The sequence below is a fragment of the Mercenaria mercenaria genome, chromosome 17, assembly GCF_021730395.1.
Source record: "Mercenaria mercenaria strain notata chromosome 17, MADL_Memer_1, whole genome shotgun sequence".
Lineage (NCBI taxonomy): Eukaryota > Metazoa > Mollusca > Bivalvia > Venerida > Veneridae > Mercenaria > Mercenaria mercenaria.
The window spans coordinates 25,965,331-26,026,278 of record NC_069377.1 but is presented as its reverse complement, the minus strand read 5'-3'; the positions used below and the strand labels follow the sequence as shown (position 1 = coordinate 26,026,278).

The window sequence follows — 60,948 nt, the reverse complement described above, 5'->3', positions numbered from 1 at the left end:
GCACCTGCTCAAGGGGAACAAACTCATTACATTAAGAGTTGTTTCCCTTCGTGCAGGTGCTCGACTGGTTCGGGTTTTAGTACCTTTGAACCCACTGATTGGTTGAAAATAACTATAATGTTGTAAACCACTCAGATACCTTACGGAAGTGAAAAAATAAACAATCCACCAAAATGTCGCATATTATATTGACCAAGTGTGATGAAATTCGGATTAAGGATGTTGAAAGCAGTGTTAAAAACAATTTTGTATGGGGTTGGATGGATAGAGAAATTGAGATTGTTGTGAACAATAATTGCAAAAAATTGTAAGTGTTGAACTTCGTTAGTAAAATTGACATACCTGGCAAAGCTCTGTGTACATTGTGTGACAGCTTAATTGCATTTTCCTTAAAAAAAAAACTGGCTTGTTCCCGTTAGGAGAAGCATTTAAATGTGTTGAAAAGGCCTTAACCCCCATAGTTTTCCGGGGGCTTTGCCCCTGGTCCCCACCGGGATTTCACCCCAGGACCCTGACAAACCCCGGCGTAAATTTTAAGCCATTTTTGATGAATGCCATTTTCATCCCTGAAACAGTCACTGTGACCTTTACCTTTGAAACATTATTTTGCAAAGGGATTTTTATGACAGGGATATGCTTTGTTTTATATCTGTACAACCTTCTTAGCCTGTTGGAACATTATGCTATACCCTTAACATTAGACTTCGAATCAAAAAGGGTCGGTCATTTACTGCCCACTTAGCAGTCAGCATGTGCCTTCTAAGTCTTAGGATCACTGGTCAATGGTTTCTCAAGATTGTGAGCAACAACAGTTTTTTGTATTAAAGTCAATGTGACCTTGATATTTGGCCTCAGTATCAACAAGTCATCCACTGCCTTGGGCAATATGTTTTCCGAGTTTAAGGACTGTAGGTATGTAAGTGGTCAACTGTGACCTTGATGCAATGACCTTAAAATCTCGAGTACCATTCACTACCCACAGGCAGTTTGGCTGCAAAGTTTCTGGACAAAAGGTAACCTAAACTTAACTTTTATAGCAACAATATTATCTTTTTCTTTTTTAAGTCCTTGTGGCCATAGCAACAACTTTTTGGTGCAGCAACAACCTGAAAGGATGTGCATACGCTCCTTGTTGCAACTAAACTATGTTGCAATTTTTTTAATTTATTACAGATTGCCCTTTGTAATTTTGACAGACTGAGGTTATACACCATTTAAAGGAAATACAAAAACACATTTGTTAAAAAAAAATCAAAGTATCAATTTAATAAATGACTGTTTCACATTAACAATATTAAGTTTTTATTCTTCACGAGACATGATAAAGACAGTATGACCCAAAAAGTGTGTGTCTAGAAAAACATCACCTTTACATTACAAGTAACAGTCACTGATATTTAAAGTCTGTATTCAAAAGTAGAGAGCCATACATCTTAATTATATCTAACTGTGCAGACTTCAGTTTCTGTTCAATGCACTAGTTCTTTTTTGCAGACTTGAGTGTTTGTTTTTGAATGGAAAAATCAGATCATGACAAAGTCTTGAACACATGACAAGTTTTTATACATCCTGAAACTCTCCATAACCTCAGCTTGTTTCCATGGTTTCTGTAAAATAAAGAAAATAAAAATAATTTAAGAAATATAATTTATATAACAGATGTTTTTATTAAAACACTAAAAAAAATCTTGATTTTTTTGTTGGATGAAGACTAGCACCAACACAATGTATGTCATGTTGCAACTTGCATGTTGCAGCTTAGTCCCCTGGTGCACCTCTGCGCATTGTTTAAGGCTTTGGCGGGCACTAGGATAGAACCACTGACCATCTGTAAGCCACTTGGATGTCTTCCTCACATGTAGAATTTTACATATCAAGCAAAGTTGCGAACCCGAACCAGTAAGGGGCAAGTGACTCAAAGTCAGCAACCTTTGCCATCTGGCCACCGAGGCCCCCAGATACTGACTTCATAAGCACAGTTTCAAAGGTATTTGCAAATACAGTTAAACCTAAGCTACAGACCACCTGTGAACAGGGACCACCTGGCCCTGAGACCTACTTTATTCATTTCCGATTTAAACACCTTTTCTGTGTAACTGTGACTAAGGACCTCCAGCGAATAAGGATCTCCATCTGTTTTGCCAGATGGTCTTTATAGAGAGGTTTGACAATATACCACGCAACAAGCAAAATTTTAGCATCAACAACAACATACACTTTTAAGGTTTCAATCACTTGGTCATTACAACGTAACTAGCAAAAAAACCTCCAACATGAAATAAAGAGAAACAAAAATTTATGTTTCTCAGTGGGTAAATGAAATATATGGTGAAATATTTCTGGTAAGTCTGCAGGGAAAAAATATCAAATGCATGTATACATTTCACAGGTATCTGTGTGCAAAATGGGTAAAATTTGGTTAAAAACCATTGAAAGACGTGAAAAAAAACAAAACGAAAATGCTAAACATTTAACATCAAAAATATCTTTTCCTTGTGAAACCTTATTTCACATTTTCACTTGTGGCAATGCCAAATGTGAAATTATAACATCTGTTGAAAAAATATTTCAAAATTACACTGAAACAAAATTAATAATAATCAACTTTATGTATGAAATATTAAGAAGCATACCTGTCTGTACTAATTCATTGAACATGAATTCTTGTTGGTATTCTTTGAGGAACTGTGTAGATCTTGACTCATCCAGGAACAGTGAATATACTCTCTTAATGTCATCTACGTCTACTTCTGTTGCCTGAAAACATGTCAAACTATTGTTAAGATGACATCTATGAAATACACCATGACAATGTGTCTTTAAAACTGATACTGACTTCAAAACAAGCATACATATATACCTAAATACAGTACTGCAAAGTTGAAGACCATACAAAATTCACATGGTCAGGCAGAACAATTCCAGTTTGATACCGCAAACTTTTATAAAAAAGAATTCCTTTCTTGATATATGGCATGAAGAAAGAAAGACTGGACAGGATTTGGCACAGAAACTAAACAATACACACAGTCACTCTTCTTTAAAGTTTGGTTTGAAAAGTAGAAATCCGGGTATCACTTCATCCAATTACAATTTTTTTAAACATGTGCTTGAAAGTGTTTCTTACCTTTCTTTTTCTTGCAACAAGATTGGCTGTAGTAATGAGCTGTATTGAGTATCTAAGTGAGGTCTCCATGCCTATCCGAGTCAACACCGTCATGGCATCATCGCTCATTTCAACGTCCTCTTCTTCACATCTGCCCAACAAAACAATTTTATCAAGACTTTCATAAAGCAAAAACAAACCCTAACCTTGTTATTTCATCCATATGTAAAGTTAATGCAGAGATATAGAGTAATAAATGTCAATTTTTGAAAATTATAAATTTAGCAAATGAAAAAAAAACTATCATTCACGGCCATTAATACTGCCAAATGCCATTTTGATAGAGGAAAAGTAAAACTGATTATGTCCTTCAAATGTGACCTGGGTTGTGTGCTCTGCACGTTGTCTTGGTAACATAAATAACTGATGCTAGTTTTATGAAAATATAACAAGCTGTCTAGACAACTGAATGGACACACAGTTAAGCTATTCGATTCTTGACCTTGAACCTAGTGACCTGTGTTGTAAGCTCTGCATGGTTCTTGAAGAGGTAAACAAACAATGCAAGCCTGAAATAAATCTTCCAAGGTGTATTAGATTTGGAGTGGACAAGAAATACTGACAAAGATGGACATCCATGACTCCCAATATTTTTATCTGAGGGCATTAAAATTACTTTTCTTGATTTTTTGTCTAAATTTCAAAAATCAATAAATACAAGCATGGCCGACTCACGAGTTCTGCATATAGTCTTGGATAGGTGATCATTTGACTCAGGTTTCATATGAATCCTTCAAGGGGATAAGCGATACAGAGTGGACCACAAATGAAAGGCTCAAACCTTTGACCCTAACATGTGACCTTGACCTTGAGCCAACATGGCTTACTCACGAGTTCTGCATATCGCCTTTATGAGGTGACCATTTGACAAAAGTTTCATGAAAATCCTTCAAGGGGTTTAGGAGATACAGAGCGGACACAAAACGGAAGGCTCAAACTTTTGACCCTAAGTTGTGACCTTGATCTTGAGCCGGCATTGTTGACTCATGGGTTCTGCACATCGTCTTGAAGAGGTGATCATTTGACCCAAGTTTTATAAAAATTCCTTTAAGGGGTTTAGGAGACATGGAGCGGACATGAAAGTGTTACGGAAGGACTGGCGGATGGAGACCACTCCTATAACCCCCAACACTCGTGGCGGGGGATTAACAATTGCATTTAAATTCACTTACAATATAAGAACATTACCTGATTTTAAGGATCTGTTTAATTTCTTTTTCCTCATATGGGGTAGTTGAGATGATAAGCAGTCTGTCAAGAAGATCTATAGGGATTCCATGTGGACTCTGGTAATTTGTGCCTCGAATTCTACAAAATAATATTAATTAAACAGTACTGAAGAAATCTGTTAATAACAAAGCTGCCATATGCTAGTTATGAAGCAAAGCTTGTTTGTCCAGCACAGTACTGTACATAAGCTAATTTTTGCATAATTTTTTTCAGTCTGATAGGCAATAGACAAGAAATCATGTTTTGTAGTAGGTAATACTTCTGATGAACCAAATATCCAGACTTATTTCCCAAAGGTGATGAATCCTGAGTCAATGTAAGGGACCTTAACCATATGCCCATAGAGCCTCTAACTTTTAAAGTGATCAATCTTGCAACCTCTACATAACCAGAACCTTCCTATATGTCACACATACTTGAAGTACTTTCTTACAAACCAAATGTAAAATATGTCATTTTACAAGACTTAGTGCAAAAAGAAATTTATTTATAACTAGAGTGAGCTATTACATGTACCTTGTAATGCCTCTGTTTGTTGCCATGATAAGTATAGGTGCCATATCGCTCTCTAAAGCTCGATTTAAAAATGAGAAACTTTCGATGTCTAACATGTGAACTTCATCAATGAATAACACCTGAAATGAAATAGAACGATTAGAAGACTGAAGTTCATATGAAAGTAAACAATATACTTCATCATTGAATAACACCTACAACAGAAGTGAATAATATATTTCATATATGAGTCACGTCATCAGAAAACCAAGATAGTGCGTTTGTGACCAGCATGGATCCAGACCAGCCTGCGCATCCGCTGTTCGCTAACAGTTTCTCTAATTGCAATAGGCTTTGACACTGAACAGCATGGATCCTGACCAGACTGCGTAGATGCGCAGGCTGGTCTGGATCCATGCTGGTTGCAAATGCACTGTTGGTTTTCTCATGGCGAGGCTTGTAATAAACTTCATAAATGAATAATGCTTAAATAAAAAGAGAAAAAACTTTTTTTCAATGAAAAAACAAAAGTAAAACAAAACAACCTGAAAAACTGTTATATAATCTACTTCAGTTAAAATGAAAAAACTGATATAACAAATTAGTAATGAGAGAAAAAAAGAGAAAATCATAGCTACCAATTAAAAACTGTAATTTTCAGAAAGAAAAAAGGAAAATTTGATATTGAAACTCAGAATCACCAACGCAAAGTAGTTTTATGGAAACTATGCACTACATGCCTGATCTTCACAGTGAATTAGTGTGTGAGATTTCAATTCATTCCCGTTAATTGAGTACTGAGATACCAGCTTACATACTATAACAACTTAACAAAAATTGCTACACCCAGAAAAAGGCATAATTTTGTAAAGCAAAATAAGAGTTCTGGAACCTGTGCACAGCAAGTCAGTTCATCACAGTGAATAAGTATATGATTTAGTTTCAATCCATTCCAACAAATGTTTAATGAGAAACCAGCTTACATACAAAACTTAACCAAAAACAAGACTCTGATGCCAACAATTGGATGAGGGCAATTGCTCCATCTTTTCTTCAAATAGTCAAGCTAAAAATCATTAACTGTTCTAGATGTATGTTATCAAAAGGTTTATTAAACAAGAGATCTGCCAAGTGGGCATATATGCCCAAAGGGCAAAGGGTTGTATCAGAGGAGGATGGAAGCAAAATATAAAGGTGGTGGGGGGCGAGTGGGGAGGTAGGGTGTGTGCAGTGGTGGTGACAGGATACTAATGGGCAAGAAATTAAATGGAAAAAAAATTGGGGGGGGGGGGAAGTGTCAGCAGGTTGCAGTCTGCACATCATCTCATCACCTTCTGCCTATATTCCAAGTTTAATGTCAATATCTTTAATACTTCTTAATTTATGCTCTGGACACAAAATATGATGGGCATTTGACCTTGCTGTAGCCTTGACCTCTGACCTACCACCCTGGTTCTTGCACACCCCAAGTCTGAAGTCACAACATTGAATGGTTAATAAGTTATACTCGCCTCCAGGCACGAAATATGACAGACAAATTTCACTGAGGTCAAGTTGTGACCTTGACCTTTGACCTGGTTCAAGTGCTCTGCACATAGTCTTATCTCCACCTACCTAAATGCCAAGTTAGAAATCAATACCTTGCACGCTTATTTTGTTAAGCACCAGACACAAATTATGATGGACAAATAGACAGACGGAGGCACCATCATATAATACACCTGTTATTTCAAAGCCAGCGTATAACAAGAGCTGTCCGTAAGACAGCGCGCTCCACTTTTTCTCAGTGCTTGACTCTGAATTAGAGCTTTGACAGTAAAATAATTCTAAGTTAAAAAGGGACATAACTCTGTTGAAATTCAAATCAGAGTTATGGGTGTCTCCTGGGGTAGACTTTGATAGTAAATAACTATTTTGAGTTTCAAGTCAAAAGCTTTAACAGTAACCGAGATATTTGACTTTTAACAAAAAATTCTAAGTTAAAAAGGGGCATAATTCTGTCAAAATTCAAACTAGAGTTATGGATATTGTTTCTCCTGGTGTAGACTTTGATGGTAAATAAGTATTTTAAGTTTCAAGTCAAAAGCTTTGATAGTAACAGAGATATTTGACTTTATCAAAAACTTTAACCAAACGTTCTAAGTTAAAAAGGGGCATAATTCTGTCAAAATTCAAACCAGAGTTATGGGAATTGTGTCTTCTGGTGTAGACTTTGATTGTATATAAATAATTTGAGTTTCAAGTAAAAAGCTTTAATAGTAACAGAGATATTTGACTATCAAAATTAAACAAAAAAGTTCTAAGTTAAAAAGGGGCATAATTCTGTCAAAATTCAAACCAGAGCTATGGGGATTGTTTCTTCTGGTGTAGACTTTGATAGTAAATAATTATTTTAAGTTTCAAGTCAATAGCTTTGATAGTAACAGAGATATTTGACTTTATCAAAAACTTTAACCAACGGCGACACCGATGCGAGTGCAATAGCTCAACTTTTTCTTCAAAAAGTCAAGCTAAAAAGGGATCTCCGGTACTTTAGTTGAAATGTGGACATAAATACACACATACCCCTGGGACAATTTCAGCTTTGCCCTCTTCTCTCCACTCCGCTACTTTACTGTTGATTTGTTCTCGTACTTCAGACTTTATTTCACCAGTATCACCTGTAAACATTAAATAACATTCAACTCCTGTTTCCTAAACAACACATATTTAATTCATTCTGTGAGTTTGCCGGAAAAAAAAAACCTGAGCAGCACAAACATGGCTGAAAAACTTGTACTTTCAAAGACACAGTTGTTTTCTATACTAGTAGTATACAGACTTTATGATTTGCAGCTTGAGAAGCAACTGTTCAGCTGCCTTTGGAGATAGTGTGGGTAACAGTTTGTCAAATTTATTTTAAAGGGAGTGCAACTTATTTCAAATAGTCAGAATTTTAAGTTTGTGTTTGAGACACCGAGTCTTGAATGTATGTTTATAATAGCATGCACATGAATCACAATATTTAACTTCACTGCACTGTCATAAGTGTTTACTTCTTTTTAAAATGTGATTAATATAGGATAAAGAACTTGACGAAGTTATCTGCAACTAGAATGTGTCTGTAGGACACAGGGTGTGTCCCCCACTGGTACATTTGTCACAAATAAGGGGCAATAATTCAAATGTTTGGAGTCTTAATGGGGTATAGCCTCAACAAACATTTTATGAAAAGGATTCCTTATTCTAGGCCATATACTTTCTGAGCTATAAGCATCAAAAACAAAAAATCCACTATTTTGGTTATTTCAAGGGCCATAACTCTGTATTTAGCACTAAGGTTCTCAAGAAGAATGCCAAGTGTGCAGGGTCACATCATGATAAAGACTCAAGCAAGGTTTCATGAATTTACATCAAATACTTTTTGAGCTGCGCACATAATCAGGTAAAAATGTGCATTTTTTACAATTACAGGGGCCATAACTTCAAAAATAGGGGGTGGAGCCAGCCAAAAAAATAAGAGATGTGCAAGTTAATTTCATGATAAAGCAAGTTTTTAACCATTTATATTAAATGCTTTTTGAGCTAGGTGTGACACAAGGTGAAAATGTGCATTTTTGACTATTTCTGGGGCCATAACTATGAAAATAGGGGGCACAAATGAAAAATATGAGGTGCACAAGTTTATACCATGATTAAGACCTATGCAAGGTTTCATGAATCTATATCAAATACTTTTTAAGCTAGGCCTGTCACAAGGTGAAAATGCGCATTTTTGACTATTTCAGGGGCGATAACTCTGAAAATAGGGGGCAGACTTAGACAAAAATAAGAAGTGAGCAAATTCATATCATGATTAAGACTGATGCAAGGTTTTATCAATTTATATGACATACTTTTTAAGCTAGGCTCGCCCCAAGGTGAAAATGTGCATTTTTGACTATTTCAGGGGCCATAACTCTAAAAATAGGGGGGTGGAGCCAGACGAAAAATAGGAGGTGTGCAAGTTCACAGCATGATTAAAACTCATGCAAGGTTTCATGAACCCAAATCAAATACTTTTTGAGCTAGGCGTGTCACAAGGTGAAAATGTGCGTTTTTGACTATTTCAAGGGCCATAACTCTAGAAATAGGGGGCGACCCAAATGAAAAATAGGAGGTGCGCAAGTTCACATCATGATTAAGACTCATGCAAGGTTTCATGAATCTATATCAAATACTTTTTGAGCTAGGCGTGTCACAAGGTGAAAATGTGCATTTTTGACTATTTCAGGGGCCATAACTCTAAAAATAGGGGGTGGATTCAGATGAAAAATAGGAGGTGCGCAAGTTCACATCATGAATAAAACTCATGCAAGGTTTCATGAATTCATATCAAATACTTTGTGAGCTAGGTGTGTCACAAGGTGAAAATGTGCATTTTTGACTATTTCAGGGGCCATAACTCTAAAAGTAGGGGGCGGAGCCAGACGAAAAATAGCAGGTGCTTATTTTCATATCATGATTAAAACTCATGCAAGGTTTCATCAATTTATATCAAATACTTTTTGAGCTAGGCGCGTCACAAACTTTGGACGGACGGACGGACAAGACCAAATCTATATGCCCCCCACCATTCATGGGGGTCACAGTAAAAACAAGAGCTGTCTCCATAGGATGACACATGCCTCCGATGGCACTTTGAATGAATAGTTAAGGCCGATGTTACAGGGATCAGCCTAGGTCAAAATTTTAGGGAGAAGTGACTTCTCCCTCCACAGAATTTAGGGAGAAGTTGAGAAATTTAAGGAGAAGAATCTGCATAGCATTCAGTTTCTTGCCTATATATATCCACTTTCTGTGGGTCTAGCTTAACTTATAAACAGTAATTATTTAAGGAAATTGATTCTTGCATTATCATTTTCATGAATTTCTAAATAAAGTATAAACTTAGCTATGAAAAAGTCGCCTTTAAATTTTTATCCGAAATTTACATGTCCGAAATTCGTAAATTTAACAGGTGCACGATCAAAACGGCGTGAATATTTTCTTTAATGTTTCGATTCTCGTACTTTAATAATGCCCGATTTTTGCACCAACTTGTTCAGATTTATACATTTAATTTATTTATTTTCTTTTTTTTCGAAAATAATACCAAACTCTTAGTTAATGGCGATCTTTTTTACAATATTTTGTACGGCAGTTCTGACGTCCGCGAAATCATTTTTTATCCACAGTACCCGAGCCGTTCATTTACAGAAATTGACCGTAATTATGGTATTTGAAATAATTTTTGAAGTAATCTTTAATAAAATGAAAGAATAATATACAATTGTTGCATAAAATCATGCTCTCGTTAAGTTTATCGGCTTTTTACACGCCGATTGAAAATTTTCAAAATGGCGGCAGCTTACAATATTATTGATTGACACTGTTAGATATTAACGCTACGATTGGCTGAAGTTTGACAGGCGAGTAGGCGGGGTTGACTATGGATTTATCGATAATTTAATCTAGAATATGCATCAAGTTTTGCAACCAGATAATAACTCGCTGAAAAACTCGGCGATTTGGATTTCGCCCGGAGGCGATAATTAGGCGAAGTGGCCGACTTTAAAGCGACGATATCGCTCAAATCGCCTTGTAGGCTGATCCCTGTGTTAGAGTTTAGGACCTTTGACCTACAGAGCTGGGTCTTGCGCGCGACATGTCGTCTTACTGTGTCACACATTCATGCGTAGTTATTTTAAAATCTATGCATGAATGACAAAGATATGGACCGGACACGCCCATCAATGCACTATCATGAAAAATGACCTTTAACGTCTAAGTGTGACCTTGACCTTTGAGCTACAGACCTGGGTCTTGTGCACGACACGTCGTCTTACTGTGGTACACATTCATGCCAAGTTATTTGAAAATCCATCCATCGATGACAAAGATATGGACCGGACACGCCCATCAATGCACTATCCTTAAATGTCTAAGTGTGACCTTTGAGCTACGGACCTGGGTCTTGCGCGCGACACGTCGTCTTACTGTGGTACACATTCATGCCAAGTTATTTGAAAATCCATCCATCGATGACAAAGATATGGACCGGACACGAAAATTGCGGACAGACTGACAGACGGACAGACGGTTCAAAAACTATATGCCTCCCTTCGGGGGTATAAAAATTAAAAGGAAATGTGCCAATAATAGACAACCTACATCGATATTAATCTATGTATCACTTTATTTGATCATGTACAATACAACTTGTATTAATAGAACACCTACAAGAAGGGCAAAAAGTGGTCTATTAACATAACTGGCTTCTTTTTATAACAATTTGTTCTTCAACAACATGTAAAGGAACGAAAAAGTGAGCTCTTAACAGATTTCAATTGGTCTCTCAAGTAAGTTTTCCTGTACATGTCATCACACGAGTCTGAAATTAAAGGAGGGGTATTTTTTGAAAGACAGACTTCTAGTGTGTGTTATAGATAGCATTTTAGACTCCTGTGATGTCACATACTGAAGTAGGCATTCTCTTGCAATATAAAATGACTGAAATTTTTGGAAAATGGCCCAACGCTAGATAATAATAAGATGGGCCATGCCTTAGGGAGGCAACTGTGTACTTTACCTGAAAAGAGGGCGAGGAAGCCCTGTGTTCTACTGTTAATTACATCAATCTCGTGTAACGTTACTGTGTGTACAACCTCTTTCCTCTTCTGTAGTTCACCTTCAGGACATTGCACAAACTTTGTCTACAATACAAATATTACAATGAGTATTTTACTTTTATACAGTCAATTTTGAACACTTCTTGTCACATTTTCTAGAGGTGATCATACTTAAACCTACGAAAGGACAGAAATATCTATCCCTGGTGTATGATTGGACAAATGTACTTTAAACTCTAGGTATGCAGGAACATTTTTTTGTCACACTTCTTACAGAGGAGACCTTGCAACTTTAGCCACTGAGTGTTTCAAACTCTTGTCTAGATTGTTAAATTAAACTTCACTTCAGGAGACTGGACTCCAGATTTTGCCTACAAATCATCTTCTTTAAAAATTCAAGTTTGGTCACATTATGAACAATTTCTAAACAACTTTGAAATTGCAAAATCAGGAAAGAAGAAAAAAACATGCCTGAATTGTGGTGCCTCATCATTACATTTCTTCCTAAATTCTTAACCTATAGGCTACAACACCCATTCATACTGGACCATTGTTAAATTGCTAACCTTCGGTACCCTGTTTCAAAGGCTTTATAATTTTGAATGGGTATATTTATTTTAGTAAAACCAACTAATTCTCATGTGTTTCCATAACACTTAATCTGTCAGGAACTAAATTTCAAAGCCTTCTTAAGAACTATAGCAATAATATCTTAACATATGAAAATTTACTTTTTTTGTTGTTGTCATATGATCTGGAGATCAGTGCCTGTATCTATGATATGTATGTGAAAAATAAACAAAATATCATAAAATGCAACAGTATAATCTCGACAAAAGATTTTTGTTAAAGAGATGTGTGTTAACAAATGACTGATGATAACAATAATGTATATAAGGGTTACTAACCTGAGCTCCCATTGCATCATAATCTCTGGCTCTTGTAAATGATCGTCCAAGTTTTGTGATCTTTCCTGTAGCTTTGTCTATTGTAATAATATCCCTACAAACAGGCAAAAATGTATTGAAAATAAACTGTACAAATCTGATTTTCTAATATGACACAGTGACATAAATAAAATGCGAACACTTAACAAGACACAAACCCTTCAATGTCTTAAAACTATTGTAAGAGCCTTCAAACTGCCTATGAAAAAGAGAAAATGGACTTTGAATTTCTCACTCTCACTATATTAATATAGCAGTTTATTCTGTGCAAAAATTATTAAATTCAAATATCACACTCCGCAAATCTTACGACCTACACAAGTGTTTTTAAAAAGAATAAATGTACTTCCTACCATTTGTTTTTACTTTTATTTACAACTCCTCTAAACAAAGCTGATAAATCCAGAACTGCACCCCATTAATGTTTCAGATATATCTAAATTACTAGTTTATACATAATTGTACATACCCAGCTTGCACTTTTTCTTTGGTTAGAGATTCAATCATTTTCTGTCCCAGATCATAAATAGTCTCCATCTCTGTTGTTTTTAATGTCAACTTCCCTACTTTCGCTCCCTGTAAAAAAGAAAGCACATGTTCTCATGTCAACAGACACATCATTTATTGTCTCTTGGGGTCATACAAAGGTTACAACTTCATTGTTATAGACCAAGTCTTCCTGTTCTATCTTCTTTCCCTTGATTTTTTTTATGTAATATTATTCTTTGCATTTCATTGTCAAAAGCATTACTAAATGCATCTTAATATTTCAGATTTTAAAAGAAAAGGTTTGGATAAAATTCACCTGTCCGCAATATTTTTACTAGGAGGGGAATGGGCTTGAGCATTTTATTTTGGTGAAAACAATTTGGTATTTGTGCAATGTGGATAAAAATCCTGACATTAAGTAGACCTTTATGGGAAAAACTGCAGGATCTGAAAGAACCTTTTTATTGGACAGGCTTACAAGCAGCAACTTCTATAGAAGGAATAAAAGCACTGCTTGTCTATATCTATACACCATGGCTGAGAATAGCCTTTCACGGACCTTCATACAATCATCTTTTGTTTTATACTGATATTTTGTGGTTATGATTCTAACACTTTGCTATGCAGTTCCTAATGTAGAAATTTTATTTTGAAATAAAGATCAAACAGCGGAATTATCAACCAGAATTATAATGAAGAAAACTATCACTTACTGTTCCAGTAGCAGGTCGGTCTATCTGGATTTCAACCACTTCACCTTCAATGATCTCAGTCTCCTCCCTGTAACACAAAAAAATCATATAATTATATGGTCATCCTTTGGAAACACTTCTATTCTCTGTAAAGTCTTTCTTATATATACAATTTATTATATATTCGTTAAGATACGCTTTTAAATAATAATATTTTGGTTGTGTTTTAAGCAGAACTGATATAATTCAAGACACTTTGCACCTATGTTGGAGGAACATCCTTGACACTACTTCAGGCATTATCTCAGGCAATTTTGGGTAGAACCACTAATGCTCTAAAAGCAAGTTTGATAGTTTCCTCATTTGACTAATGGATCAGGGCTCGAATCCACAGATTTGACAAGTAATTTACAAGTTGGTATTATGTATAACTAGTCATGTACTTACTTGATCCGGACTCCAATGGATTTCCTGAATGCCTGTGTAAGAGCTTCTGTTTTACCCATCTCTAGAGAGAATATCTCACTCCCAGCAATACTTGTGAATGGTGTATCTGAACCTAGTGCTTGAGCCATGCCTGTCGATAAGTATAATTCATAGGTAAAGGTGAAATTAAAATGTATGACTAAACAGCAAATATTTGGTGACCAAATGATATTCCTTCAATAATTTTTAAAGCGGTTGCATTTCAATTCACATATACAGGTAACCTACTGACCCAAACAAATAATTCCAGCAGTCAAAACATTGGACTGGCTTTTAACAACTGTACAATACTACATTAAAGGTATTTCATCATGACATTATGAGATATGTGCATTTTGCTAGTCAATGACAGGGTTTTTCATCAATATATAACAAAAGCCAATATTTGGTCATTTCGTGATTGAAAGAAAGCCTACTTTGTCCCCTCAAAATTAAAAACAAGATGACCATGATGGTCCTGAATCGCTCACCTCTTCCCACATGACCCAGTTTTGAGTATGACGTCGTTTTTTCTATTATTTGACATAGTGACCTAGTTTTTGAGCTCATGTGACCCAGTTTTGAACTTGACCTGGACATTATCAAGATTAAAATTCTGACCAATTTTCATGAAGATCCATTGAAAAATATGGTCTCTAGAGAGGTCACAAGGTTTTTCTATTATTTGACCTATTGACCTAGTTTTCGAAGGTACGTGACCCTGTTTTGAACTTTATCTAGATAGCATCAAGGTGAACATTCTCACTAATTTTCATGAAGATCTCATGAAAAATATGGCCTCTAGAGAGGTCACAAGGTTTTTCTATTTTTATATCTACTGGCCTAGTTTTTGACCGCACATGACCCAGTTTCAAAACTGACCTAGATACCATCAAGGTGAACATTCAGATCAATTTTCATGAAGATCTATTGAAAAATATGGCCTCTAGAGAGGTCAAAAGATTTTAAATATTTTAGACCTACTGACCTAGTTTTTGACCGCAGTTGACCCAGTTTCAAACTTGACCTAGATATCATCAAGATGAACATTCAGACCAAATTTCATACAGATCCCATGAAAAGTATGGCCTCTAGAGAGGTCACAAGGTTTTTTTATTATTTGACCTACTGACCTAGTTTTTTAAGGCACGTGACCCAGTTTCAAAACTGACCTAGATATCATCAAGGTGAACATTCTGACCAATTTTTATGGAGATCCATTCACAAGTATGGCCTCTAGAGATGTCACAAGGTTTTTCTATTTTTAGACCTACTGACCTAGTTTTTGACCGCACATGACCCTGTTTCGAACTTGACCTAGATATCATCCAGACAGACATTCAGACCAATTTTCATACAGATCCCATGAAAAATATGGCCTTTAGAGAGGTCACAAGGTTTTTCTATTATTTGACCTACTGACCTAGTTTTTGAGGGCACGTGACCCACTTTCGAACTTGACCTAGATATCATCAAGATGAACATTCAGACCAACTTTCATAAAGATCACATGAAAAATATGGCCTCTAGAGAGGTCACAAGGTTTATCTATTATTTGACCTACTGACCTAGTTTTTGACGGCACATGACCCAGTTTCGAACCTGACCTAGATATCATCAAGGTGAACATTCTGACCAATTTTCATGAAGACCTCATGAAATATATGGCCTCTAGAGAGGTCACAAGGTTTTTCTATTTTTAGACCTACTGACCTAGTTTTTGATCGCACGTGACCCAGTTTCGAATCTGACCTAGATATCATCAAGATGAACATTCAGACTAACTTTCATACAGATCCCATGAAAAATATGGCCTTTAGAGAGGTCACAAGGTTTTTCTATTATTTGACCTACTGACCTAGTTTTTGATGGCACGTGACCCAGTTTCGAACTTGACCTAGATATCATCAAGGTAAACGTTCTGACCAATTTTCATGAAGATCTTGTGAAATATATGGCCTCTAGAGAGGTCACAAGGTTTTTCTATTTTTAGACCTACTGACCTAGATTTTGAAGGCACGTGACCCAGTTTTGAACTTGACCTAGATATCATCAAATTGAACATTCTGACCAATTTTCATGAAGATCTTGTGAAATATATGGCCTCTAGAGAGGTCACAAGGTTTTTCTATATTTTTAGACCTAATGACCTAGTTTTTGAAGGCACTTGACCCAGTTTCGAACCTGACCTAGATATCATCAAGATGAACATTCAGACCAACTTTCATAAAGATCCCATGAAAAATGTGACCTCTAGAGTGGTCACAAGCAAAAGTTTACGGACGCACGCACGGACGGACGACAGACACTGCGTGATCACAAAAGCTCACCTTGTCACTTTGTGACAGGTGAGCTAAAAATATATAAATTGGCACTGAAATTTCACAAATTAGGAAGTAAGAAGTTCATTCATGATTAGGAAACCATCAAATTTTTCTGTTACAGATCTCTTTTGTAGAAGAAGAAAAAGGCTTTTTCAATAGAATGCTCTTTTCCTAAAAAAAGCAATTATCCCATATAAGCCTCTAAACTTGAAAGACCAGGACCTCTTCCAGACTTCCTGATGAAAAGCCCTGACTGCCCATGTAAACTTTTGTAGTAAATGAAGGTTATTTGCTATTTCAACAGCATTGGCCTCCACACTTTTTAAACATGCCCACGTAATTCAGATCCAAATGGACACTATTCAATCATTATTTATTTCTTAATCCTTATTGGTTCAGTAGTTATCACTAAAATTTACCATTTGCATAAAGATGATGTAACTACATTTTGGATAACACAGACACGAGATTCGAGAACAAAAACAATTATTTTGTTGTTTTATCACAACAACGACATATCTATAGGTGATATGGAGACATTCCTGCCTCTGACGGCAGAAGACCACGGGTGCCTCTTCATGAATTATTTAAGGCACAAGCAGGCAACTGGGTAGAACAACCAACTTACCGAAAGCCAGTTGGATAGTTTCCTACCATAAAGACACAAATCTGCAATACTGTCTCCATAAGCTATGCATAAAGTAAACTTACCCATAGCTATAGCTGTTTTCCCAGTGCCAGGGTGTCCTGCTATCAACAATGCCCTACCAGCTATCTTGCCATCCTTTATAAGAAAACAAGGTTTAACTGTAACATTATCTTACTGATAAATTCCTTGTCCATCACTTGCTCCAATACATTCATAATATGATAAATCTATTTTTAATTTGTAATTCAATGATTAAGAAAACCTAAATTATAAGTGTTTAAGTAAATGCCCTAACTTTTAATATGCTCTTAAAATTGTTTTAAAAAATGTACCTCAGCCTATCTGGTATGATTCCACCTACAATGATTTGACCTGACCTACACTGGTAGGCCAGAAATATTATAATTATCACACATCACTAGTGACCAGCCCTGACCAGCCTGAAGAAGCAATTTTCTTGAATAAAATTAGCAAAAATCTGACCTCTTTTAAATGTCTACCACACAATTTTCAGAAAAAGCTACCTAACTTTTACACACTTGAGTTTTCTTATTTCTCTTTTATCACGATTAATTTTTTTTTCATCATATAATGCATAAATCTTATAATAATACAGAATTTCTATAAGTTCCCCTTCTACTTTCTGTTAAATGTCCTTGATGAGCATGTCCGCTGCTTACTACAGATCTTACAGAGCTCAACTCTTAAGTCTGTAGAGCACTTGCCCATACAGCAACTTCAACTATAGTTTTACTTGCTTGAAACCAAACTTTGGTTGCCCAAAATTAATATAACATGGTGACGTGATGAGATATTGCAATGCAGTATAGCATAAAAACAGTATTAAGTGATTTTCTGAGAAATGTTTCTTTGGATTTTTCTTTGGATCTTTCATATGTTTCACTTGCCTGACAGGTAACTGAGTATAATTTTTTGCCTTCCCACTTTTAGCTAACTTTTAGCTGCCCAAAAAAATAGGGCACTTTTTACTACTTATTATTTATCAATATCATCAACATCTTAATGTAATAATAACTCTTATATTCATCTTTACATAATCTGACCTATCTCTGCCAGGACGAAAATCAGAATATTTATACTTGAAATATGTACATATTTCAGCTAAATAATGTAAGGAACCAACACATAATAAAATTCTGCATTATCCAAGACAAAGACTGTATTTCAGGTATGTCTCAAAGGAATTAACTTACCTTGATCATTTCAAGGATGACTCCAGCAGCCCGTCGAGCATCCATCTGTCCCACCATTCCCTGTGATACATTACGGGCTTCCAGTGCATCATCGAGACCCAATCCTCGGATATGTGAATGTGCACCTTTGCAAACAGAAGGGCATACATACCAATTTATTCACAAACATTTTCTTTTTCAAAATACTACATAGTAAATTTCAAACTGTTGGCAGTACTAACGAAAATTTTTTGACTTCCTGTCTTTTCCATATAAGCACCACCCACGTACCTTTTTACTAATTTTATTTTTTAAATATACAACTTGGTCATTTTCAGTTTATTTTGGTAAAACTTGTTTAAATTCATTCAATTCTGAATGTACAGTCACATGTACAGGACTCAACAAATTCTTTGATCAAGTCTACCTGCAGTACGAGCTGCTAAGAATTTTCGCTTATCCTGCTGCAATTTGTGCTTGTCCGATAATAAAAGAAAACTGCCTTTTAATTTAAAGTTTTACTCATACATGTAATACTATGTAACTGCCATCAGAAATTGTTGTATTACCAAAATGATACATATGTAATAACATTAATACAGAATCATAAATTGTTACACTGCTACCATTATTGTTTTTGACAATTTAAGTGATTTTTTTCAGCTCAAATTGTCAATGCAAATATTGAGCGTCAAGCTAATGTTAATGAAATGTGATACAGCAACAGAACAGGTCAGATTTTAGAGTGATAGACAAATAATTATAAATCAACTTCTTTCTTAGATTTTTTCAATTGCTGATTCAGAAATGTACTGACTGTTCGTCACTCATGTTCATGGAATTCATAACATCTTTGGTTGAGTAGCAGGATTTCTCTTATTTATGAACAGACAAGTGCATCTGTTGACTCCCGAGTTATATCCACATGAGATTCTTGAAGATTATTTTGGAATATGTATTGCACTGTGAGCATTTATTCATAGGTATACAGTACTCATGTAAAGGACTCTCAATTAAAAAATAACAAAGAAGTCTTGGAAATAAGGATTGGATGTATAAACAACGTACCAATACGCTCTATTCTTGTCACTTCTCGGATCTCTTGAACCTTGTCTGCAGTAGGCTGTAAAGATATACACAAAAGTTAAAAAATGGCAGATTAAACCTAACATAACCAGGGCTGGGACAATTTCAAAATTTTGAAACCGGTTAATCATTTATAAATATGAAGTCGAATCAAACTAGTTAATCGGCCACCATATTGAAAATGCTGTTTTCTTTCAAGATGACCTATCAAGGTACTTTTAGCAGCAGACTTCATTAGAAACTTACGGACTGTATTGTTTGCAAGCAGTGTGATAGTCAATAAGTCATTTCGGTGTATTTGATTTTAAATATATCATGACAGGCAAATTCGAGACTATTGATTATGTTGATGTGTTTTAGCGGAAATATACTGCTGATCTATGTCAGGGCACTAGACAACTTTTGGGGACAGGTACTCATACCCTCAGGATGGGGAATTTTTCGACATTTTAAGACGAAAAGGTGAAGTTTAAGCCATGTATATGTAACTACTTTTCACACTTATTAATACTGTTTTCAATCATTCCTAACTGATGTGACTATATTGCAACAGTAATCTTCCTTAGAGGCACTATATAATATTAAAAGAAAGAGTTCATATCTATTTCAATTTGTGTCAAACAACCTATCATTAGGGGAATTTTCTTCTGAGAAAGGAGGAAAAAACGTATTATTTTAGGAGGGGAATGGTACCCATATTCGGCCCCAAAAATGGCCATATGAGTGCCCTGTATGTGCTGGCCAAACAAATGTATAAAGTACGATTCCTGATGTGTATTGTTTGAAAGTGATTAGCAGTTTGCAAAATTGAAACCGGTTTCACCTACAGTGTTCCCACTACATTTTTTGGCCAGGGGTGTTTTCACCTCGAGCCAAACAAAACTGGGGGTGAAACATAAAAAGTGGGGGGTGACAAAAGTAAAGCGATCAAATAAAAGAAATAAACAATTGTCTAATTATTTGTTCTGTATTAAAATAATGTCATTGTGTAATGAGTGTTTTAAATCACTGACCAGACCTCGATGAAAGCTCTAGGTCATTTCATAACTTAAGACTTTGATAGCAGGCATGCTCTTGCAGCCAGGAAAATTCTGTTGCCCATTCTGGTCTATATAGCAGTGGTTTCCTGGACGCTTTACACCTTTGGGCAATGGGAACAGGGCCGGGGGGTTGTCAGTTTCATGCTGTTTGGGCTGTGTGGACGAATGTTGCACATCGCCACCACCAGCAGTTATAAGCATGTCAGGAATTTTTCGCTGTACTGCCATTTTGTTGCAGACAAAATATGTGACGTCAAAATCGCATGGCTGACTGTGTACCGCAAAAGTGAATAATTTCCGATACCGCATTATCGAGTTTTAGTACCAGTCCATTACGTCACGCATCTGGCTTACCAAAATGAATCGAAAATGAAAGTAAACTGTCAACTTGCATCGGAATTGAATAAATATCTTAATAGTAAATTAATAAGTGAAGGTACACGACGGCGATATTAATTAAAGGAATATTGATTAAAGACAATGATGTTTTTTTTTTATATTTTTCTGTGCGTGATTTCACCCTCAGCAGACTTTTTAAGTGTAATGTGAAATCTGTGCATGAAAAACGTTCATATTTAACACTGTGTAACATAGCAACATGCTTTTAACAACTGGCCTGACCTCCCAGTTATGATCAGAAATTGATTGTTGGGAGTATCTCTGTAGATGTAGATATCTACCTTTCTCATGGCTCATTGTCACAGGGGCAAAATTTTTTCAAAATGACCTCTTGACATTTCTTTCCTTAGAAAACATAGTAAATTACTAATTGTACTATATATAAGTGTATATGGCTCATGGACCCACACTGTATCCTAGACCACAGCCATGGGTCCAGTGTATATATTTTTGTTTAATATCAAAAATCCCCTTTTTCTCACATAAATATGCTTTTTATATGTTACTCAATTGAAAATAAATCGATGACCAAAAATCCGGTCACAGTATCATATTCATTGAAAAGGTGAACTATGCGAGCGTACCGCTATGGGAAGTGTTAAATGTTTAGAAGGTGCGATCATGCAGGTAGAGGCTGCAAGTGTATGGACTCCGATTTTGTAATGTTCTATACTGCACACCTGTATTTTCGCGGCAATTAACAATTTTCAGTGACGTTGTAATCAATCATGAAATCAGTTTCTTTCTTTGAATATGGAACAAATTTTGCTGTTTCAAAGCTTGCAAAATCGAAAGAAAGTCAGAACTCCAAAACAATGTGCACAGACTTCCCAATGTAACTTCAATACCGCGAGATTAGTAATACCGTGAGAAAAGTGATGCCCAGTATACATGTATGCTGAGTAACTTCCCATTGATCAGGTCGGCATGACGTCACATCCGGAGCAGTCGATTATGCAAATTACCTTGGAGGTGAAAGCAGGACCTCGCAATTCGTAGCGAATTAACTAGCGTTGTGGGTTGTAATGTTTTTATTTTCAAATAAAACAAATCAAGAGTCATCTTTTTTATTATATGCTTACCCAATAGTACAATCTATATATTTTTCAAAAAATATTTTGTGGCATTTTAAAACGGTCTGGAAAAAGTGACAGATTATGTATTGTCAGCTCTTTGGCGCTACGGATCAGTTATGATTAGCTTATTCAACATTTTCTCTGTTTGCATTATATTACATATTAAAATAAACTAAATATCTGAGAACATAACATTTTTTTTATTCAACTTCTTTGCTTAAAATCGTAGCAGTTGTTTATTTCATCTTTCAGAGAATCTTTCAAGTGTCTTGAAAAAGAGTTTTTGTTTGTTTGTTTTCTCAAGAAAGAACAGATAAAATAAATAAGTAAATTAATTTTCTCATTTTTTATGTCTTTTTAAAATAAGCTGATTTTCTAAATGTTTTAATGCTCTGAAATAAAATATTTTATATTGTTGCCATTTCCTGAAATATACTATGTGCGATATATTTCATTTAGTTTATGTAAAATGCTATAATTAAGTATGAAAGTCATTTAAATAAAGTTAAAAACTTATTATATATGTAATCTTATTGCAGTCATTTTTTTATTTTATATTTATTTATTTTATTTATTTATTCTTTTTTTTGAAGAAATGCCCTTCCAGCCAAAACTTAGTTTGGTGAATTGATTTTAAAATTTCAAATGAACTATGTGTATTGATTACGGTTTTTTTTTCTATGTAGGAGCTCTATTAATCCCTTAGTCAGTTAACACTCAAATAACAATAATGTACATCTTCCAAATATCATAAGACCCTGAAGGCATACATCAAACGGATAAAACAGGAAATTACCATAAGGCCCCGAAGGGGTACATGAGAGGGATGAAACAAACAGGAAATCAATCTATTAATTAGTGATAGTCATTAAGAACTGGTCAAAACTGATTATCATTAATATACCACATACTGATTGGTTTCCATAGTGATCTATAACTTATGACTTGAATGAATGCTTTAATTTTATTATATGTGGAAGCAGTCAATTGTGACAGTCTAACAAAAAAATATGGATTTTGAAAACTACAAGGTATGGCTAAAATTATTCTAGACAAAGCGTGCAAATTATCGTTCATAATTGACAATTTAATACAAAACAGAGATCAGCATTTTTCAGTATTTTCGTATTTAAGGAAGTCATCAGTTTATTGATACGTCCTGGCTTTTCGTAGAAAAGAAACTAGCATGCAGTTATTACATTGTATTATAATTATCATTTTATCTCCACGTGTAACACAGTAGCTCTAGCTGTCATATTACATTTAAAACAATTGTTTATATATAAAAAACCGTTGTGTTATAAATGCAGTTAAAGATCTTCTATTTTGATCCTGATACGCTTCGAGGGAGAAAAAAATCCCTTATCCAGTATTTACGCATTATGTACTATTATGCTTTAAATTATGACACCTTTTATTAAATCTCATACCAATCAGAATTTAGGTTTAAAGTCACAGATGAAGAAAATATATGCCTTAACTCTTTGCTTTTCCATATTTTTTTAAAAATAGCTAATTTCTTTGAAATTACGATTATTTTCTGTTAATTGTAAAATTCACTTTAATATAAAATTTGGAAAATGGAACATTTACAGCAGGAAAACACCTTTAAAGCAATTAATTAATACAAACAACAAAGTAGAAACATAAATACCCTTATTTATATTACATTTAAGCAGAAAATATCATAAATAAATAGTGCCGGAAACGGGGGACGGACATTACATAAAATGACTGGTTCAGCTTTTATAACTACTTTGGAACATAAATTACTCTAAAATTCAAATTTCTTAACAAAGGAAACATTTGTGTCATTTCAATAGGTAATATGTCTATAAATATAATAAATGGTTTTACTAAATGATAAAGGAAATTCATTTCAGACATTCATTCAAATAGCAGTTAAAAAGCAAGCAAGATTGAAGTACTGTATTTTCCCGAATAGACGCCCCCGGGGGCGTTACATTTTCCAAAGAGGGGGCGTTCATTTGAGGTAAAAAAATAAGAATTAAAATTTTTACAAAACTTAAAAACATCGTTCAAACCAACTGTAAAGTGTTTCTGTGTTGTTTAATTCCCCCAAAAGGTAATTATTTGGCATCTAATTTAATGCAGTTTATCTTAAAATTATGCATTTAAATACGGTACCTCATGTATTCCGTGACACGCTCGCGACATTACACATTACGTCATCATATCCAAACAGCTGTGTACTCCGATAATATTTTCCTTAGTACATGCGGGTACTGCAATACACAATGTCAGTGGTTTGACACGCTGTTTATGTGCTGGCTTTTAAATTAAAAGTTATTAGAACTGCCGAAGAAAAGGTTAACACTTTGCCGCAAATTTGTTTAAAGTCGACAGGAAGCTTGTGCGCGGGTGGTGCAAAAACAAATCAAAAATGGATTTACCGTTTATTTTTCTATTTGATGATTGGATACGTACCGTACTTAGTATAAACGTTTTGGATTTACGTTACATGTACTGTTTAATAGTGTGTTTAATTCTTAATACATTGGATACTTACTGTAAATTACTTATTATGTGGACTTATAAAAATGAGGTAGGTGATTTTTTTTCGTTCTTGTTGACTTTTTCCCCCCTCCAAAACGGGTGGGGGGCGTTAATTAGAGGGGGGGCCTTAATTCGGGAAAATACGGTATTTCATTTTTACTAATTTTCAGCACAGGAGCCTGAAATTCTATCTATAATGCTCCAAAATGGCTAAATATAAAAATTACCCCTCCTATATATATAAAAAAAGAACAGGAATGAAACAAAACCGTACCCCGCCCACTTTTTGTAAACAAGAAACTTCGAAAAACAGAAAAGCATCTCTATACGAGCGGTCTTATTTTGAAGAGGACAAAAAAATATACTAGAAACACTGCTTACTGTAAACTGTCTTCCTTTTAACTAACACAAAATCATCATTTTCAATACCTTTTCGTTCATCGCCGAAACCATTGCGTGACGTCACATATACATGTACCTGTTTCACAGCCTCGCAGTTAATTCGATGTACTTTCACTTCGATAAGAAATAAAGGTAAGATATTGTTTATGTTCTATATTTTATTGTTCATTTTTCCATGAATAAAAATTATATATTTGCATTTGTTTGTCAATGTATTCAACTAATATGAATTAAGGCACCGCCTAGCATTGGGGATTTATCTTTTATATATCCGCTTAGAAAGAAATATTCAACGCTCAAGAAAGTGAAACTTTGCACTAAACTGTAGTTTACATTTAGTGTCATCATACCTCTTACAGCGAATATCATACTTTGCAAAATTTACGGAAGCCATGCCGGTGACGTCATTCAGCGTTCTCGCACTAGCTTTTAGAATTTTGTTTTGTTTGTTTGCACTCCACGCAGAAACTTGACGGTCTCTACACTTCCTTACTGTTTTAAAAGTGTTTTTCAGTTGCATGTACAGTTTTCATTACGATAAAGAAGTAAAATAATCATGTTAGCGCGGTTTACGAGTTTCTATGACTGATTCGGGGTGCTCGGATGTTCATAAAGACAACCAGTCAGCGGATTTTACATAAACCGGAACCGGAAAACATCGAAAAAATTGCCTCAGTATATGCAAACAGCAAAGACGAATATCTATATACGGACGTTACCGTCTCGGGGATTTTCATCCCCGGCGCTTTGCGCCGGTGATAAATCCCCTAATATTTTCAAAACAAAAACGTAAACAAAAGGGGAAGTAACTCCATTATTCACTGGAGGGAAATTTAAAAATTGAAAACTTTCATAGTGACTATTTTTTATTATGGCAGATAACCTGAGCGCTGCGATATGGTATGGAAATCCTGTGTTTTTTATAAAAATGTTGCATTTGACCCTTAATTAGTTATGACACATCGAAGTGAAAGTATATCGAATTAACTGCGAGGCTGTGAAACAGGTACATGTATGTGACGTCACGCAATGGTTTCGGCGATGAACGAAAAGGTATTGAAAATGATGATTTTATGTTAGTTAAAAGGAAGACAGTTTACAGTAAGCAGTGTTTCTAGTAGATTTTTTTGTCCTCTTCAAAATAAGACCGCTCGTATAGAGATGCTTTTCTGTTTTTCGAAGTTTCTTGTTTACAAAAAGTGGGCGGGGTACGGTTTTGTTTCATTCCTGTTCTTTTTTTATATATATAGGAGGGGTAATTTTTATATTTAGCCATTTGGAGCATCATAGATAGAATTTCAGGCTCCTGTGTTTTCAGAAAGTATTCTGCTAGTATTAAGCAGTATTTGTCAAAATCAGCTTTACAATCAATTCTTTACTGCATATTATATGTATGCAAGTACTGTTCTGTTTCAAAGAAAAAAACATACATGCAGTACACGCATTCCCATAAATATAATCCATATCTAACAACCTTCCAGTAGAATACAAGCATATTAAATGTAGATGACCATAACATTACTGTATCAGTTTAGCTTTCTATCAGTGTTGTGTTTATGGTACAAAAAGAAATAATGATAACATAATAATGTTCTGTCTATGATTGAAAAAACATTGTTTTTTTGGGGGGTTTTGTATACTTGTTTGTATACTTGTACCAATCTTTTATTTTTCACTGTTTAATTTAATATAATACTTTTTTTTAAAAAGGGGAAGTCCTTGGCAAAAAAGGCAAAATACATCCTTACTAGGGGTTTTAATTTTATACAATACACTGGATTATAACACTTACATCAAAGAGTGTTGTTTTAGGTAAAGATTCCATAATGATCAATTAAGATCCAGTTTAGGGGTTTTATGGTCCCTTGTATATTGGCACCCTGTTGAGAAAGTGTGATTTTGTGATCTTCTATGGCCACCTGTGTTTTATGGCATGTTGTTGCCATCTCAATAGGTCACTAATTAATTATGTTGTTTTAATTAAGGAATGATTTTGATGCATCTTATGACCCTTTATTGTGTTGATGAAAATATAAGAGAAAATATAAAAGATAAGAAATATACAGTAGGGCACTAGGGGAGGGGGATCAAGTGTTTAAACAGTATGGTAGCATTTCAGAACGTTTTTGTAATTACTAAGGGACAAAAGGGGGGCATAGTTTTCTGGATATGATGTTAAAACTTATAAATTACAACACTATAAATTTCAAGAAGACAGATGACTAAAACTCTACTTACTTTTTTCAACATGTAGTTTTAGTAAAAAAATGTAATGTCCGTCCCCAACACTTTAAATGTGCTTATAGATAATGTTTGGGAAAGTTTTACTTTATATATATACTCATTAGTCTTTTTTCATGTTTTTTCATGAGTTCTTTATATGAAAGTAAAATTCATGTATGAAACTGATTCATTTTGCTGAAGATTTCAACAAATTTTGACATTTTTTTTTACACACAGTGTTTTTAAGAAAAAATGTCACAAAACAATGTATTTTACTGATTTTAAATGCATTTTTTAAAAAATTTCAGTTCTTACTGGTAAATCAGAAATAAAAGGAATTGAATTTGATAGAAAATAACAATATATATACAACATTTAAAATCAATGATAAGTGGGGACGGACATTACGGGGACGGACATTACATATAACTTTTACACTTTTGTCAATATCTAAAAAACTGCTTGATGGATTTATACAATTTTTGGAAATGTTACTCATGTCATCATATGTAATAAAAATGTGCTGCAAATTTCTAGTTTTATAACACTTAATGAAGTTTATGGTAGGGGGACGGACATTACGGATTTTTTGTCACAAACTAACTTTTGATGAGATATTCGGCTATATTTATTTATAGACTTGATGTACAGAAATGATACATTGACTATTTCAACTTACATATTTTTCAAACTTTTCAAGGCCATCCCACATGTTCTAGCACCAAAAGATACTACTTTTTTCTTCACATTTTTAAGTATAACATTTTCAGATTTCTAGGGCATTACATCCATACAACTTTGGTTCAAACCATGATTCTCAAAACAAGAAATACAGAAGAACATGATGTTATATATCAAATGAAAGCAAAGATAATTTTCTTTCACAAAATTTAATAGTGAAGATGTAAAAAAGAACAGAATTTCTGTGAGACAGCTTACAAAAATGATGAAATTTTAGATGCTAACCCGTTACATGCAAAAATGGCTAATTTTTGCCTACTTAAACTTGTCGCACTACTTTATTTTTAAATTTTCATGAGAAATGTTCACCTCCACATCTACATCTGTATCATACCTTACTTATAAACTTTATTTCATAGTTCTATCTTGTACTGTTTGAAAGATGGGGCTATGTACATGATTTTTTGCTGAATTGGGCACTTTACTGTGCACCAGGCCGTAAGAGGTGTTGATTTAATTAAATTTGGCGTTACTGAATCACTTTTGACACCACAGTATAAGCTATCTGGCTTTCAGAACTGTTTTAATGGTAGGCTACAAAATAGAACGAGAAAAGTGAAACGAATGGAGAAACCTTTAGAATTAGATGAGCTAGATTTTCTGTTTTATTTATTTGTAAAGACCTCCGATTTTTTAAATTATAATTTTCATTCAGTCCGTCACAACTATGAGACCTTGTAGCTTACACGGATTAATGATGAATATCACGTCTGAAACCTAAAAAAGAAAGATTTCTTTCTCGGGAGTGATTTCTCGAACATCATGCTACATTATAAATTCACTGACTTCTTAATATTGCCCAAAATTTTACTTTAAATAAAGAAAAATAACCAGCACCAAGGAAACATTAAACGCTTTTCAATTACAATTTAGCGTTTGCTGTCACCTCCGCCTGTTGCTACGCAACGCGATACGCTGAAGTGCCCGGATATCCGACCTGATCAATAGCGTTACGCTCACGTAGACTCGTTTTACCTATGCTCGACCAGATTTACAAGTATTTTTCTCGGAACAAATTAAAAACTGACAAGGTTGTGGAAAACGTTTAGTTTCTGAATTGACCTACTTTTATTGGTAAATTTCCACCCAAGCGTTTGGCTGACATTGATCAGGATAAAATATAGCGCGGTTCATACTATAGGGTGTAAAACACTAAATTTTAAAGTGACATTTTCCTATGCTCGACCAGACCGATTTCTTTTTTCAGAGGTAATTATAAAATCAAACAAACAAATATTTTTATAGTCAAAACTTCATATTTTTTAGTTCTGTTTTCAGATTTTAAAATCAATAAGTTTCAGACTTTCAAACAAGAGATAGAAACAACTACCTGAAAAGGGGGCAAAATGAACTTTGGTAAATGGTGTGTCTGCAGTATACATCAAGTAATTTAACAAGAAATCGAACTGTTTTAACAATCAAACAAACCTAAAAACTTCAAAAAGTCAAATGTCCATAATCATTTTATCCAACTTGTCTTATGGCGCGGTGAATCTTTTTATCTCAAGCGTCTACATGACGCAACTAATGAAGGCGCCATTTTTGTTTTGACCTTTCGAGAGGTGGGCGTGTTTGTTTACATCTTAAATTTTACTTTCAAGTTGATAGTTTACAGATATAAGCTTATGTCAAATTATCAATAAAGGTTAGAAGACTATAAAATACGTTGTTCCAGTACTCTTCTTAAAGAATTCGGGAAAGACGCATCATTTTCAAGAGGAGATTCACGGTAAGTATTTTCACAGATGCAAAGAAGCTGTCGTCTGTAAACAAACAAGCCCCTTAAAGATCTAGATCAAATATGTATGATGTCATACAAGGATGCTGGGAAGGAAATAAATGAACAAAAACCGTGAGTTCAAAGGTTTATTTCAATAAACATGTACATTTATAAATAGTGGTCGAGCACTTGGCTGGTCGAGCATAGGTAAAATGACTCTAGTTCACCTTTTCAATGTATATGATACTGTGATCGGATTTTTGGTCATCAATTCTTTTTTTTCATTTCACTAACATATAAAAAGTATATTTCATATTAATTGTGTGAAAATGGGGATTTTTGATATTAAACAAAAATACGCTGGACCCGTGCCTGTGTCCTAGAACTGTACGCTACTGCCACCTTTGTGTTTTTGCATCTTTCACAATATAAAACAAACTGTATACGTCGGATTAGTTCGACTAATCAGCGGACTTGTCAAAAACAAAGATACAGTGGCCCAGTGGGTGGGGTACAACACATGTGACTGAAACCCAACAATTTCAGCATTTTGTTGTAGTTTACAATACAATTTATCAGTATCAACATTGAATCAAACAATCTTGTAAAATAAAATATGGCTTTTATTAGAAGAAGTGGGATCAATGACATAAATATACCAAATATATTGATAAATTCACGAAAAAATATCTTACCACGGCCATTTTTGTTTAGTTTTAGACTGTCTTTCTTATTTTAAAAAGTACTGCACAATTTGTGTCCGCAAATCAAATTACAGACCATTAAACCAGTCTATACCCTGGCAACCATTTCCGCGTCTATAAGGGAGATAACTCCGGAATATTCTGGAACGTTTCGTGCTAAAACACGCTGTGTGCACTTGTTAATAAGACGGTTTTTCACTGTGCAAAATTCTGAGCCAGAAACACTTTTGATTGTTATTGTGTTTTATATCTAGAGAAAGTGAGAGAAATACACACGAGGCGAGCTATAAATTATAATAGGGTCTAGATAGATTTCTAGATCTATTCTAAATAATAGGCTATATCTATCTAAATAAGAAAATGATTAATCTTTATGTCATGAAGGTAGCCATGACATGAAAATGAAACATATAAAAAGATCTAAATTATGTATTACCACAGTGTTTTTAGGCCGTCACCTTTAAAGTAGCTCTATCACTAAAAGTATATAGGCCTAGCTGGTATTTTCCCTATGGTAAATAAGTCCTTTGAAACATCAATTTTCCCAAATAATTTAAAAATAGCACAAGTGACACCTTTATATAAGAAAAAGAGTACTTTAGACAAAGGAAATTACCGTCCAGTCAGTATACTACCTGCTATATCAAAAATCTTTGAAAGAGCAAATAATACACAGTTATCCCAGTTTTTTGACCAACATTTCAATACTTATCTCTCAGCATTTAGATCAGGTTATGGCTATCAGACAACCCTACTCAGGCTAATTGAGGACTGGAAACAAGCGCTTGATGATAATAAATATATAGCATCAGTTTTAATGGACCTTTCCCAAGCATTTGAATGTTTACCACACGACTTACTTATTCTTAAATTAAAAAGCTATGGTGTATCTGATAATTCTTTGAACTTGATTGTTAGTTATCTAAGTGAACGAAAACAATGTACCAAATTAGGTCAGGTCAAAAGTGATTTTCAGGAAATATATAAAGGGGTTCCTCAAGGCTCAATATTAGGTCCTGTGCTTTTTAATATCTTCCTTAACGACATATTTCATTTTGTTCAAGATAGTCAACTTTATAATTATGCTGATGATAATACGTTATCCTTTGCAAATCATGACCTAGACACAGTTAAATCCACCTTAGAGCGTGACAGCACATCTTTGATAAAATGGTTTTCAGATAATAATTAAATGCAAGCCAATGCAGACAAATTTCAGGCAGTAGGCCTATATAGCTATAGGACCTAAAACTAAGAAATGTAATATTACTTTCGATTTGGCTGGAAATAAAATAAACTGTGATGATGAAGTAAATCTGTTAGGTGTTACTATTGATTTTAGGTTAAACTTTGAGACTCATATTTCATATATTTGTAAGAAAGCTTCCAGACAATTAAATGTTTTAAAACGTATTGGTAGCCATCTATGTAAATTAGGAAAACTAAATATATATTATTCTTTCATTCTATCAAATTTCAATTTTTGTCCTTTAACATGGCATTTCTGTGGCCGGGGAAGTAAATACCAAAAAGATAGAAAACATTCAGAAAAGGGCCTTAAGATTCATTTACAACGATTATCATTCAGACTATGAAGAGCTATTAAGTAAATCCCGACTCCCAACTTTAAAAATTAGACGGCTAAGATATATGGCTATAGAAACTTTCAAAATAATTAACAAGCAGTCACCATCTTATCTTCATGATTTAATTAAAATAAAAAGTAGATCTAATTCTTATTCTTTTAGATACACCAACACTGCTGAAATCCCACAGATAAGAAGCACAAGGTATGGTCTCAAATCGTTCCGTTCCGCGGCACCCAGACTCTGGAACTCATTACCCCAACATTTCAGAGATGTTACGGGACTAAATCAGTTCCGGAGTCTGATTAGCTCGTGGGACGGGCGGAGTTGTAGATGCTCTTGTTGCTCGAATTAAGTTATTTTTTTTATTTTTCAGTTTTGTTTTTCTTGCCCTCTGTCAACCAATATGGTCTTTTTTTTTGTTTTTCTAGTGTGCTTAGTATTATGCATGTGCTGTTTGCTTTGTTCTTGTTGCTCTCATATAATTTCTGTTATGTTCACTCCTGCTTTTTCCGCCCTCTGTCAAACATGTTGGGTTTAGTTTACACAGTATTATTCATGTGCTGATTGCTTGTATTTAATTATGCATGTTTTAGTTGCTCAGTGCTTTGCTTTATTTTTTAGTCTGTAGCATGTTTTGTCTGCTCTAGCTTAAATAGAAAGTTTTTTTTATTGACTTCTGAAATACAGCTGTTAATCAGTCCATAACAAATCTGATTTGATGTGGTAGATGTCTTAAACCATTTTCTAAAAACGCATTAGTGTTCTTTTTCAGTTGAAGTGTTTTACCATCTATTTGCTTTTAACTAGCTTTTAGGCCTAGGCCAAGATTAACAGATGTATTTCAGGTTTAACCAATTTGTATGTATAACTCATGTACTATTTATAAACTTGATTTGCTAATGTTGTTGACTCTTTTAATAGGTACATTTTTATTATGTTATTAGATATACTATTTGTTATTTATGTCGGTCAATAGCTATACATAGCTAATGTTGTCTGTATATTTAACACCGACTTTAAATAAAATTTGTATCTTGTATCTGTATCTTCCCTTAGATCTAGATCTAGATCTATTTCTGAAAAAAAAATTCCCTAAAAATGTAGATCTTGATCTAGACATATGCAAACATTTAGATAATCTACTTCATTCAGAAAATTAAGTTTAGAAATACATAGACTTAGATCTACTAGATTGGTCAAGAACTTAGGGAATTTTTAGTGATTGGGGTAGGCCCCTAATGGGTCTTTCACGAGAATTTGAATTTCTGCAAAAATAGAAAAGAGTTCATTTTTCAAAGTCATTTTGGACAAAAATCTAAGCAAATCAGGTTGAAATGTAGGCCACATACTAGACTCTACTACAGTAACTTGAATAATGGGTTGGGCTTCAGACGTCCTCCTCGAGAAATTTTGAACTTCTACAAAATAAAATTGTGCATTTTTACGCCATTTCAGAAATAAAGTATCTGAGCAAATCAGGCGGAAAATTACAGTCTATAAGACCAATCTAAATGATTCTATATCTAGCTAGTAGGACATTTTCATTATGACACGAAAAAGTAGTGAAACGTTGTTTACTAGACTAGCTCTATCGAGGAAACAAACTATTTCTTCATATTTCAGTTCGGTTTTTGTACTGGCACCGCAGATCAGAAGAATGTTACATCTTACTCCTAGGTATAGGCTACATCTTAATAATATCTGTCATGTGTTTACGAATAGGATAGAAATATCCGTCCCGAGGGCACCTGCGCATTGGGCGGTAATGAGGCTAATGCCGAATTACCGCCCATGCTCAGGTGGCCGAGGGACGGATATTTCCATCCGATTCGTAAACACATGACTGATATTTTTTCTTGCATATCGTATAGTTATAAGCATTTTATTCTGGCAGATTATTTTTCTTGCATACCGTATTTTACAAAAGGTAGAAATACTTTCTTTTTAGCACTCTTTCTTATAGCAGAGAATGAACGACTGTGACTCAACGCAGACTTGGAGCGCCGGTATAAATTACAGTCTCCGGTACATACCGGATTAACTAAATTTGAACGAAAATATCTTAAATGTATATATTTTGTAACCATGGTGATACTAACCCTAACCTTTAGTCAGTATTTTATGCATATTATACACTAAATGCATGCGGACATGCAAAAATAAGAATATTTTTGCCGTGCGCTACAATTGATAATCACTTTCGGGCATGCGCAGAAGACCGCTCCAAGTCTGCAATGAGTTACATCGAGAATGAACACAGAGCGCGGGAAATTAACGTCCGTAAGCAGACGTGACGTCATTTTGCTTTGCGTTACGCACAATAACAAAGTTCCACTTTTGTTTTATCGTTTGTAGCGTAACGTTAGGTTTTTACGGTAAACTAACGTATTTTGAATCGAGAAATATACTATAAGGAACGGAGAGCAATTATCAAGGTACCAGCTTTTTTCGTATTTTACATAAACAATATATTATCAGTGCATGAACCACTAGTTGTCATTAACAGCACGAGAGTCATCTGGCATGGGGGTGCCAGATGGGTTTTGCCGGCATGGGTAAAATCACCGGAAACGCCAGTCCGATGTGCAAGAAACTATATTACAACCTACCATAACATGTAGGCCTATGTTATGAGAACCATGGTACCCAAGGGGAAAATATACTAAGTTCTAACCCATTTCAATCACGCATTTCTCCCATAAAATGCTCAGAAATTTCGAAAATGCAATAACTGTGCATGAAAAACAACTATAATCTAGTAATATTGTTATCCAGGAACCATCTTGCACTACACACATTTCTCAATGTTTAATTGTTCATTGATCGCATTGACAAAGAAAAGCATAGAAAAGCATGCATGACCTTCCCTCTGCTCGACCTTCCGGTCCAGACGATTGTTACGCATGTATTTTTCTTTCATTAAATTATTTAATAACAAAGCAGATGCGTGCATAATTTCACATTCTGAATTCCGACCGCATAGCTCAATAGCCCGCATAGCTCAATAGAGAGGAAGGTTGGATATACGGATCGCGAGGCCGTGAATTTGATCCATAAGCGAGGCATATGTTCTCCGTTACGTTCGATAAAATACACTGGGTCTGAAATCATTTGTCATCCACTTCTGATTCATGCGGAGAAGTTGGCGGTTATTTGCGGAGAACAGGTGAGTTCTAGTACCGAATCTAGCACCGCTGCCTGGTTTTGGTTAAACCGCGCTAAATCCAAAATATTTCTAAGACGACTTTCCTTCATCATTCCGAGTTTTATTGTTACTACTATGAATACTGCGCATTCTGTTTTTGTTTGTTTACGTTTCGCCTACACGTGCATACGGTTATGTCGTCTGGACCAGTTCAGTAAGGTGAATGTTATAAAAGATTCTCTATATCGTTGACGAAAACATAAAATACACGGAGAGTCTCTGTGATAAGATGCATTGAGAAAATGAACTGGTGCAAGATGGAAAATGATTACCAATTGTTCAAACGGCATTTATAGTACTCATTTGCCAATCAACGCGTTTTAGGTGAAAAAAATGCGCAATTGAAAAGGATTAGAATGTTTTCTTGTTCATGACCATGGTTCTCATTGGATACCTTGAGGTAGGATATATCATGTACAATGGCATTTGAGCCGTGCAATGAGAAAATCAACATAGTGGCTTTGCGACCAGTCAGGATCCATGCTGTTCGCTAACAGTTTCTCTAATTGCAATAGACTTTGAAAGCGAACAGCATGGATCCTGATCAGACTGCGCGGATGCGCAGGCTGGTCTGGATCCTTGCTGGTCGCAAACCCACTATGTTGGTTTTGTCATGGCAAGGCTCATTTTCTTTCCGGTCTGGAGCCAGTGGGTATATGCGTAAGATGTCAGTCCGTAGAAACAACCTAAGACATGAACGATTTGGAAGTTGCAAATGAAATACCTTGATTATATGATTGTTAAATTAAGCTATTTCAAAGATTTTTTTAAAATATCTAATCTTAAATAATACATTTGCTTTTTCTGCCTCTGTGTTTTATAAATAAAAAAGAGTAATTGTGAGTGTTAAAGATCTATATAAAGAAAGCAGTTTGTTCAGAAATACACTAAGGCAGCTGCCCCTGTATTCCGCAAGAAGAAGCAGAAAAAACTGTATTTACTTTTTATAATTACTGATCGATGATGTTGTTTTACTTGGGTATAACTTTTGCTTGTAATGGTAACTTCGATAAGTGGAAAATTGTATTGTAAGAACAAGTTAGAAATGCTGTTTTATGTTCTACAAAAATACAAAAAGCTGGCACGCAGCTTTAGTTATTTGACAGTATGGCTGCTCACAAAATATTGCGTGGCTCTGAAGTATATGGACTTGCAAAATATTCCATGATATTGTTGAATCACTGTTTGTCAAATTCTATAAATATATACTTCATTTTAAGAAAACCACGCCGTTCTGTATACTGTATAGCGATTCTGATAATGTCCAGTGAAAATTCTTATATAGGCGATAATGACTGGTTCTTGGAAAAAGAATTGTAAGTGGTAAACAAGATAAAATATCAGCAGTTATTTTGTATAAATTGTTGCATTTACATTAGTGTGATGAATTCCATTTAAAATGGACAGTAAAATTGAAAAATCATTGTGGTCTCTCCAAATACTGTTTTAAAAAAAAACAGGTTGTTTTATAAGTTTAAGCTAACTTGGTATCTACACAATGCCAAAATGTTTGAGTTTGAAGAGGATATTTATTACTTACCTCGATCCGTTTTGAGCATTACCGGAATGTTTAAATGCCGCCTGACCTTTGATTCAGCAGGGTTAAATTTAAGCTACCAATAGAAAAAGGTCGTTTTCTTGACCGTATTTGTAAGCTGTGTGATATTAATAAATTCGGTGATAAGTGTCAATTTTGGAAGTAGGGGCTAGGGCTATTTAATTATTTTGTTTGGTTTAACGTCGTGCCGACACAGGCCATAGGCGAATTTCCAGCTTTGATGGTGGAGGAAGACCCCAGGTCGGCCTCTGTGCATTATTTCATCACGGGCGCACATCTGGGTAGACACCACCGACCTTTCGTTAGCCAGCTTAAACCACGCCCCTAGCATTAGCTTAAGCAGAATTCTACGATGTGGAAATTGAATGTCCTCCATGATCCCTAAGGATCAGAAAATGTAACATTAAGTCCAAGTACGGGGAGACTTTTTACACCTGCTACACGGCACTTAAAGACTTATTTTGTAGCTAATAAGATCGTCAAAAATATCCCTTAGAAACCTAAAGTAGGCCGGGATCCAGGACCTGGCCCGAGGCCCAATCCAGTCGGGTAAGAAGTGATCTATACTCATTAGAGTTGCACCCAACTAGTTTTGCAAAGGAATAAAAACGGAATAATACTAAAGAAAAAACGCAAATTCTATACGCCATATACCCATACGTAACAGTACTTCAGTGTGTATGCGTACAATAGGCCACCATAATTATCGTACATGTTAAGAGTTTTACATCACTGACCTCGTTTTCAAGTAAAATATACACGCGATTTGAACTTTCGGGAGCATGGTTAAATTGCAAACAAAGAATAAGAGGCTGATTTCTGAACAAAGCACTTTGTCATTGGCGTTGGAGTGATCTCAAATTGTGTGTGTGTGTGTGTGTGTGTGTGTGTGTGTGGATGGGGGGGGGGGGGGGGGGGGGGGGGGGGGGGGGGGGGGGGGGGGGGGAAAGGTGGAAGTTGGTGGCATTGGGCGGAAAGCTAGACCTTCCAACATTTTCCCTGAAAATATTTGTAACCTACGATCAGACGTATAACCGCCCAACGTGTAATAGTGATAAAGCACTGTTTTGCTATAAATTCTTAAATCATGCATTAGATCTAATAGTACGTGAATCTACGTTAGAGCATTAGCGTCAGGTGCGTTTTATTTTTTAACTCGAAATTTCGACTTAAATTACTCGTAATTTCGACTTACTATCCCGAAATTTTGACTTATGAACTATCTCGAAATTTCGAGTTACTATCTCGAAATTTCAGTAACTCGAAATTTCGACTTACGTTACCCGAAATTTCGACTCACTAACTGTAATTCGTACAATGGCCTTTGGGTTCAAGATGGTTCTTCTGCCAGTTATTACTTACAAACTCGAAATTTCGAGTTACTATCACGAAATTTCGAGTTACTATCTCGAAATTTCGCGTTACTATCTCGAAATTTTGGGTTACTAACTCTAACTCGTACAATGGCCTTTGGGTTTAAGATGGTTCTTCTGTCAGTTATTTGAGATTTCTTGGACATTTAGAAGTGAAACTGTAAAGTAAATCCGTAGAGGCTTCAGTGGCCGATAGGTTCAGGTTGCTGACTTCAAATCGCATACACCTCACTGCTGTGGACATGAAATGCCATTTTGGGTGTAGAATTCTTTCATGTGAGGACGCATCCTATTGGCTTGTGGAAGTTCAGCAGTTCTAAATTATGCACAAAGGGGCACTTGGGGTCTTTCTCACTTCTCAACCCCATAAAAAACTGGTGGGTGTGATGTTCAACTCAATCAAAAAAAAAAAAAAAAAAAAAAAAAAAAACATAAATTAATTATTTGCCATTCTGTGCTCAGCAGATGATTTTCGCCGACAAAGGCCAAGTTCACCACGTACTTAGTAACTGGGATACCTCAGACGGGTTAGATCATACTGTGAAATCATTATATAGGAGTGAGCCTGGCGGTCGTCTGTGGGTCGGTCAGTCTGTCCGTTCTAACTTGAAATTTCGAGTTAGTAACCCGAAATTTCGAATTAGTAAGTCGAAATTTCCAGATAATAACTAAACATTTCGAGTTCAAAAGTCGAAATTTCAGGATAGTAAGTCGAAATTTCGAGTTAAGTAACATTACTAAGTCGAAATTTCGAGGTAGTATCTCGAAATTTCTAGTTAAGTATTTCGAAATTTTAAGTTTAGTATCTCGAAATTTCGAGTCAGTGAGGAAAAATAGCAGAAAAAAATAGTCAGGAAAAAATGCAGTTTTAGGTCAAAATATTGAACCCCGATTTTTGGCCTTGTGCTGATAATAGGATGGTGCTAGATGCCCGAGCACCAATTAACTTTTCGATATAGACAGTGAAAGTGTATGCGCATTAGGACACTGCCAAACTGGCAAAGTTTCCTATCAAGGGGGTCAGGAAAAATAGCCGTTTTGGGTCAAAATATTGAACCCCGATTTTCGGCCAGACGTTGATGCTAGGATGGTGCTAGATGCCCGAGCACCAATTAACTTTTTGATATAGGCAGTGAAAGTGGTGCGAATAGGACATCAGTGTATATATATATCTAAACAGTGCGTTATTAAAGAGAATTCCAATAGTTTTTTTCCTTTCATAGAATTTTTTCAAATTCATATATATGATAGGAACATTTATGCTGAAAACAATGAGCAAATAAAAACAATGGGTCATAAGGCTTGCTTTTGTGAAATTTGTTTTGAACACACCCACTGTTGCTGAAACTGCCAGCGATTTTTCAACATTTTCGTAATTTTCTGCTTTTTTATAAATACCAACTAAAATATACATCAAGACAGCACAATAAGGTTTATTATTTTTACAGATTTTATTATATACTTATTTGATATCATAGCAATATTTGTAATACTCTATCCTTACAATAATGGGTACAAATGAAAAAAAATATTGTTTCATATTCACTTTTGTGAACTTTTTTCAATGAAAAATACCCACAGTAAAAAATATTTTTTTTTATATTTTGAAAAAACTGTTTAATAGAATTTTTTTTCCTGTTTTTCTTGTGTATAAATAATTGTATTGTGAGCATAAAAATGGCTAAAATGTATGGGTCACCAGGCTAAATTTTATGTTAAGACCGCTTGAATACAACAACTGTTCGGACAAAAATGGCGCGAACCTGACCAAATTGATTACATGTATATCTGCTAGAAGTTAAAAAAAGTTTTAAAAATTCTTAATTCTTTCTATGATTGAATACTTAATAATCTGAAAGGTGATATTGTCCTATCATTACTAAGTCAATTGTCTTACATTATATGAACAACACTGTCTTTGTACTAAAATGCGATGTGAAAACACAACCACAAAAATGGCAAGATACCTGTCAGGCATGATACTTGTCAATACAATATAAACCAGTATCAACATTTGATTACTGATAAAACTTATCAAAAATGTTATTTCATTCAAGATGCCTCATATTTAACATTGTCTGTCACATGTTTCAACAAAATGTTGACTTCAATTTAGTTTTCCATAGAAAGTGTCGGCTGCGCAGAAAGGTGCGCATAAAGAACTATAGGAATTCCCTTTAATTTACGAAATCTATAATAGTTTATTTGCTTCATAAGGAGATATATGAGAAACTTATGTACCGAATATTTTGTTATAAACATACACATCAGATTTTTTTTTAAGTATTTTAAAAGGAAGAAAAACAGGAGTGTGTCATAAATAAGTTTAAGATAAGGTTCATGATCAAAGAAGCCCTTGAAGCTTTCTGAAATAATTAAATTGTTTAAACCACCCATATATAACACTTGAAACGTATATATTCAGAAACTGAAAAAGAAGATTACTCAATATTAAACACCAAATGGAGACATGCATGCGACGCTGATTATTTCTCGTAGATAAAGTTAAAGAAATCCAAAAACTGGATTTGCAAGACATCTTTCGTGTGTAACTAAGGGAAGAATATGGGTGAAATGAAAAATTTAAAGCCACAGTTATATATTGTATTTGCCCTGACAATAGTTACTACTTTGGTCGGCCATGGAGAATCAGAAATGTTTAATGAACACTGTAATGAGGAAAGCAACTCTACCTGGACATGTAACTATATTCCAAAGGCTGTACCCGAGAAGTATGTGCATATTCGTATTGTAGACTTTAAGCGAAAGGACAAAAGTGTTATACTTAACAGTTCGAGTTTTGCTGATGGGAGCTGGTCAAAAGTTCAAACCTTGGAGTTCAATGACACAACTGGAAGGGATTTGACATGCATTTTTTCAAGAGAATGTTTTAAAGGATTAACATCATTGAAAGAATTAAGATTTCATATGTACTATTTCTTATTGCAACGCGGTGTGTTCATTGGATTACCATCAGTTCACTCCTTAGATATGAGCAAGTGTTACCGTCTTGTTTTAGAGGATATAGCCGAACAACTTAAAGTGCCCAACACACTACCTAGTTTACAGAAACTGTATCTGTCCGAAGTTGGCGCATTTCTCAAAGGTAACGAAATAAGTCTTTCAGTCGTGGAAGCTCTTTCTCTGAGAAACATAACATTTCTAGATATCAGCAACATTCAAATATCATTTGTTAATGCGACGGCGGTATTTAAACTTTTGAAATCACTAGAGTATTTAAATGTATCATATTCAACAATCGCAGACACATGGGGTAAAGATATTACACAGGAAGATATGTCACATCTGAAAGTGTTTGACATAAGTCACACTACGTTACCGTCAAAATTGATTCGTATTTTCCCAGGAAAGTATGTCATTGCAAACTCAACAGCCAATTATTCCAATCTCAATCTGAGGGATTTAGATATGGTGAAAAGTGTATTTACCCCCCTAGTCATAAATGCAAGTGACATTATTCCTTCTGCGTCGTCAGCATGGATTTATAACAGTACTATCATAATTGATGAAGAATTAAACTGGAAAGTAAAGCAGTTGATCTTTAGACAGAACAATCTAAGATACAGTGATCTTCTTGTAAAATGTCCACTATTTAAATTCACATCACTTGCTCATCTGGACTTGTCAGATAATAAACTACAAATGCTTCATCCAACGACGTGTATGCCAAAATTAGAATCATTTGACTTATCTCATAACGATTTGTTCCGGATGCTAGATAATAAACCAGATCTGTTTGAAGTATTGTTTTCTGCATACACTAAACTACGAGTCATTAACCTGTCTAACAATGGACTTCCTATGGTACCTCCAAAATTATTCAAAAACAGTAAAGATATTGAAATCATTGATCTCTCTTACAACAAGCTTGAGCAATTACACCTCGATCTAATGGACTTACATCATCTCCGTGTTCTCGATGTGAGCAATAACATGATAAAGATACTGGATGAAGTGTCCATCAAAGATTTAAACGAAATTCCATGTGCAAAGTTACTGACGTCTGGAGAAAACCAATGTTCAGTCGTCTTCACATCAAACCCAATCACATGTTCAACCTGTGATAGTAAGCCTTTCATCGAATGGCTTTCTAACACAAGGAATGTCAACACGAAAGCACAAAGTCTCTCTTGCACTAATGAAGATGGTTTGACTGTAAACATTGACGAATCAGTTACAAGAAAAGTTAAAAATATTTGTTATCGAAGAAAGATTATTATTGTGTCGAGTGTTTCTACAGGTGTAACGTTGTTGACAATTACTATGGTTGTGTCATTTGTTTACAGAAGAAAACAAAAGATCCACAAAAAGCGAAAAAGGGAGAATATAGTAAACAAGCTAATCGAAGGTGAAGGACAATTCGAATTTGTAGTTTTTCTGTCGTACAGCAGTAGAGATGATCAATTTGTACAAGAAAACGTAATTGATCACCTCAGTGAGAGTCTTCAATTGATGACCGGGATAGATAGGAATCTTGTCTGCACGGGAGACCAGCATTTACGCCCTGGCTTCATGGTACATGATGAGACCATAAAATGCTTAGACAGAGCTTCAGTTATCATAATTGTCGTGTCAAATAACTACTGCCGTAGTGCATATTGTCAAAATGAGTTTGACCAGGCCTATATACAGAGAAAGCCAATAGTTCTGATGTTGATTGAACATGTGGAGGAGGAACTAATGATGCCTACACTGAGGCAACTATACAAGAGGGATGTTCGGATATTGTGGACAGTTGAGAATGGACAATATGTACTGAAGACTACATGGGAAAATGTGTGTAGATCAGTTCTGGAAAAAGTTCAAGTTTAGAAGAAAAAAAAACAACAACATGTCTTTAAATCTACAAGGCCAGTACTGGTTCTTACTAGCTTTTCTTTTGACCGAATTACTGCAATATAACCTCTAACTCGATCAATAGATCAATATTGGATAATTTAGTGAGGAGCGCAGCAAACTCCAAGGCAGTGATATCCCTTGCCGCTTCGCTCATTGATCACTGCCAACACAATGTTTCTTAGCTAAAATTCAGCTAAGTGGACTTCTTTTGATTATTTAATTATTTAGTTAATATTACACAAAGAAGTATAAAATACACAGAATGGCAACTGGCTGTAGCGTGAATCGGCGTTGTCTTAGTAAAAACAAACATCGGCGAGCATGGGATTACAATTTGTACCTTTAAAACTTCATTTAAAATACATGTTAGCTTCTAAAACATTAGTTTAATTTGAAATAGTCTGAAGACACAAAGTTCACGTTTCTTGTCATCAAAAGAAGCGTGGTCATACGGTGATAATTATTTTACCGATGAATAATTGCTTTCGCATACAAAATGGCGCGTGGAAAAAGCGCCGCTTCCAGTAAACGAGATCTCATTCCGTTATCACGGGATGTTGGCGAGATTTGCTCTATAGGCTGATCACTACCAAATAGAATGTAAGCCTCCGCAGGTCTATCACAAGTAGTCCAAATATAAATAGTACTGATCTTTTTTCCTTTCCTAGTGCATTTTCTCGGCAGCAACGTGCTTACTTTTACCCTACCGCGTTTCAGTATGCATCACTTTGCATTCTAATGAAATCGGCATGTTCCTATCGCATGCTAGATAAAAATGGCGGCGTAAGAATTTAATGTCACGAAAAGAGAAATTGAAAGAAGCGAAAAGTAGTAAATTCAGCGGGTTGTATTTAACGAACTGTAGTTTTCTTATATAAAAGTTAACATCCCCTTTTCTTTTTGTTTTTCTAAAGTAACAATCTAGTTCTTTATGAGAATATAAGTCTCTGAAAATCTGATATGCTAGAAAATGTCGAAAAACCGTTATGAAGTGAGTGGATTTTATATGAAATAAAGAACAGCTGGATGTAGTGGTGTTCAGCCTATATGCCTTTCAAGTTGCCGATCTATTTATTTTTATAGCTCTTTGTTTTACCCCAATGTTTTCGAAGTTAACACTTTTTTTAGCACAGGCGAATGTTCCATAATAAAAAATAGCGATTCTGAATGAAAATGGGTAATTATTTACACGACCGCTATGTATCCTGAAACGAAACTGAAAGTAAACAAACAATTATGTAGACGTTAATCTTTGATGCCGTTCACGATAATTATGCTGCCATTGGCCCCTAGCCGAAACAGATAGAGGCTTTTGAATATTTTCCTGCTGGCCAAGACATGTTATTGTCAAAACTTAAGTAGATTTCTGTTTTATATCAACCTATATGTTTATTTTAAATTAGCAGTGATCAATGAGCGAAGCGGCAAGGGAGATCACTGCGTTAAAAATTGAGTTTGGGAGCGCAGACGACATGCTTCGGCTATTTTCGCTTAACGCCTACGGGAGGTGCCGAACATAAAAACCTATAAAAACGTGGGAATAGGGAATTCATTTTATACCAATTTTTAGTACCGGTACTAAAACAACAAATACACTCTTCTTTAAAATGATTTCTAGTCTACCAGGTATCATACAGTATAACAAATTTATTTGACTAATTGGTTTAATTTATCTAATTCGGTTTTACAATAAATTACAATGCACAACGGAAAAGAAGACACCGAACGATAGAATTACGTTATTTTATTCTTTTATTTTGCATCAGATATAATCAGTATACGAATATATGATCTTAATTATCTTCTTGTTCTTTTGCATTTAATAAACCAAGACATAAAAATATAAATCAAAATCATATATGTTAGGCGAATCAGGTAGCGTAACATATATGTACATCAGATAGCGTAACTTATATGTACGTAAAACATAGACCTATAATCGGAGGATGGGGCTCACTCTGGTCCTACTAAAAATACTGATCACATATAAGAATTAACTGCTAAAATACCGTAAGATCTAACAAAAAAAAAATACAAGCTTCATATACATACTTGGTATAAAAACTGAACTTCAAAACTTCTGATAGACGTTTACTTTAATTATTGCTATCAAAGCTATTCATTTTAACAATTTGAACATCATTAGTATGGGTATTTTGCATATCTTCAGTTTGAGTGTTTGTAGATTTCAGTTTGATTGTTTTTGGTCATCTTCAGTTTGAACTTTTCGACGCCTTCAGTTTGATTTGATTTTGGACAGTTTCATTTTGAGTTCTTGGATATCTTTAGTTTGAGTTTTGAATATTTTCAGTTGGAGTTTCCGTACATAAAACTTATAAGCTTTTTCAACGCCTTTCATATCTAAATATGATATGTCATATATGACTTAAATACCCCCCCCACCCCCCTATTTGGGCGGCGGTGTGTCACAAAATATAAAAATACGGAGAAGAACATATACTCACAATATCATTTATCATAACTTAGACATTTGTTTTTACAATTGCACATTTTTATTTTTTATTTTCAGTGTTTATAAGCTGTTTTAGTTTGAATACATTTCTTGAGAAGTATTGTTTTATAATTTTTCCTTTCATTGAAAACATGTTGCACTCGAAAAGATATGAAAAACACATCAAAGCTAATTTTCAAAGCTGTTGCTTCGTCTTTCGTTATATGGTATACTTTTCAAAATTCCACTTTCAACAGGTAATCTATGGTTTCTCATAAGATTTTTTACCATAAAATGCAGTGAAGTATTTTGAATATCGGAAAAATACTTCTAAGCCCAATTAAGTTTTGAAGATAAAATAATGTTGATAGAATTTTTAATGAGTGAGTACCATGTGCTTATAAATAAATCTTTGAGCTTGTATCTAACTGCCATCTTGTTTGTTTTTGCTTTTTTGTTTCATATTATTATTTATGTTTGTTTGCTTGTTTGTTTTTGTTGGGTTTAACGTCACACAGAAACTTTTTTAATTCATGTGACAACGTTCCAGCTTTGATGGTGGAGGAAGACTACAAGAGGACTCTGTGCATTATTTCATCACGAGAAGAAACCTAGCTAGAACCACTGACCCTCTGTAAGCCAGCTGGATAGCTTCCTCAAATGAATAATTCAACGCTTCGAGTGAGGCCCGAACCTACATCGTTGAGTAGCAAGTGATTTGAAGTCATCGATCTTAACCACTTGGCCACGGAAGCCAAACTATTTGCGCAAAGATCTTTTTGGTTCCCACGCTATTACCTCTGTGGACGGGGTACTTTAATTACCCTTTTTTTTTGCTAAGGCAAATATAATAAAACTTCAATAACTTTATTTACATATGAAAAATTTGCATATCAAGGTTTTCGCTTTTTTCGATGATTTTGCTCGTGTTTGCTCAAATCATAACTAACGAGTTGTTTATTCTAGTTATCAGCTACCAAATACATACTTTCTCAGATATTTTTTAAGCTTAAAAACTGTAAATTGCCGCTCATGTATCTTTAACTTGTCAAAAAATAGCAAAGGTAGTATCAAAAGAAAATTTATGTTTGATTTATATTCGAATTTTTACAACACCTTTTTTGACATTATATAAAGTGGATGGAGTAAATAAATTAATACTGATTTTCGTATTTCTTTGCCGAACTTGAACTAGGGTATTTAGATAATTTTCTTGTCAAATGGGCTCTTAAGTAGCGGTAATAACAAATGATTTTAAGTTTCTAAGGTTATTTCTTCGTACTATGATTTCAACATTAATTCTTTTATTTCATTCCCTTGTATCTTTAAAAGTGTAAATTTAATCTTGATATGAGCCGTGCCATGAGAAAACCAACACCAATGGGTTTGCGATCAGCATGGATCCAGACCAGCCTGCGCATCCGCGCAGTCTGGTCAAGATCCATGCTGTTCGCTTTCAAAGTCTATTGGAATTGGAGAATCTGTTAGCGAACAGCATGGATCCTGACCAGACTGCGCAGATGCGCAGGCTGGCATGGATCCATGCTGGTCGCAAACCCACTATGTTGGTTTTCTCATGGCGCGGCTCAAATGTACCACAAATTAAAACATCTTACATTAATTTATAGGACGCCCCTTATGTTTACGCAATACCAATGTCGAAAAATACATAATTGGAACTGTTTTAAGGAAAAACAATGAAATGACAAGTAAAACTTAAAAAAAACTGCACTTATACAGAGTTATCTCCCCTAATAATTCATGTATTTTGCAAGAGCGTTCGTTTTGCAGGCCAAATGCCACAATACCATTGTACTTTCGTAATATGTATAGAAACTGGCTCTCAGGCTATTATGGCAGGTTTAACTTACGTCCACGAAAACAGCAAATAGTGATTTGTAAATGAAGAACGGAGACAGACATCATTTCATGTTATAAGACTTTTCTAACGTTCACCTTACAACCAGCGTTTGAATAATTGCTACAACATAACTCTAGAAACTGTGTTCGCCGATGATTTTAATATTTTGCGATTAATGTGACCCCAAAAGTTTTCATGTCATTAAATGGAGACATGCATTAAGGCTGATCCCTAGTAGTTGCAAATTTCAAACTTTGCTTCTGTAGGCGCTTTCATTGCAAAGTAGTTGATGTCAATGACTTTGACTTCCTTGCCCATTATCGACATGGAATCGAAACCTCAACTGGGATGTAAAATCCTTCATGTAAGGAGACATTGCTTACCGAAGATAGGTTGTTCTATCAAGGTGCTCGCCTTATGACCTTAACTGTTTCGGTGTGAGTTTATCCCCAACAAATTGAACAAGATAAACATTGTTCCCGTTTTCCGGTTTCTGTTTAAATGAAAATTTAAAGGGTATTTGTTCATTTCAGTCTATGATCGTAATATCCGAGACCGAAGAAAATCACATGCAATATTTTTACGAGGGGTATAATACGTTCTTTGATCTTACATTTAAAACAAATATACTCGCCTTTTATGTGATGTCTTCAATGATGTGCACTAAATTTTACCCATTTTGTTACTTCTTATCGATTAAAGTGTCTATGTGATACATACATTTTCCTTGTGAAATTACCAGATAATGAAGCGCATTCTTATTATTTGAACAATGTGCACTCCTTTTATGTATTGATTTTAGTTTATGTTAGTACACGTAGTTACAAAATGAAATGTGCATGACATGTATTTAGACATGCTAAATAATACAATGTACATACTGGCCCAGTTGTTCAAAACTTTCGTTAAATATTTAACGATGATATTTTCGTTAAATAGCTGAAGGCTCGTTAATTATTTTGTTAAATTTTGCTGTTAAACTGTTCGGTTGTTCAGAATTTTTAACAATAAAATTTTTGTTAAATTAGCGCAGCTTCGTTAAATATTTCGTTAAATTTTTTCGTTAAAAAAATCTGTTGTTGGTGAAACGTTAGTACAATAATTTTGTTAAACTATGCAGTTTAACGATAAATTTCACGCAAATTTTAATTCACCTCAGGAGGTACTTTAAAATGTTCGTTAAGACTTAACGAAGAAATTCAAGATGGCTACCATGTCAAGATATTTCCCAATTATTTTCAAAACTTGTGTATTTCACAACATTTCTTTGAAACACATGCCTGAAACATGTTTTGAGAGATTTTATCAACAGTTCTGATGATTTCATGTCATTTCATTTAGTTTTGAAGGACTGACAACACCAAACTCTTCAAGCATGCTATGTTTAGTACAGTATAATAGGCCTGTGTAAAATAAAACTGATATAAGATAAGAGAAATTTTACTACGGGCATAGCATTTATAAAACAATATTCAATAAACAAATATTTCATTGTTATACTTCCTGACCTCTCGCTGAATATGGTTGAAATGCCAGATAGTTTATTGGAAAAGCCAGTAATGCAGAATAAGAGAAAAGCAGGAGATACCCCTTCTCATTACTTCAGAAATACATGTTGATCTCCACTTCATTTGCATTTATTTGCAATCGTAAACACCACTGGCACTAGAACCGCAAATTTAGCTTTGAGTGGTCTATTTTCATAAATATGTGCATTATTTTTCAATTTATAAAGAAATATAAAAGAAATGGTGCCTTATTATATATTACGTCCCACCCTCTGTTCTTATATTAAAACATGGTAATGAACGGAATCCGACATCGCTCCGTTTCGCCGGTCATAACTTTCCGTAGAAATAAGCTATCGCTGATACTCATGTACCGATCGGAAGGTCTTACATTTATTTAACAATGACAACAAGAAATCCCCACCAAAGAATGCTATTTTTGCAGAAATCAAGCGAATTTTATCGCTTTCGGAATTATTTACATCTCGATCACCCATCAACTTCCGCTTTTACCAAGTGCGAGCGATCTCATTGGACGGAACAAAAAGAGTCAAATGGCGCGATATTTGAATGTAAAAAATCCAAACAAACCAGAACAGTATATTTTTCTGTATAACTTCTTTTGGAAAAAGTCATGAATGAGAAAATATCCAGAACAATTTGTCCAACAGAAATAGTATAGTGGTATCCTGCTTTTATGAACAAAATAATATAATTTTTCAATTTGATTTGCCGTGGTACTAAGATGTAATTGATTGGGCAAATCAAATTGAAAAATTATATTATTCTGTTCATAAAAGCAGGATACCACTATACTATTTCTGTTGGACAAATCGTTCTGGATATTTTCTCATTCATGACTTTTTCCAAAAGAAGTTATACAGAAAAATATACTGTTCTGGTTTGTTTGGATTTTTTACATTCAAATATCGCGCCATTTGACTCTTTTGTTCCGTCCAATGAGATCGCTCGCACTTGGTAAAAGCGGAAGTTGATGGGTGATCGAGATGTAAATAATTCCGAAAGCGATAAAATTCGCTTGATTTCTGCAAAAATAGCATTCTTTGGTGGGGATTTCTTGTTGTCATTGTTAAATAAATGTAAGACCTTCCGATCGGTACATGAGTATCAGCGATAGCTTATTTCTACGGAAAGTTATGACCGGCGAAACGGAGCGATGTCGGATTCCGTTCATTACCATGTTTTAATATAAGAACAGAGGGTGGGACGTAATATATAATAAGGCACCATTTCTTTTATATTTCTTTATAAATTGAAAAATAATGCACATATTTATGAAAATAGACCACTCAAAGCTAAATTTGCGGTTCTAGTGCCAGTGGTAAACACAACCTCAAAAAATAACAACAAATTTTGAAGTTGCTTACAACAATGAAAATATGACAAAGGAAAATCGATAGGTACTGTAAATACACAGTGCCTAACAATAAACTGTCCTTATAATTTTTTTTATAGAAATCTCTACTAAAATTCCAGTGCATACTTTTCTTTATTTACTAAATCATTTCGATTTTTTTCTGCTTACAACATACCAAAATAAAAAAGTGAATGAGGCCCTGACAAGAGTAACGAAAAAAACTTGATCCTGTGCAATTTCCCACCATCTAAAATGTTCCTTATTCTGTATAAAACTAACCCAAGTGTGTACTATGTACGTTTATTTCTCTTGCATAAACTGTTAATACTAATGAAAAACATATATCTAAGTAAGAAACATGCTTGATTCATGTGCTGTATTTATAAAAGGGAAGTAATAAAAATTGTTACTTATTGCAATTAAATACCAACATTTAGAAGTATTAAAATATTTAAAGTGCCAATAAGTTTGGTAAAATATATATTTTGAAGATGTACCTATAGTATTTATTTAAATTTGTATTAAAAACTCTTTGAATTGCCAAAATAGATACAGTATATTAAAAAAAATTGTACAGGTAGGCCTACAATATATGATTGACATTTATGGTAACTTGACATGGACAACCAAGATGGCGTCACGAAATTGAGGGTCGTCACATTTTTTACTCGTGTAGACCATATGCTGCTACAGAGGTCTAAAGATGCATTTTAATCATTTAATACACACATATACAATTGTAAAAATGCATTTAATTTATAAAATTATAAAATCAAATGTTCTGAAACTCACCATGAAATCTAGTCATTTTTTGTGCACATTTTGCGGAAAAATTACATATCCAAAATGAAAATAATTTATAACCTCCTATCTTTGAATATGTCCTTCAGGTGCTCCACCTATGAACAAAAGAACTTATCTATTGAGTTTCATGCTATTTGCTCTGGAATTTAATGGGTAAATTAGAAATTTCTATATTTTACACCCTAAAAAGTTGAAACCTGCCTGCAGTATGAGGGTCATTAAAAAAATTCCAAGTACATGTAAGTTTTTTTGTTCTTATTTCTGAGACTTTACATCCTCATATATTTAGAGTTTTGAGTGCTGTGTTCATTTCTTAGTAATTCTACATTGTTTGTATTTAAATTTTGTAAAACGTTTACAATATTTTCAATCTGTGTCCTAGTTCAAATATGCTTGCTACTGTTTGAATAACCCTCAATTTCAAAACTTCACTGACTTGCATGGAAATCTCATGGAAAGCATGTGTCTTAGGCCATACTAAATTAATGTATGTTTAATGTAATTGATAAGTACATTTCCTTGCTTTTTCTGTTGTCTCCCAAACAATAGAGAGCCAGTTTAGATGAGGATTTCTGCATTTGAACATGCAAGGGTCATAAACACAATGTAATATACCCCAAATCAGCTATGTTTGGGTTCACTTTCTGTTCATAAGACTGGGTGAGTTTTACGATAAACATATTTTTGGAATTGCATAGCCCCTTGTTACTCAATTTATTTGCAACAAAATATTGAAATTTATAATTTACTTACCAAATTACAGAGCAAATGGCATAAAACTCAGTGAATAAGTTCTTTTGTTCATAGGTGGAGCACCTGAAGGACATATTTAAAGATATGAGGATATAAATTATTTTCAGTTTGGATGCATAACTTTTCCGCAAAATGTGCACAAAAATTGACTAGTTTTCATGGTGAGTTTCAGAACATTTGATTTTATAATTTTATAAATTAAATGCATTTTTACAATTGTATACGTGTGTATTAAATGATTAAAATGCATCTTTAGACCTCTGTAGCAGCATATCATCTATACGAGTAAATAATGTGACCACCCCCAATATCGTGACGCCATCTTGGTTGTCCATGTCAAGTTACCTTATGATACTATGCAAAATAAATAAATTTTTAATTATTTGAAGTAGCATGATTATGATAAATTATAACATGAGTGTGACCAAAAGCTTATAAAATCATCTGAAACAACCCCTCAAGTTAAATGTTGAGTGTCAAGCAAGGGAGTTACCAGTACTTTTCCAACTTCTTTGGTATAACACAACAGAGACACACAAAACCATGGTGTTCCATTAGGGCCAGCGCCTACTCCCAATGAGCATGAAGCGAGAAGGTATGATGGAAAGACAGCCAAGCGTGACAGTACAATGGCAACTGTACAACTGTGATAACACGACAGTATGAAGGCGAAGCGCAAACAGTATGCTGGCATTTTTAAGTGCAACAGTACGATGGTGACAGCCCGTCATATTTTTGTGCTTTGCCATCGTACTATCACACTTCATCATCAGTGTCATGCTTCGCCATCGCACTGTTGCACTTAACCATTGTAGTATCACCATTGTACTGTCACGCTTCACCATCGTACTGTCGCACTTCACCATCGTACTGTCATGCATAGCCATTGTATTGCCGTGCTTCACCATCGTAATACTGCATTTTGCCATTGTACTGTCACACTTATCAATCGTACTGTTACGCTTCACCCTCATACTGTCATACTTCGCCATCGTACAATTTTGTCTTTGCACTCACAGGGAGCAGGCGCTTGCCCTAATGGAACACCTTACATAACCATTGAGCCATTGAGGCAGTATATCTCCTGTGACTGTTTATTTAATATTCTTTATTTTGATGCCTATTTGGAAGTATTAAGTGGTTGTTTAAAGCAGGTGACTGCTTCAGACAAGTTGAAATAAGAATGTGAAGTCAGTTTGGGAAGTTAGCTGATTGGCTGCTTAAGAAAAGTGGCTGCTTAAAAGCTGGCCATTTAGGCCGGTTCAACTGTAGTCACTTTCAAAATAAATGTTTAGTATCTGTACCTACTTAGTGGTAAGTGTTATGAAGAGGGTTAGAGGTTATAACACACTAAATAGTTTTTGTTCTTTATTCTGTATAAAATTGACCTATTTCCATTATGTCTACAGCACACATCAGGACCCATTTTAAATGTCTGTAAACTACATTTTCTTGAAGAATATTGTCAGTGCTAAATAAAAATCAAAAGAAAAGTGAGGGTCATGTTTGATGCAAGAAAAATATTAACAAACTGCAAAATCAGCTAAAGAATGAGACCTCAAATTGGTGGTGTATGATCTAAGTTTCCATGAAATATTTTGTCATGTTGTTATTTCATTATGAAAATGCTAACTACATGTCCAGCATATTTCTGTCATGTGATTTTAGCAAAAAAAAAATTGCAAAGAAAATAAGGAAAATGGCTCTACAGAGCAAAAAAACTGAGGACTATTTGAATCTGCTATTATGAGACTACCATTTTTTTTCCCGCATTTTTTCTATTAAGTGTCTGTATGCCTAGAGGTAGGCTAGCCACTAGACTGATAGTAAAGAATTTGTCACAAAATTTCAGATTTTTGTGATTTTCTTTTTGTTTTCAATAATAGTGACAAAATTAGTGCCAGTCTATTTTACAGAATCTGATATTGTCTCAGAGAAGTGATGGTAATGTTGGACCTAGGATAATATAGACTGGCTATATTCACAACTTTAAAAACAAAAATTAAATGAAAAATATCATAGTCAGGAGCTAGTCAATGTTAGATGTTGCAGGAAATTTTAAGAGAGGACCATGGATATGCATGACCTTAAGATGTTAATAATATGGTTACTTTATTCATTCAGAATATTTATTAACTCAAAATGCTGCCTCCAGAAATACTGCATAAGCATCACCATGATAACTATGGTTATTATTACATTTTAAACACCAACTCCCCACAACTGCAAATCAAAGCTTGTGTTCATGATGTGAAATTAAAATTGCTGTTATATCTCTGCTTAAAGATATATATAAAATAGTACTTTTTAATGACTGCCATGTGAATTAAATTATGGTATCACACCTAATATCTGATAATCATTCTAACAAATGGTTACTTTTTTCAGTCTAAATGTCTGATGATTTAGATTTACCCAGACATCTCTGTTACAGCTGTAAGTTGAACTTGGAAATGAATTTAGGCTGCTAATATACATGCATTCTAACAACATATTTTTGATAATACAGAATTTAAGTAGTTTGTTAAACACATTTTATGCAGTCAAGGGCCTTTTACATATATATCATTGTTATTTTATAAATCATAAAAAGATAAGCTATGAAATCTTACACTCACAAAGATCATGACATGCAAAATAATGGGGGACAGAATAGTTGAAAAGGAGAAAGCAGATTAAGGATTTCTACAGCTAGAAATTAGTTAGTTGCTGGATAGTTAGTGGAGTTTAAAATTGTTTAAATTTAACTATAAAATATAGAGAAATCTTTAACTTTGTTTAATCACAACTGCTGCTTCCTGAACATGTCACAGGCTAGTCCACTGGCAAAGTATCTAGCTAAGTACCAGCTTGGATTTGAAGTTAAATTCCACAAACATTACAGTGACTGATATTAATTGCATGTACTGCATGCAAATAATTTAGTGAAAGGAAAATTAAGTTGGACTTTTTAGTTATTTTTTGTCCACACTCATTTATACATTACATCTAGGTATATAATACACCAAAATAATTTTATTTTACATATGTGTAGGATAATGTAATGAATGGTGGAGTAAGTAAAATGCTGTCAGATGCCACATTTACACAAATATATAGTTTACCTACTGAATAAGACTAAGGCTGATCTATATTTTCCAAATAATGTAACAGGATTTGAGAACATGATAAATATATATTTCAAAAGGGCACATATTTCCAGTTTCACTGTTTCACTGGAAAAAAGTAATAAGACAGCAGAAAGTAAAAATTCATACACTTGGACAAGGAATTATTCATCTTCCCAGGGGTTTTTTTTTGTACATGCAGTTTTATCTTTTATTTTTTCACTTTGTACCTTTGAATGATATAATACAGAAATGTTTTGGACAGCTAAAGAAGGCTGTCAAATATTTTAGTTGAAGAGCTACTGTAAAAACATCCTTTTTATATACATTTTTTTCTTCTTTTTTTTAATTAATCAGGAGAAAAGGCAAGAACTATTTCTTTGCATCTGACCTGATGCTTGCCTGCATACAAATCTTGACCTAAATTCCACCTGGAGTTGTAAACATAAGTTTGATCTGTCTTTAACCAACTTTCACTCATGCAGAAACAATATATACACAGCAGACACACTTTATATAATAGGGCACTATAAACTGATATAAATGTATTTATATTTTTTTCTGTCTTTTACATTTATATTTTTTCTATCTATCAGGATTGTTGATTGAAAAACTGACTAATTATATAAACATTGAATATAATATAAAAGTAATCACAGCTTGATATTAGGCCAATATTGAATGTTCAGAGTAGCTTTTTTCTTAAAGTTCAGAAAATCAGGGTCTGTATACTCACTCACTGTAACTAAGTTTTAAAATCACAGTGTGAAAAAAAACTCTAAGTTATAAAAGTCAGGATAGAAAATACAAAGGTTTTCTAAGTGAAAATTTTCTGTCTCACAAAATAACCAAAGTTCAAATTTTCTGTATTCCACCCTGAATATTGTCCTTGTCCAGCTGGAGTCAGGGTAGACTAGTTCTCATTTTCCATGTGGAATTTTAGCAATGTCAGGGTCCATGTCAATTCAGGCCTGAATTTTGAAAATTTGTGTCCGTTACATCCTGATTCCACCGAGTCTATGTGAAATATGGCTGGAATTTTCGTACAGGTGTTGCTTGGCACAAATGTTCACCACCATGAGACGGAGTGTCATGTGCAAGAACCAGGTCCCTAGGTCTAAGGTCAAGGTCACACTTAGAGGTCAAAAGTTAGATACAAGAATGACTTTGTCTGGAGCATTTCTTTTTGATGCATAGAGGGATTTTGATGTAACTTGGCACAATTGTTCATCATCATGAGACGGAGTGTCATGTGCAAGATCCTAGAATTACTTCCCTTTGTTGTTTGGTGAGGATTTTTGTGTGGACTTAATTTCTTTTTTTTTTTTTTTTTTTTTTTTTTTTTTTTTTTTTTTTTTTATATATAAAGATTTACGTCCCTTTGTTGTTACTTTAAAACTTTAAATAACTTATATTGTAACTTTTTGCAATCTCTTTTTCATTTGGCATAAATGTTTGCCTCAGTGAGACAGGGAGTGTCATATGTGCAACTCCCAGTCCTTTTGACAGCGGGCGGGCTCGACATGTTGCCCGTGGGCATCTAGTATTTAGCATAAAACTCTGCCTGAAAATGAGACAGAGTTTCACATGTAAATCCCATGCACCTATCTTAAGGGTCAGTGCTACACTTTTGGATCATGCACATTTAATCAATTGTACCAAGAGCTTTAAATATATATACATTGTACTTCTTTGATTGTATCTAATGAAATTTTTCACTTTTAATATATTCTGTTCAAAGACCTTTAAATTATTAATTTAGGGAAGTAATTTTGGTTTAATTTGCTAGACTAAAGTATATCTTCTAAAGTGAGTGATTATTAAAGATAACAATTAATATTCAAACAGGAACTAACATGTACAAAATTAGAAATAAAAATAGAGCCAAATTTCTATGTACAAATTGTAAAATGCATGTTTAATTAATATTTTTACATCTTTTTGTGATTATTGCCTCTGTTTAAAACTTGGTTTTTAAAGCTGTATATTTCTACTAATTTCAATGAAAGATCTTTTTAAAGCAGTCTTTATCAACCATTTCATGATCAACAAAAGGGAGATAGTTATATGAGCCGCACCATCATAAAACCAACATAGTGTGTTTGCATCCAGCATTCAACAGATCCAGACCAGACTGCGCGGATGCTGCTCGCTTTAAAAACCTATTGCATTAGAGAAAATGTTAGCGAACAGCAAACCCACACTGTTGGTTTTCTAAGTCGCCATATGACCTAAAATTGTGTCAGTGCAATAAACCCAACCAAAAAAAAAAATGTTGGTTTTCCCATGGCGTGGCTCATATATTTAGGAACATAAACTGCTGCTTTACTTTTAATTTTAAAAGCAAATCTGTGTCATTCTTAAAAATAATTGTTTCTATATTCCTAAATAATATTTGAGAAGTACAAGTGGTCAGAGATAACAGCTTCCACACGACACAAATCAAATTGACTGTCTAAATAAAAGAAAATAACAAAAGATATACCCCGAGTTGGGGCCTCAAAATCGAAGGGAGTTAATCCAGTCAGTACTTCCTTTGACATTTCTTGGAAGAAGATGTAATCTGGAACAACTGATACGGGGACTGGAAACAGGCATTTATCTTATCTGATGCTGTCGTCCAATCGAAGCGTATGCCGTAGGTTATTCTGCTATTACTCAAACACTTACGCCTTACAGTTTAACTCGTCCTTTCAGTGAAAATCTGGGAAAGCATTTGTTGAATTTTTTGTTGAAAACAAAAGTTCTGCCATGAAATTATTGCCTGCATCTGTTTTTAAATGGAAAATATCTACATTAATGTTACTTTTCGCCCTGTGAAAATGGCTAAATCTAGACTTGTCTTACCCAGAGAGAAAGATGTCGTTTTTTACATGATATTTGCCTTGTTGATTCAGAGTATTTAGAATAAAAAAATTAGGACATATTTTAACGAAAATAGCAAGTCAAAACTGTAAACTGTTGCCTGAAAATATTTGTTTATGATATTGCTCTGTTCTTCACTATTTAAATGCGTGTTAAACCTAGATGATTTTCTGCAGTTTTATCTAAAAGTTCGGAATACTAAATGTAACTTCGTTGTCGGCCTTTTTTAAAAAAAATATTGTTATTTTAATTTAAATATATTGTATTTTTCATACATCAGTTTTAAGATTAAATTTATTAAACTAATTTTTGGAGTTTAAACAACAATTTCGTTTGAAACATTCCCTACGTTCAAGAAGAATGTTTGTTTCTGTATGTAGAAATCTGACATTATAAACAATAATTATAATTATGGCTCTACAAGATTAAGAAAAGTGTCAGCTTTCTGTTATTTTCCATTTTTTTTATTCAAATCCAACAAAAATCGGCCCTTTGATAAAGGTTTGAAGTTACGTGGTAAAATATTTCTTCAGGGAAGTGAGCTCGAGTTAATTCATAATAATTAAGCATATCACCACATGCAGTCGCATGCTGTTTTTGCTTCAGAATCCCTTTAGATCAATCTCTGATCATCTAATTATCGCCACTTAACATGTGACTGGTAAACCCTTTGAACAATAAGTGTTATAGCTCCATGATTAATTTGAGGTAATATGCTAATTACGCGCTAACCGATAGGGGCGAAAACAAAATATCGATCGCTAATGATTGGTCGATATTTACAGGTATGGACGACAGCATAGTACAGATAAATGTACTGATTTATACGGAGTTTCTACTCCCCGTATTAGACCTTCCTGATGTAATGTAGTTTTACATAAAATTGGAAGAATAACAAAAGTGCTTGGATAATAACCTTGATATAACTTGCAGAATTATACCTGAATGTGGGTGTATTGCAAATAACTAGGAAATATTGGGATATGAAGTGGATAAACTTTGGAGAATAACAAAAGAGAAGGTAGCGAAAATGTGTGAAAAAATATGAAAGATTACTGGCACTTTACATGGTGTTGACTTGTTGTTTTGTATTTTGAACTAGAACAACAATCAACTAAATGTGCTGTTGTCAGTAAAGTCTACAAAAACAAGTGTCAGTGACATTGCTAGTTAAAAGAAAGAGGGACTGCATACAAATTATATGCAAGAAAAAAACACAGGCACGGGTCCAGTGTATATTTTTTTTTGTTTAATATAATTTTTTCACACAAATATACTTTATATATGTTAGTCAAATAAAAAAAAATCGAAGACAAAAAATCCGGTCATAATGTCATTTACATTGAAAAGGTGAACTATGCGAGCGTAACGCTATGGGAAGCTACTCGGCAAACTTGTGGAACATTTCAAAATCGGAGTTTATACGCTTTCAGCCGCTACCTGCATGATCGCACCTTCGAAACATTTAAAGCCATCCATAAATACTAAACTGACCCCATAAATTGCTTTGAAATACACAGAACAAGTCTCTAGGAGCGAAATATTCCCCGGCGATTTCAGCTGCCAAACGAAGTGATAAAAACCAGGAACACGTCCGCTATCCGGAATGAAATCACCGGGGATAACTGAAATATATCGCTCGTAGAGACTGGTACTGTGTTTTTCAAAGCAATTTATGGGGTCAGTTTAGCATTTATGGAAGGCTTTAAATGTTTCAAAGGTGCGATCATACAGGTAGCGGCTGCAAGTGTATTAACTCCGATTTTGAAATGTTCCACAAGTTTGCCGAGTAGCTTCCCATAGCGTTACGCTCGCATAGTTCACCTTTTCAATGTAAATGACATTATGACCGGATTTTTTGTCTTCGATTTTTTTTTATTTGACTAACATATATAAAGTATATTTGTGTGAAAAAATTATATTAAACAAAAAAAATACACACTGGACCCGTGCCTGTGGAAAAAAACAGGAATATGGACAACATGAAAAGCTATAATTTAGCTACACAAAAGGTAAGTTAATTTAATTGGTCGATTTAAGTGACGTAGTGCATATTAATAAGACAGTCTCGGAAAAACCCAGAATATTGACATTAGGAGAATCCAAAGCCATTCGCCGGCTGGGCGACTATTTTGGAAAATTGACTCGACCAGCTTCAAATCTGGTCGCACTGGGCGACTGGGCGAGTGTTAATTTATATCCCTGTTAAACACATTTTTTGGTATTGAAGCATTTTTTCAATGTTATAAGAGGAAGTGTAAAAAGTGGTGTATCATGGGATATGATGTCCTTGTTAAATTTTTAATGATTCGTTAAAATTTTTAACGTTTCGTTAAATGATTTAACGCTTCGTTAGCTAACAAAAATTTTAACAGCACTTTCAACAACTGAAAATTTAACATTTCGTTAGCTAACGTAATAATCAAAATTTAACGACCGTTAACTTAACGATTCGTTAAATTTAACGAAAGTTTTGAACAACTGGGCCACTAAATGTTGGCATTCATTCGTTTAAAATGTCCGAAACATTGCGAATAGATACAATCGTTTACATTTTACTCGGATTTTATGATAGACTCCCTAGGCGCTTCGTTCTCCTTGATTTTTTGTGTCCGACCCGAGATAGAATCGCCTTAATGACACAAACAAGGCCCAAGAACATTGTTCTCGAGTCAAAATTTCACACCACCTCCTACTCGGGAGGACCGCGAACAATGTGAGAACAATATGGCGGAATAAAAAGGTAAAGCTTCAAAGTCAAAGGAACATCGTAGCGAAATAAACATAAGGAAAATAAACTTGTGACATTTTTCTTTTATTTTCAATCCCATGGTTACTAGCGATAAAAACCAGGATAGAATAACGATATCCAAAATAGATTAAATTATGATAGGAGAAGATGTTAATGAAACTGCATTTGGGCTATAACTTTTTTAAACGATTTCTAAACCGCTTACCACAAACGTCGAAATTACGATGGTGAAAACTCGAAACAACGATTGTGAAAGTCAAAAGAAACTTATGAACTTCGGGTTTTCACTATCATGGTCTTTGTTTTATCATCGTGCTTTTGGCTTTTTTATACATTTATTTGTATATCAGTAGGTGTCTTGACATCGGGACACACACGTACTGACAGACATGAAAATCACATTATTTGTTCTTTTTGCCCCCCTGAAAATAGGCATAGTAAAATCGAACTGTATGTCCGTCCTAAAAAAACAAAGACAAATATCAAACAGGGAATGCCACGTACCAAATCGCAGCCTCCCCAAAACGAAACCTACAGCACGCAGACGTGCACACCACAAACACACGCACATACACATACACGTGCACACACACAAATCCAACACACGAGGACAAAATGAACAAACAAAGGAACACACACACATACACGCGCGCACACACAAAGACTACACAAGAGGACAAAAAGAACAAACAAAGG

General features: G+C 34.5%; 2 protein-coding genes across 2 annotated transcripts; one reads left to right on the top strand and one right to left on the bottom strand.

Annotated features, from left to right (window-relative positions):
• Positions 1 to 1,251: 1,251 nt before the first annotated feature.
• On the bottom strand, positions 1,252 to 30,276 carry LOC123536442 (ruvB-like 2). Its single transcript, XM_045319635.2, has 15 exons — positions 30,179 to 30,276; positions 19,348 to 19,402; positions 18,301 to 18,425; positions 17,149 to 17,221; positions 14,096 to 14,225; positions 13,670 to 13,736; positions 12,937 to 13,043; positions 12,429 to 12,522; positions 11,481 to 11,604; positions 7,457 to 7,551; positions 4,913 to 5,031; positions 4,355 to 4,474; positions 3,128 to 3,257; positions 2,634 to 2,757; positions 1,252 to 1,607 (listed from the first exon to the last, which is right to left on the bottom strand). Exons 1-15 carry the CDS (start codon positions 30,185 to 30,187, stop codon positions 1,588 to 1,590), a joined length of 1,392 nt encoding a protein of 463 aa, XP_045175570.1. The 5' UTR covers positions 30,188 to 30,276; the 3' UTR covers positions 1,252 to 1,587.
• Positions 30,277 to 40,477: 10,201 nt separating this feature from the next.
• On the top strand, positions 40,478 to 42,745 carry LOC123535902 (toll-like receptor 8). Its single transcript, XM_045318663.2, has one exon. It carries the CDS (start codon positions 40,478 to 40,480, stop codon positions 42,743 to 42,745), a length of 2,268 nt encoding a protein of 755 aa, XP_045174598.2.
• The last annotated feature ends 18,203 nt before the right edge of the window (positions 42,746 to 60,948 follow it).

Excerpts from the sequence above, each read along its gene's own strand:
- LOC123535902 (XM_045318663.2), top strand. The coding sequence starts at position 40,478 with ATGGGTGAAATGAAAAATTTAAAGCCACAGTTATATATTGTATTTGCC.
- LOC123536442 (XM_045319635.2), bottom strand. Across the intron at positions 13,044-13,669 it reads ACCGACCTGCTACTGGAACA|GGAGCGAAAGTAGGGAAGTT; the intron begins GTAAGTGATAGT and ends TCTTTTTTACAG. Across the intron at positions 4,475-4,912 it reads ACAAACAGAGGCATTACAAG|AATTCGAGGCACAAATTACC; the intron begins GTACATGTAATA and ends ATTATTTTGTAG.